This window comes from Erithacus rubecula, assembly GCF_903797595.1.
Source record: "Erithacus rubecula genome assembly, contig: scaffold_101_arrow_ctg1, whole genome shotgun sequence".
Lineage (NCBI taxonomy): Eukaryota > Metazoa > Chordata > Aves > Passeriformes > Muscicapidae > Erithacus > Erithacus rubecula.
In genome coordinates this window covers 492,810-564,898 of record NW_027636395.1, presented here as the reverse complement: position 1 = coordinate 564,898, position 72,089 = coordinate 492,810, and the positions used below count along the sequence as shown (strand labels likewise).

Sequence of the window (72,089 nt, the reverse complement as noted above, 5' to 3'; positions counted from 1 at the left end):
CCCAACAGCCTCCAAGATTCCTTGGGGATATTTTGTGACCACCACCCTTCTATCCTACTCCCACACATTTTAGCAGAGCTAAAATTAGCTATGGATAATAGCTATGGATTATTCATAATAATGTAACAGGCCACCTGGGGCAAGGCAAAGTTGTCTCAATTCAACATTAATTTAGCACACTAATTTTGTGAGACACAGAGAAATCACAGAAATCACAGAAATTAGTCGGGCAAGGTGACACAGCAGCATTTTTTGGTCTGCAAAATTCCTGAATCCAGCTTTCCCTGCATCTCAGGAGAAATCTCATTGCTAGAGAGAGAAAGATTTCCTGGTTGAGTGAGAGGGAATCACCAAAAAATAAAAATTTAAAAAAAAAAAATTCAATCCAAAGTGAAGCTCTTTTTTGGTGAAATTTTCTCCTTGTCATCTCCCTGACAGATTTCCCCAGGTCATCCAAAGCTTGAGGGAAATTGGTGGTGTTTGAAATTTGGCAGCAGGGGGGTATTTTCTGTGGTTTTTTACACATTGGCCCTTGCTATTCCTCCCACCATCTTTGAGCTAGCAGCAAATATTTGGCAGCTGAAAAATGGAGATTTTGGCAGGGGGAAATGGGTGCCAGAGCAGTGCTAGAGTAGGTGTTTGAGACATCCCTCAGCTTCCCAAAAATGCCTTTTCCCTGGGTTTCCACTGCAGTGCTTCAGGGCAAGGCAGGGGAAGTGTTCTGTCAGTAAATTATACTGAAAGGATTCTACTGGAGGATTTTGTGATGAACCTTTCTGGGTCAGGTGAGGTGTCTGACTAGGGCAGAGCCCAAAATATGTGAAATCTGTGGCCATAAAACACCAAACAGACCCAGGACTGTGTGGCTTTCAGGAAGCTCCTGGCCAAATGCCACTGAATCTTGGGGATATTTGTAATTAACACAGCAGCCCTGCTGGAAACTCTGAGTTGGGACTTAGGCAAAAAAAAAAAAAAAAAAAAGTTTTTGTCCATCAGGGCATTTAGGGGATGTGGCAGAGCCTGGTGTCCCTTGTCCCCTGTGCTGCACATCACTGACTGTGCCAGCTGTGAACATTTTGTCACTGTGGAAAAAGAGCAGGTGACACCTGGAGGGGTGGCTGGATGGAGATTTGTTCAAAACAAATGCCACATTCTACCCCAGAGGTCTGGCATTCAGTAAATTTACCCAGTGCTAGCACAGCGAAAAGCAATAACACTTAAAAATCAGATTCCACCCTTGCCATGATGGTTTCTTTATCTCCCAAACTCTTAGTGCTGTGCTGATCATGATTTCTTTATTTCCTTTTTTCTTTATTTTGCTCTGCAGTCACTTGGTACAAGATAAGACACCTGCAGGCTCCAGATTTGATGGTGTGAGTAACAGGAATTTGCTGTCTTTCCAAATTTCCTTCCTCCAAGGGGTGATCCTTGCAATCTTCCTTGGAGGATGCCCCATCCCTGAGCACTGCCCAATTTTTGGGGTGGCTGCTCCTTCAGGATGGAGATTTCTGTGGCTTTCAACAAAGAGATGTGAAAAGTGCTGCCCTCTTTGGCTTCCCCCCTCATTTTCCTCATCCCAATCAGTCTGTGGGGTGGCTTGCCACTGTTCTTTTTCATTAAATTGTCTACAGAGCCAAAACTTCACGGAGCCAGGCACAGGTGCCAACAAAAACTGAGTCACACACACAGAGCAATGAATCACTTGGGGCTCAGCTGAGACCTTGGCACATGTGTGACTGTCCCACGTTTGTTTTTTGGGGTTTGTTTTTTTTTTTTTTTTTTTTTTTTGTCCCACACATGATTTTTGCTGTTGGTTGTGCTCAGGGGTCCTCACACTCTGTGTCAGGTATTTAATAGGGATGCTCAATGTCCAAATAAAAATATTTAGAGGATTCTCACTGCTCTGCAGGAGCTAAACCCAAACTAAACTGATGCTGGCTTTGTAGCCTGGATTCTGCTGTGTGTAGCTGGAGCCTTCACAAATCTACCCTGAAAACACAGACAGGTTAAATAAAATATGAGCATGTGCTGCCTGTGAGGGTTTTGGGGATGAACAGGGGTGATGCAGCCAGCAGCTCAGGCACTGGACCTGGGTGTTTAAGGGAACTGGGCTTGAGGGTCCAGGCACTCAGGGGGGGATGTGGGATGCAGGAGCTGCATCCCAAACCACAGCAGAGACCCCAACCAAGAACAGAAATGGGAGAGCTGCTACCCATCAAAAGGAAAATGAAATTTGTGGGGTGGATGCATTGGAAAACTCTGCTTTCCTCTGCTGAATTTGGCTTTAAGGATGTTACCACTCTGCAAAATGCTGACAAGTTACCCTGGGCTGTTTAGTTTAAGGTTTTGTGATTGTTTCTTTCACTGTGCCTGGAAAAGGGAGAGGCCAGACAGGCTGATGCACGTCAGCAGAGATGCCAAAGCCTGTACCCTGCAGCACTTTATTTTTTTTGTTTCTTGTGTTTTGTTGGTGTTTTTTTGTTTTGTTTTGTTGTGTTTTGTTTGTTTGTTTTTTATGCCAGGCATCTGAGAGTGGGGTGGTGGAACCTTAGAGCCAGGGACACAGCTCATTTTGGGATCTGCCTAATTAGCAGCATGGCTAATTGCAGCCTCCCTTTCTCTCTCCAGCCCTCTTAGCAGGAGAATTTGCTGCTCCAAAATGTTCAGGAAGAGTCACCCCTCAATGGCAATGTGGGAATATTTGTCTGTGATTATTCTGATTCCTGGTGAAATGTGATTTGTGTAAGAACCAGCCTGTGAGAGGTGACCTGATGGATTCCTTGGGATATATTTTTTCTCTTATTCTATATTTACATATATTTATATACACAAACAGCAGGATGGGGATGCTGGAGCAGCTGTCTCAAAGCTTTTACTCCATCACAACCATCACTCTCATTTTACAGAACCTGGCAAGGGAGATGGAGCAGCTTCAGCTGCTGGTACAGCACACCAAGTTCTCTCTGCTACAAAATTCTTTTAACAACTTTCTAGCCAATGGCAGAATGTTAAAAGCTGACAAGTGTTTGCTTAGGACAATTAATAAAGCTACATGTACATCTTGCTTTGAACAAAGCTTGTAACAGCTTAAAACAATGGATAAAGGTTCATTATTAAACTTATATATTTCTATTTTCTTGCTTAACATATTTTCCTGGTGCCTGTCTCTACACAGCTCACAGCCCTGTTGCTTCTTGTCCTTGCATCTTCTCCATTCTTGCATTTCTCCATCCTGAGATCTGCTCTCACACAGATTTCTGAGAGTTTCATCCCTTTTCTATTTCCCACAGTGGCCCCTTTGAAATGTGAAAATGCGAAATGTGAAAATGTGAAAATGTGAAATGCTGCCCCTTTCTCTCCTCCCTCTTTCCCTTGGCACAGGGCTGGGGATTGCTCAACCCCTGGAGCTGTCTGGAGCACAAATCCCTGCAGTGAAGGGAAAATCATCTGCAGCCCAGGAGAGACAGAGACGTGCACAAGCCCTGGGACAAAAAATCTGGAGACACCACCAAAATGAGGAGTCTGTAGTAAACATATCCCCTTCCAGATGGGCTGGAAAAAAGGTATAGGCAGCCTTTCACCCCCTCAGGATGAGTTTCCTAAATGGAAGGAAAGGAGGGAGAAATTTGGAGTTAGAAGTGTTCAATTGCTCCTGGAAACAAGAATAGCTTTGTGGGGTTTTCCCCCTTTTTTTTAAGAGAAAAATAAAATGGGCTGACTCATGAGCCTTCATCCCTATCCCTACCTGGTCTCTTTTTTTTTCATTTTTGGACTGTGCCAGCTCAGATTTGCTCTGTTCTGTAGGATGAATGAAGCAGGTTGGAAAAAAAAACCCCAAAAAATGTTATTTCAAAAAATATTCTCCAATTGCCTGTAATAGTATGGCAACATGGATCCAGACTGTATGAATAAGCCTTTATTTTGGAACCTTTAGGGCAGGAAAGCAGCTACATTGTCTGTTCTAGTGAGGCCAATGTTCCCTGAAGGCTTTACTTGTCATTGAGACCCTTTTCTCCCAATCCTAATACATTTCCAGTGTATTTTTTCACTGTATTTCTTTTATTTAGTCCTTGTGAATACCTGATAGGGCTGGAGAACCCCAGAAAAATGCCAGCTGAGAAATGTCTGGGGCCTTCATAAATTTCATTAGGGCTGCAGGGCTATTCAGAATGGACAATTTCCATTACCTTTTATGCAGAATTTGGACTCCACAAAACTGTAAATTTCACCCAGTGGCTTCCAGTTCTGTCCCAATTATTTGCTAAGTGCTGTTTGTTAAGAAGTCATCTGGTCTTTATTTATAAGCCTAGGAAATTAATTGAAACTGATGGAGGATTTCCACAAATGACAAACTCCATCAAACTCATTGGTTTCAACCTGATTGAAACAATACTTCAGAATCTTTTTGGCCTAATATTTGTTTTTGTGGATAAGCTGGGGTAGAATGAATGGCCTCTTTTGTGAAATATTGCCTTGAAAGTGTGGTGTTGTACTGCCAGGTTTTCATTATAATTACTTTTTATGTCTCACGTCCATCACTAATTCAATATAAACTTAACATAACAGGAGTTTCAAATATGTCCAGAGCAAGTTATTAAATACTGACCTAAACCCATTATAAGCATGAACTGGCACAGAGTTTTAGCTAAGTTCAAAAATAAATCAGGCCAATAAATGAAGTGTGGGAATTAAATGGCACATCCTGACTCAGTTTTCATTTATTCTTTTGCTCATTAGCCTCAGTGCATGTGTTTCCCCTCTCTCTGTGAAGGAAAAATTCTGGGCAGGTCTGGAAGGAGAAACCAGAGCAGCAATTGAACATCCTGGGTGTCCCTGCCATGGCAGGGGGTGGAACAAGATGAATTTTGTTGTCCCATCCAACCCAATCCATCCTGTGGTTCCACAATTTGTGTTTATCTAGTGGAACCTGCTGTGACCCAAGTCTTTTGGCTGGCTGGGTGAAGTCACCACCATGATTGTGATGATGCTCTCAACCTGAAGAAAGTAAGAGGCAAAAACAGTTTAAGAGTCAAGATGTAAGGATCCTGCACTCCCCACACCTCAAGCTCAAAAAATTGTGCAAAACTTGCCCCTGGTTTCTCCTTCCCTACCAGAAAATACATCTGCTTAGCCCTGTGGCCCCTAAAAATGAGTTATTCCTCCCTGTGTTCCAAGAAACCAGAGAGAAAAGGCAAAAAGGAATCTCTGCCTGCTAAAGCACATTACAGAATCAGCCCATTTAATTTTTCTGGTGTGGAAACATCACTGAAGGGCATTTTACTTTCAGTTGATTGGGGTAGTGTTTTCCTCATGTCTAGATCTGACTTCCTGAGCAGAAGACATACTTTTACAGAATGCTGTTCATTTAAACTTAGGAAAAAAAAAAAAAAAAAAAAAAGGGGGAGGGTGGGGGTCAGGGAAAATATTTTCTCCCTTAGCTTCTAAAAAATATAATATTTTTCTGTATTTTTTGATATTGGCAAAGACTGCAGTGTATGCCAGCCAGAAAGTAAGTAAAATACAGTCAAAGGCTGGCCTTGTCCACATGTTTGAAACGGACTACCAAAAATGCATCATTTTTTCCAACATTTTTGTTGGGTGGAGCACGGAAGGTGATTCCCCCTTCACACCCTAACACAAATATTTACACAGAACAGCTCTAGCTTAACCTGAAAGGAAAATTCTGAGAGTGCTTCAGAAAGCCTGTGGCAGGAAATAAAATCTTAAAACAATTTCCATTAAATTTCTGGCTCTGGACACTTGGCACACGCCGTGGGTTTGGAGTCAAACAAATGGCCCTACAGAAAACCCTGAGGTTTCTTTTTTATTTTTTTGACTACATCTTCACAAACTGTCTCTGTTACTCACCAGCCACTGGAAAAGGAGAGGAGGAAATGCTGTACTGCCTTGGGAGAGCAGTTTAAATAAGCCTGCTGTCCTTGAGCACCTCCTCACTGGAAAGCAGAAGAATAGTGAAAGGATCCTATCCAAGGGGGGAAAAAAATTGCACAGCATCACAGACACAAAGGGGATGTATAAGGGATCATAGGACAAGCACTTGTTTTAAAAATAAAAGGGTCTTTTGTAAGAGGATGGGTGGTTTGGGTTTGCTGCAGATTGCCCAGCAGAGGGAAAAAAAAAAAAATCAAGAATGTGCCCCCAGGTGTTCTGCTCAGCCAGAAACTGATTTAAAAACCTAATTAAGCTGCTTCTTACATCAAGCCAAATTTTAGCATGCCATTTTCTCAATATAATACTGTTGATGTAAAGGAAGTACTCAGGAAGACCACATTATCAGCAAAGGTAATTTTCTGTGCTTTTTACATTAAGGTTTTTATGTTGAGATGATGGCAAATGTCACCATCACCAGGATGAAGCATGATGTCTGGATGAGCACCAAAGATGCATCTCTCACTCTTCATGTTATGCATTTTAAGCAACTTTCAGCTTCGGGAAATGCAAATAAATGGATAAATGCATTTATAGTGCATTATAAATACAAATTTCTTAAGTTGAGCTGAGTGTTGGAGTTAGGCCTGTCCCTGGTTTGGGTTAAACCTCATGGTTATCATGTGGCCCCTTTGCCAGTGCCTCAGTTGGAGGCTTCACTGCTCTGCAAGGAAAGAAAACCCCAGTAAATTTTGGTTCTATCCAGTGAGGGAACTCTTGTTTTTCACTGTATTCCATCATGGATGCACACTGAATTACCACTGGGTCTCCACTCCTGGTTAAGCACCTGAGAGATTGAGGAGTAAAGGAATGAAGGCATCACTTCTCATCCTGACATCACCATCACTGTTCTAGGTCACTGTTTAGATGGTGGCCCTGTGAGGTGCACACGTCACAGAAGAGTTTGGCAAAAACATCTGTGATTCTAGGCAGAAAGTAAATTGAATTTCAATAGAATTCTGTATATTTAGCACAATGCTGAGAATTTTAATGCCTTATATAACCACAGCAGCACTGTAAGAAAAATGTTTTAATAAACCCCAGAGCTGTATGAGATGAGAGGTGTTTGTTTCCAGCATTCTGGGTGTCTCAGGCTGCAATAGAGAATGTGACCAAAAGTTTGTATTCTATCACCATTTTTAAACCAGCTGGGGCAGTGATCCTTATCACTGTGGGAGATATCTCCTGTTAATGGGCCATCTTTAAACCAGCTGGGCAATCATCTTTATCTTCCCACAGCCCATCCTCCCTCCAGCAGATATCTCCTGTTCATGGCCAATGAGTCCCCTTACAGCATCTCTCCCAGTCTGGGATTTCTGTAAGATGCAACAATTCTTGGGTGTTCATAATGCTGTCCCAAAAGGAGGCAATGCCTTTTGTGGTTTTTTTGGAGGTTTGTGTTCAGCTGATCTCCACAGAAATGAAACAGAATCCCTCATCAGGACTTCTGGAAATAGGATAAAATGCAATTTCAGCCTGGAAAGAGGTGTAAGGAGGCTACTTGCTCAATATAGCTCATTAAAATTACTTTTTGAGGATTTAAAACTTGAATACTGAATTTTCTGGCTGAAAACTCAAGGATCCATCCAGGACCTGAAGAAGCTTCCAGTGGGAGTGATTGGGGACAAAAAGTGTTGCTCTGGGGCTGCTGATGAACAACTGGGCTGTGAAATATCTTTCAGTGTCTCTTAGGTTCCTCTGATGGATTTCTCCAGCCTGGTGGGCACTGCCTTGGCTGCATCAGAGCTAAAGGTGTGAGAAATTTGTGCAGGAATGGTCTGGTGGAGCAGGGATACCTCAGAGTCCTTGAGTTTGTTTTCTTTCACTCAGTGAGTTAGATCACCAGAGGGAAAAAAAAATAAAATAAATGTATACACTGCTTTGCATTTTTAATAATCAGGCATTTACCAGATGGATGGGGAATCCTGAAACAGCTGAGCAAATGTTACAACTTTAAAGGCAAATTGTTTGCAGCAAGGTTTTACTGAAGAGTTCTGATTAATAAACCATTGCTTTGCATCTGGGAAATGTGGTGGATTAATTAACATGGGCTTTTAATCCCTGCCACAATGGAAATATTCCACAGTGCTGTTCTGATACTTGATCTCAGAGTTCTCCTTCATAAATCTAAGTCATGTTCCTTGGATATAACTTTTAGCCTGCTAACCAGTGCATGCAGTGCAAAAATCCAGCTGGGACCCCAAAATCTTCTTTATATTCTTATTGAAATCAAAGTTTGGCTTTAAAAGACCTTAATCCAGCTGCACTCCCTGCCATGGCAGGGACACCTTCCACTACCCCAGGATATTCCAAACCCCAGTGTCCAACCTGCCCTTGGGCACTGCCAGGGATCCAGGGCAGCCACAGGGCCAAATTTCAGACCTTGGAAAAGTTAAAACTTTGTAACTGCTTCTGAAAAGGTGAGAAAATGGCTAAAAATGGGTAAAACACATCTTCTTGAAACCTTCAAGAAGGACAGCTGCCTGCTGTTGAACAGAAAGCTGCTGGTATCATTCCTGAGGGAATGAGAGAATGGCAAAGCACCTTGGCAGTGCTAATTTCCTGAGAGTTTGTGTGAAAATCTTTGCATTTCTGGTTTTGGGGTAGTTTAAAAAGGCCTTTTGGTCAGATCCAAAGTCTGGGCAGAGACTCAGTTCTGTGCATTCAGTTCTGTGTTCAGCCATCCCCATCCCCTTGGTGTGGGGTGACTGCCTTGACTCTTTGCTCCCATTTTCCACAGGACCTTTAGGAAAAAAGACAGAAAATTAAGTTTCACTCTTAGCACCAAATCAGGTGATGGAGCTGTTGCCTGGGCTGACTGCCTTGATGACTCTCTGTCACACAAGGTTTTTTATAACTTAATCTCCAGTGACCATCAGACAGTGAGAAAATGTAGGGTGGGGAAACACTTTATCCACAATTCTCATTGCAACTCCTCCTGCCTGAGTTGTATTTTAACCAAAACTATCCTCTATCTGCATCCACAGCTAGCACAGAGGGTTATATCAGATTTTTTATCCTTTTTTGTTGTTGTTACTGCCCCACCTGGGGCAGCAGAAGCACCCCAGTCCCCATGTACTTCTCCATTACAAGTTTCTCAGCTCTTCATTTTTTTGAGCTGTAATTGTGTTTTAAAAGTGGAGACAATCCAAATGCAAATTCACGTTAGCAATTATATTGATCCCATTGTTGCTGATATTTCTAAATTAGGTACAATATAGAAAAAAAAAAAAATCTTCTAGCCTGTGAGAAATAAAAAATTTCCCCTTGAAATCCTGCTGAATTCCATGTACAGTTAACCTTGCTTGAATGATTACTGCATTGCTACTGCAGCTTAGAAAAGCCTTTTTAAAGAGTTTGTACAGGATTGGTTGAAAATTATCAAATTCTTCTCTATTGTGGATCAGTGTGGAAACTTTAGCCTTGAAAAATGCATTGGAAAGAGGAACATCTCCATAAATAATGTTGATTATGATTAAGAATTATTATAAAGAAGTGCTAAGAGTGTGTTTATTTCACAGAGGTTTTTTTTTTGCCGTTGTTGCTTTTTTTGTTTTTTTTGTGTACAATTTATTTTCCCTTTTGCAGAGATGACTGAGACTTACATGCTGTCTTTAGAAATCTGTAAGAGTAGGTGTCAATTTTGCAATTATTCAGCCTTGAAGGTCATTTTAAAAATGGGAAAGTCAGTTTTTCCTGGCACCACCCCTGACACAGCCCTGATACCATAACTATCTCTGAGATTACTTGAGAGGTGCTTGGAGAAGCTGCAAGGATTGAAGACCTTTTTTAGCTCTGTGTTTTGGGGGTATTCTTGTGCATTTGGATGCCACCACTTGGGGTAATAAAGGTACTGAGGAACCAAGACAAAGAGAAACAAAAAAAAGGGGCTAAAAATAACCCAAATGTTAGTTTTTGTGCTGAGTGCTCCATTTTCCAGAACTAAATATCCCAAGAAACTCCCTTGAGACAAGCTGATGCAGTAAAGCTGAGCTACACTTGACTGCAGTCAGTAACAGCATAAAAATCTTATTTTAACTGGCTTTGCACAAAGCAACGCTGGGTGCATGCTAATAACTGCATTGATCTCTAAACAAAGAAATGTTTTGCTGGTTTCTCATAAGGAATGGGCAGAAACCTGATTACCTGGATCTTTTGGAGCTGATTAGGATATGGAGGCTTGATGAAAGTGGTAGGATTGCAGGTTAGGGCTGCCAGCTTGCAGCACAGCTGGACCAGCCCAAAAGCAGCAGGTTGCAAAATAAAAAAAAAAAAAAAATTAAATTAAAAAAAAAAAATCTACCTAGTTTAAAAATGTGATTTTGGGAACCCTGGTTCATGGTTGAATGCTTTGAGGTGTCCACTGCCATCATATCCCAACCCCAACACCATTCCATGGGAGGGCTTGGGAAGGGAGAACAGGCTATGGGGAATGCCCTCCTTCCACAGCCAGACACATCTGCACCAGCACACTGCTGAATTTTAGGGCTTTTTTTCACCAGGTTTCATTTTAGTTCAGGCCCTGAAACTAAAATCCACATTATAGGAGTGTTATGTAGATGACCCAGGGCTCAAGGATTGGTTCATGTATTCCCCTTTTGGATGGGATGCATCTGATGCTCCACCTCATCCCCAGATTCAAATTCAGTTTCTTTCAAAGAGAACCTAAATCACATGCACAAAAACTGTGTAAAACAAGACTGAGGACAAAAAGGTGGAGGTTGTCAAGAGCTACACTTCAAAACCACATAAATTAATTGCAGTGGGGTTTTTTTGGTTTTTTTTAATATAGCTGACATTAACCTGTGTGTATAGCATTTAATTTTTCAGCTAACTGGAGAAATCACTGTTATTTTCTAAGGAACACTTAGCTAGCAGATGTTTAAGTTCAAGGAAGGGCTAAGCAGGGTCAAGTGATCAGTTTAAGTACTTCTTCCACTGGAAGTAGAGGTTATTAATTATTCCACATTATTCCACATTAATAGCATAAATGTGAATGTCAACACGACAGAAATGCTGTTGGCATTCTTCCTGCCATCCTTCCCTCTGGTTTTTGAGGCAAGGTTTTCTTGCTCCTGGAGAAAATTAAAATATTCCAAGACAGGAGGACTAAAAAAGAGATAAAACCTCATGAAAAACATCCTTGAAACTGAGGAAAGTGTAGAGCCACTGATGGCTCATGCTTGCTAGCACAGAGTCTAAATTCATTTCATGCTGTGGTTTTTATTCTAATTAATTGTAAGAAGCAAATTTCTGCTGAAAAGGAGGTTTCTCAATTTGTCTCTCTTGTGTTTAAGCTGGAACAGCAAAGTTCTTAAATATGACCTTTATCTACATAAAAGAAAACAAGGAACTTGATTTTCTTCCTGCTATTGAAGAAATCAGGATGAAATTAAGTGGCATCATGTATGTAAGTATAGTGAATGCCTGTGTAGGAAATAAGAAATGCCTTACAATGTGTATTTTAGGCAAAGAACAAACCCCAAACTGTCCTTGCTCAGTGCCAAGAAATGCCATTTTGGGTTTGTCTGCTGGCATTTAAAAAAAATAATGCATTAAATACCCACTGGGCACACTGGAAAATGTACCAGTGAATAATTAATTAGCTGAGGCCTCTGTTAGGGCTGCTGTCATTTGTCAAACAAGTGCTTGCCTCAGGCAAAATGTTGAAGAAATAGATGGGCTTTACAATTGACACTGTTGTAGCTTCATGGATTGAGACATTCTTAGACCCCTCTTCCAAAAAAAAAAAAAAAAATCCTCCAAATTGAGGCTTGGCAAAGCAAAAGAAGAAATCCTTCCAAACTCTTGATTTGCTTCTGTAAAAGGTTTTTTTTGTTTGTTTGCTTGTTTGTTCTTAATTTTATGGTTAAACATTTAGTCTAATCATCATTATTATTGGACAAAATATAACATACTCTGTGTGAAAGACCAGGAACTAAATTATTTCTTTCTGTTGTCTTTCCTTTTTCTTCTTCAAGAGCCTTTCAGGAGCCTGCATGTATTAAAAGGACCATCACTGTTCATGGCACAAAAAGAAGAAAAATTATTTTTCACTTCTTATAATTAAATAATTTTCAGCAGTGCTGGGTGTGGCTTGTTTGATTTTTTTTCCTCAATACTTTTTGATTTTAAATATCTTTTTTTTTTTTAATTTGAAAGCCAGAGAAATCTTGTATCTTTATATAACAAATTACCTGGCATGGAGATTTTTCTGCTCCACATTTGTTAATCTGTTGTAACTGCTTCTGAAAAACGGAGAAAATGGCTAAAAAATGTGTAAAATTAATCTTCTTGAAGCCTTTAAGGAGGACAGCTGGCTGTGGTTGAACAGAAAGCTTCTGGTATCATTTCTGAGTAAATGAGAAAATGGCAAAACACCGTGGCAATGTTCTTAAATTTCTGAGAGTTTGGGTGAAAATCTTCACATTTCTGGTTTTGAGGTTGTTCCATCAAGTCTTAAATGCAGCCACTTCCAAGCATGAAGACAGAGACTCTCTTTTGAACAGCAAGATATTGCAGGGAATATGCTGCTATTAATTATAATCCCAATTTCAAAGGGCAGTTTTAATAATGTTGTGAAGTGAAAATATTGCAAGTTGTTATTTTCTTTTAATCCAAACTGCATTATCAGGAAGTAAAGGATATTAATTTTAAATGTGTATTAATGTTATCACAGATTTCCCTTGCCCTGAGTGACAGATTTTCCAAATCTCTTTTTGTCCTGTTGCTAGACATGGCCCAAAATCTTGTGGAATATTAGTATTTCTCAGCTGAGTGGTGCAGTGCAGGCAAGTTTCAGGGTTAACTTCCTGGCACAGATCAATAAGAGAATGCAGAAACAGTGTGATTACAGAAGCTGAAAAGCTGGCCAAGTTCTTTGAATAATTAATTCTTGCTTGACGCTGGAAATTTTTCTTGTTTCACTTTACAAAGAGGTATTTTTGTTGGGTTTTAATTTCTAAGGCTGGAGGATTATATAAATAATTTAATAAATTTCCTCATTCGTGAAACACTGTCCTACATCCAATTTCTAGAGATGGATTTGCTTCTCAACCATATGTGCATATGGTTGAGAAGCATAAAAGCATATAAAAATAATTTTAAAAGCACCCTCCTTATTTATGGTTTATTTTATTTTAGAAGATGGCAGAAAACACAAAGAAAAAAATTGGTACTTGCACTTCTACTTTAAAAATGCTTCAAAGAAGCATAAACCAAAAGATTTGGAACACAATTATCTTTATTTTCTCTGTGAATCATATTCACAGAGCAGTTTTTCCCCTCACACCCCTTAGTTTCATAGTCATGTTGTTTACTATGGCAAAGTAAGTATTTTCCTATTTTGGCCTATTCCTTTCCCTATTTGTGTTTTCTGGGACAGAAGCAGAAGAATAGTCAGTCAATAAGGAGAAGTCCTCATATTGGAAAGAACAACATGATTTAATTGTTGTTAATTCATGGGCATTAAAATTCTGATACATTGTGAAGTAGAAGATAATGACAGAGAACACGATGCTAACAATATTCTCTAATGAACAAAAAACCAGCACAGGCTTTAATCCAGTTATTAAGCTGCTTTTTGAAGTTTTTATTCAAGCACCTAGCTAGCTTAGTTGAAAATAAGAAGACATCCTGACATTTGACATTACAAAAGGAAATGGAGTCATTAGCTGTAAAAATAAATATAATTCGTGTCTTTTTGTCTATTTGTGCCCACTTCTCAGCATAATCATACACATTATGTTTTTTATACCTGCTTACATTAGAACTAATTATTTCTTTACACACTTGTTGCTTTTTTTCCCCCCACACAAACATATTTTCACCAGGCTAATCCAATTATCTGCTATAACAGCGCGTAACGCCGTGCGCCCATACACAGACCTAAATTTGGGCCAACACACAGACCTAAACCTAGCCTGGTCCCAAATTTGACTCCTTGTGAGCAGCACGGTGGGTGTGAGCCCACACCCCTGACTCCACACACAAAAAAATTTGGAATTGCCACCCCAAAGCGAGCGACGCCTCCCGCGCGAAACGACCGGTGACAAAATTCGGTAAAATTCGTCCAACTGTGGTCACTCAGGTCATTTTGGACAGCCTGCCCTCCTCCTGCCAGGCCAGGGGAGTCCCCTGGGCAGGTGTGCAGAGCCTGCTCAGCCACCATCCTGGGGTTGTGCTGGGGTTTGGGGGATGCTGGAAGCAGGGCAGGGGATGCTACGCCCAGAACCGCGGCCGGTCCGGGGAAGGTTTGGACACAGAAGGCAAAAAACAAGAGCAAGCCTGAGATTGCTGTGATTTAGGACCTGACCAGCCATCTCCAGAGCTTTGCAAAGTTGGTGAAAGGCTGAGCTTGGCCTTTCCCGCAGTGCCTTTGGTCTAGCAGTGAGGGCACTTCAGCCAGCCCCACGAGTGGGTTGGATGTGTAAATTCTTTTTTTTTTTTAATGCAGGCAAAATATAATCCCCATTCCTGCAAAAAAAAAAAAAAAAAAAAAAAAGACCTTAAAAAAAAAAAAAGATGTGTCTGGGTGAAACCCTGTGTAGGTTTCTTTGGAGAGGTACAAAAAAAAATTTAATGAGGGTCTCTTCACCTCTGTGCAATAAAAAATACCATGCAGCCTCCTCCAGATGTAGCAGATCTTTGGGGAGGGTAAAGCCAGCTGCATAAGGCTCCCCTCTTTACAGCAACTCTGGATCTAGCTGTGATAATTACTTGGACGTTCTCTACAGCTTTTCCCATCCCACAACCTCCCTGTCCAAACTTCAGAAGAAAAACTGGAGAATAGTCTGCATTTTTTCAATTTATCTGAAGGTTGGATGGAGGAATGACATGCATTCGTCTTGATCATGGTCCACTCTTGCCTACCCCACTCTTTATCCTGGTTGGATATTTAACACCTCCATTTCCATTTTTTCTCCAAAGGTTTCTGAGAAGGCTCTGAATGGCCCGAGAAAATGTGTGAAATGGGCACTGATTTAAAAAAATGGCTGTTCAAAAAAGGTGGCGTAGTTTTAGGGACTTGACCTCTTGTAAATCTCTATTTATAGCTAAGGGATACGTTTTAGAGAAAATCCAATTCCTAGTGGATTAAAAAAGGGGGGGGGTTTGGCACTGAGATTGCTCCATCTGTAAAGTATGAACAGATATCCACAGAGGATGCAAATATCCCCAGAAGGTTGGAAATTTGCTTCTGAGCTCAATGACAATGAACTCCAATAAAATACATCTTAACTCTATGGCCCCTTTCCATATCTTGCTCTTTGCTTGCTCACAGAGTCTTAAAACAGGACCACAAACACTCTGGGAAAGATATTTATTTTACTCATGTCCAAGGGAAAATAGCTACACCAAACCATTCATGAAAGCATACAGCTTGTGTCCTAGCTGGATAAATACCACTACACCTCATTTAAATTATGGAAACAGTGGGTAGCTACAAAACATTATGTAAATACAAATGTTGGTCCTCTGAGTTCTTCGTAGTCAGCAAGAGTAGAGTAGGAAAAAGAGTTCTCCATTTTTAAGTGGTAGAACCAATACTGGATAGAGAACACCAAAAACCACTGAAGAGATTACCCGAGACCAAGATATTTTTAATCAATGGCCTCCCTGCCTTTTATTTTATTTATTTTTTTTTTGGATATCCAGCTTGAGTGAGACACCATAAGTGGAGTAAATTTTCAGAAAGCCTCGAGCACCTGCTCTCTGAAAAACTGGTTGCATTAAGGTATCTGAAGATGAGCACCAAGAATTGCTGCATCCAAAGTGAGTTTAGCATTAGAAATCCCAAATTCCCTCAAACTGGTATTTAGGGAGGACCTAGTGCTTTAGGCAGCTCTGAAAATCCTAGGCACCATGCACAGTGCGTGTTTTTCTCTGACACTGGCAGATTTAGGTAAACATCTTCCACCTAGACCACTGCAGATTTAGTGAAAATAAGTATTTCAATAGCTTTATCTTCTGTTAACTCTAAGGAGGACTAACTAAATAATTCAGGGATAGCGATACTATATTATTTCACTGATAGTTTAAAAAACAGATGTACTTTTTAGATACAAGTAAGATGAAAGGAAATGAAGTGTTATTTTTTTTTTTCCTTTTTCTCTTCTAAAACTTAATGGCTGGTTTCAGATTTTCTAATAGTCTTTGCTTAGACTTCACCATTTTAAATATATTTTTTCTAATTTTTATTTCATGTGATGTGTAAATAGCTAAGAAATATTAAATATCGTAACATTCTTTAATTAAGACAATAACATTTCAAAGGCTAATGTAAAATCAAGCTGCTAAAGTTTACAATTTCTCTGTCCAGCAGTTCATTTATACAACTGCCCTGAGTAGATGCTATTATGCTGCTTAGCAAATGGCCTTTAAGAGTTTAAAAATAGCTCAGTAAAGCTACTCAAAGGTAATACAACACTTCTCAGGCATCTTAAATTGGAGATAGATAAGAAGAAAACAAGAGTTTCCTTGTTAGTTAATTATTCACTCAATGATTTATACACAACAAAAACACAATTGAAATGTTCAAGAGAACTAATTGTGCTTCTTCCTATGCATGGGACCATGAGCTTATTTTTCAGAAAGGCAAGGTTTGAAACTGTAAAACTAGTCCTATTTTTGTGGACCGTTTCAGCTGCTTTTATTAAACTCCTTGTTGTTCCCATGTGAACCAGTGAAAACAGTTATTTGCTAACATATATTGTTGTGAGATTTCTTTCAGAAACCTCACTGATCCCCTTTAACAAAAAGATTGTTTTATTTTAAAATTCCTGTCATAATCAATTTGCAGTGTTTCTCAAACTGGTACAAATATGTAAAATCTGTGCTTTTAAAAGCTTCTGCTTTGAGTAGCCTTACACTCCATAATTGTGCCCTAGCAATTGTCAAGCTCTATTGCATGCCCCATTCATGAAAATTATAATTTTTTTTTTTTTTTTGGGATGACATAGCTTAAAGAATTTGAATCTAAAATTTCCATACCTAGAGCTCCCATTAAATTATATTAATTTAAAATATCTATGGAACGATATTTTCACAAATAAAAGGAAAGAAAAACCCAAAACATTAAAACAAAATAAAAAAACAAACAAAACAAACCACAATGGGTTTGGAGAAGGGAGTGTCTATGAAAACGACTCTTTACAGTGAGCAAAAGAGGTTTGCTATGAAAATGACTCTACAGTAAGTAAAAGAGTTTTGCTATGAAGATGACTCTACAGTAAGGAAAAGAGTTTTGCTATGAAGATGACTCTACAGTAAGGAAAAGAGTTTTGCTATGAAGATGACTCTACAGTAAGTAAAGAGGTTTGGTATGAAGATGACTCTACAGTAAGTAAAAGAGTTTTGCTATGAAAATGACTCTACAGTAAGTAAAAGAGGTTTGCTATGAAGATGACTCTTTACAGTAAGTAAAAGAGTTTTGCTATGAAAATGACTCATTACAGTAAGGAAAAGAGTTTTGCTATGAAGATGACTCTACAGTAAGGAAAAGAGTTTTGCTATGAAAATGACTCTTTACAGTAAGTAAAAGAGGTTTATCACAGTTTTGGTAGCTTGCATGAGTTCGTAACGCAAAAAAACCCAAAAAAAACACCCCCAAAAGAAACCACCAAAAAAAAAAGCGAGAAAAACCTTTCACACCCTTCAAAAAAAACCTAAAAAAAACCCCAAAAAAACCCCTCCAACTTTCACACTCCAGCCGACACCCCTCAGTTGTAGGCCCTGAAGCAGTAGACGCCGTAGAGCTTGTGCTTCTTGTCGGGGAAGCCGACGAAGCGCACGGCGGCCTCGGCGGGGCTGCAGCGCTTGCGCGGCCGCGAGATGGGGTAGCGCACGCTGCCGTCCGCCAGCCAGCCCGCGTCGCACCGGTCATAGCCCAGCAGCTTCCAGGCGGCGAAGATCTGCCCCACCTTGGCGATCTGGGAGCCGTCCTTCAGGCACGCCTGCACGGCCTCCTCGTAGGTCAGCTTGGTGGGGTGGATCAGGTAGTAGAAGCGACCTGGGGGTGGGGAGGAAGGAGGAGTTAGAACTGTGAAGGTTGGGTGTTTGCGGTGCCAACGCTTCCAGTCTTAAATCCTGGGATCACATAATTGACTGGTTGGAAGACTCTGTTGGAACCAGGTAGTAGAAGCGACCTGGGGTGGGGAGGAAGGAGGAGTTGTTAGAGGTGTGAAGGTTGGGTGTTTGCGGTGCCAACGCTTCCAGTCTTAAATCCTGGGATCATGGAATTGACTGGTTGGAAGACTCTGTTGGAACTAGGTAGGAGAAGCAACTTGGGAGGGGAAGGAAGAGTTGTTAGAGGTGTGAAGGTTGGGTGTTGGTGGTGCCAGCTTTTCCAGTCTTAAATTTTGGGATCACAGAATCACAGTTACCAGGTTGGAAGACACTCTTGGAACCAGGTAGTAGAAATTATCTCAGATGGGAATGGAGAGGAGGAAGGAGGAGTTGTTAGAGGTGTGAAGGCTGGGTGTTTGTGGTGCCAGCTTTTCCAGTCTTAAATTCTGGGATCACAGAATTGACAGGTTGAAAGACTCTGTTGGAAACAGGTAGCAGAAATGACCTGGGATGGGGAGGAGGAAGGAGGAGTTGTTAGAGGTGTGAAGGTTGGGTGTTAGAAGAGCCAACTTTCGCAGTCTTAAATCCTGGCATCACAGAATCACCAGGTTGGAAGATTCTATTGGGACCACGTAATAGAAGCAATCTGGAAAAGGAAGGAGTTGTTAGAGGTGTAAAGGTTGGGTGTTTGCGGTGCCAACACTTCCAGTCTTAAATCCTGGAATTACAGAATCACAAAATCACCAGGTTGGAAGGTACTGTTGGGACCAGGTAGCAGAAATGACCTAGGATGGAAAGGAGGAGTTCAATGTGTGAAGGTTAGGTGTTTGTGGTGCCAGCCTTTCCAGCCTTAAATCCTGGGATCACAGAATCACAGAATCACCAGGTTGGAAGACGCTGTTGGGACCAGGTAGTAGAAACGATCTGGGAAGGGAAGGAGTTAGAGGGGTGAAGGTTGGCCATTAACGGTGCCAACCTTTCCAGTCTTAAATCCTGGGATTACAGAATTGACAGGTTGGAAGACTGTTGGAACTAGGTAGGAGAAGCAACTTGGGAGGGGAAGGAGGAGTTGTTAGAGGTATGAAGGTTGGGCGTTTGTGGTGCCAAAGCTTCCAGCCTTAAATCTTGGGATCACAGAATCACAGAATCACCAGGTTGGAAGATACTCTTGGAACCAGGTAGTAGAAATGATCTCAGATGGGAATGGAGAGGAGGAAGGAGGAGATGTTAGAGGTGTGAAGGTTGGGTGTTTGTGGTGCCAGCTTTTCCAGTCTTAAATCCTGGGATCACAGAATTGACAGGTTGGAAGAATGCTGGAACTAGGTGTAGAAACGATCTGGGATGGGGAAGGAAGGAGGAGTTGTTAGAAGTGTGAAGGTTGGGTGTTTGCAGTGCCAACGCTTCCAGTCTTAAATCCTGGAATCACAGAATTGACTGGTTGGAAGAATGCTGGAACCAGGTAGTAGAAATGACCTGGAATGGGGAGGAAGAAGGAGTTAAATGTGTGAAGGTTGGGCGTTTGTGGTGCCAATGCTTCCAGTCTTAAATCCTGGGATCACAGAATCACCAGGTTGGAAGATGCTGTTGGAATCAGGTAGTAGAAATGACCTAGGATGGGGAGGAGGAAGGAGGAGGAGTTAGAGGTACAAGGTTACGTGTTAGTGGTGCCAACCTTAAATCCTGGGATCACAGAATTGACAGGTTGGAAGACTCTGCTGGAACTAGGTAGGAGAAGCGACTTGGTTTGGGAAGGACGCGTTGTTAGAGGTGTGAAGGTTGGGCATTAGTGGTAACAAGTTTTCCAGCCTTAAATCCTGGGATCACAGAATCACAGTTACCAGGTTGGAAGACACTCTTGGAACCAGGTAGTAGAAACTACCTGGGAATGGAGAGGAGGAAGGAGGAGTTGTTAGAAGTGTGAAGGTTGGGTGTTTGCAGTGCCAATCTTGCCAGCCTTAAATCCTGGGATCACAGAATCACAGAATCACCAGGTTGGAAGATGCTGTTGGAACCCTGGCCACTGGGAATTTTAGGCTTTCAAATTTTGGGCGTGTTGTTTTTGCTGGCAAGAACTGATCCCCAAGAGAACTCTGCTTTTGACCTGAGGCTGAGGAGAAAGCTTCCAAAATTAAATTATAGTGATGCCTTGGGTTTTAGCTGTTATATTTTTCAGAATCTGTTGCTTATTGTGGAAATCTGAAACTTTATATCATGTGTTCCTTCACAGAGTAGTGACAAAATAATTTCTTTCTAGCCAGAGAATCAAGGACATCCAGGACTCAAAAAGCAGAAACAACTGCAAGGAAAAGGGGGAAAGCCAGGGGAATGAGAATTCACAGCCTGGGGCTGTGGCTGGATAATTGACTCCAGTGTATAGATGAACAAAAACTTACAAAAGTGTAAAGACCCATGACTGCCATCTATTTTGGATTTGATTTGGGTGTAGCCAGGCTTTTGCAGTGCTCAAGGTGAATCCTTTCAATAAATACCTATTTTATTCCTTTTGCTTTAACTAGTCTCTGTTCCAGGTTATCCCTTCCAGGCAAGAATAGAACTGGGATCATGGGTGTGTAGTTTAAATAGAAATGTGTGTTATCACACGGTGGAAAATCTAGAGTTTAAGGTTTTAGAATACAGTAATAGCTATAAAGCAAGATGGAGGTTTTAGGGGAGAGGCTTAATCTTCTTTTTTACCTTCTTCTTCATTGGTCTATGTGATCTTGTTTAATTGGATAGAAAAATCTGCATTGTGGGTCATGGGTGGTTGGTTATTGGGTTAAAAGTAAAAATAATTTAGGTGTTCCTTCTTAATTGGACAGTTTATCCTTAAAAGGCTTTGTAAAGAGAGAGATATGGCTCTATTTTTAGCTAGTTAAATTGAGGTGCTGTAGAACTCACTGTAATATAGATAAGAATTAATAAACATCTGAGTCTGAACAAGAAATACTGTCTCACACATTTAATCCTGATCCTAGCAAAAAATAAGATAAAACACAAAGACACCTTCAAGATCATTGAGTCTAACCCAGCCCTAACTAAACCATGGCCCCAAGTGCCATATCCAGCCTTTATTTAAACACACCCAGGGATGGTGACTCCACCACCTCCCCAGGCAGACAACTCCAGCATTTTATTACCCTTTCCACAAAAACATTCTTCTTGACATCCAACCTAAATTGCCCTTCTCTCCTTCTGTCAGCTGTTGCCTGGAAAAAGACACCAATCCCCTCCTGACTACAGCCAGTTCCACAACAGTTAATAAAAATTTTTACTTTTTCTGTACTTTTCATACATCCACAGCTCTGTACACACACAGTTATGTAGCTCCTTGTATTTTTTCCCACCATTTCTTTTAGATTTTAGAGTAATAAGCTGACCTTCTAACACATTCCTGAAATGTTGTTTGGTTTTATTTTTAAGTAGAGGACCTACAAGAAGTAATAACAGGAACTGGGGGCATAGATGCCCTTGCACCAGCACAAGGGGCAGCTGAATCTCCTATTGGATGTACCTCTTCTAATCCTAATATATTCTAAGATATCCTAATCAACCAACCTTATAAAAATTGGAGAAATTTGATATCAGTATGCCTGTAGCCCATGACTGTGGATACACATGGAAGCTTCCAATAAGGATCTGCTTTTAATCTTACCATTTTAATACTGTGGCAAGGGTTTTCTTTCTGTTTTGATTTCAGGCAACAATACTATAGCACTGGTTTTGAGAAAAAATTGAGATGTTATGTTGAAGTATCATGCCAAACAGTAGTTAATTTAGGTCTGTGCCAGCTGAAGGATAATAAATAAATAATGATTTTTTTTTTTTTGTATGGTGATAAGTATCAAGAAGGAAAAAAACTTGCCCAAAACCAGAAAACAGACTAGTTAAAAAAAAAAAAAAAAAAAAGGACAATGCTATTGCTATATCTATTTCTGTTAATATCAAAGCACAGCATCTCCACCTGAATCTATACTCATTATACTCATATACTCATCATTATAATCCCATTTAGGGGAGGGCAGCTGCAGGTAACACATGCTCCCTTGCTGTCTGACAAGGTGGTGACCTTGTTTCTGATTAAATACAGGCAAAAAGAAATTTTTAATGAGAAAACCAAGGTATCAAACATCTTCTCAGGAGTAGAGCTGAGCCTGTGGTAGAGCAAAATTATGTCTGTTGTAAGTCTTCACCAGCAGTTCTGCAGCTCTGTTTCTCTTTAGTCATCAAAGGGAATTTCCTCTCCACAACACAAGACTGAACTGATGGTGCTGCTAAGAAAAATGTTCCCTGTCTCAAGGTAATGAAAATATATGCCAGAAAATAAAGCCCAAAAAGCAAAGTCTCCCCTCCTAATCCATACACAGCAATAATTTTAATATTGACTCAATTTATCAAGGCAATAAACATTCTTTGTAAGAATTTCATTCATTATGCTTGGGGTTATTTATCATCACTGATTTGGCAGCCAAGTGGACTGCAGAAGAATCGTGTTCCTTTGAAGGCATTCAATAATTTCTAAATAAATTCACAACTTTTCAATCTGTTCCTGAAAAGGAAAGTTAGCTGAAAAAAAAGAAAGCACTTTATTTTTCCAATTTTTTTTCTAATTCCAGAGCATACTCTTTACTGTTTAATTAAAAATGTACTCTGGAACAATATCTATTTTCTGCCTCACAGAAATCAGGGAGATACACAGAACTCTGCTTAGTATGAGATTACTTTCTTGGAGAAGAAAGAGTGGTGAGCAAGCAAACAGCTATGTCAGCTTCAGATTCCTGTAAAGATCAAACAGGATTTCTTCTTCTAAATGAAGGAAACTCAGATGACAATATTAAAGATAATTGAATTAACCCTGTCTAAAGATTATTGTATAAATAACCTTTATTTGTTTTATTTATTTCTAAATTGTGTATCAAGGAAAGAACAATTTAAAGGAAGGCATTTAAAATCCAGCTGTGGTGGAGAAGAACTGTTTAAAAATTTTGTTGCTGTCAGAGACAGCATCTACAGAATTCCCACAGAAAACTGTTGAGAACAGGTAATCAACCCTTTGTAAAACACTTCTAAAAACTTCATTTCTGCAAGTTGAGAGCATTTACAACGTGCTTCTAAAGAGAATGTTTACTAGATGGGATCCTGTTGCTGACACACTACCAAGAGTTCCCCCAAAACAAACAGGATTTCTGATTTAGGGGAGCAGGGGTTTGGACTGATAGTGTTTAAACTTCACCTAGTTTATGAGTTCCTCTTCAAACCATATGTCAGTGGAATGTAATTTCCTAGGGATTTGCAGGAAGGTCAGGCTTTTGACATATGACATCAATAATAAAAACTCCTATACTCTGCTCCTTCCTCAAACTAGAGAAATTTAATAGCAAACCCCACAGGGGTGCAGTGTGTATCCAGAATGTCTGATTACATAGAATTCCACTCATAAACTCCCTACAGATTTGAAGGTTTTTATCCCCCCCTGATAATAGTTGGGAAGGGTTCCTAACTGTTCAATCTCAGAATTTTTTAACTGCTGTGGAAGGAGAGGGAGGAGTTTATTGTCTCTCTCTCATTAATGTCTGGTGGCTGGGTCACTTCTACAGAGGATCCTGCCTGATTTGACTCCTCACAGCCAAACCATGGGGCAAACCTGCTCAGAACCCATCTGAAACAGCTATTTTAAGATTTTATGTGTAACAGAACAGCTTAAAGAGGAAAACTCCAGCCACTGACCTAAATACCCCACACCCTTGAGACTGTGGGAGTTTGAGGGATGAATCACACTTGGACATTTCTTAAAGCTCAGTTCTAAATTGAGAGGTTTATTAGCAAGTTTCTTTAAAAAAAAGAAAAAAAAAAGAGGAGAGAGATATTTAAGACTGGTAAATATTTTGACATCCAGTGATCCTCTCAAATAGCTGATTTTGAATTAAGTATGTGAGAATTTTTTTTTAAACATACCAATACCAGTGACTCAGAATAATAAAGGCTGTGTAATTTTAGTCTGGGTTTCATTTCTGTTTTTGGAACAGTTGCTACATGTTCCCAGTGATAACATACACTGAAATGTTCAGATGAACACTCAGCATTATTCAGACAGGGCTTTCCACAGATTTCTCCCATTTAAATGGCAGATGTGGTTGCCTTGTCACATGCACTGCTGTAATAAACAGGTGGCTCACAGCTGTGCTTTTAACATGCTCTCTGAAATTCATTCTTTGTGTTCTTAACTTTGTTGAAACAAGGTTTTTACTTGATTCTCCTAGGGCTGATGAAAGATCAATTATGCCCTATGGTTCTGTGGACAAAGTATATAACAAAATGTATGTTAATGAGAAAAAAGTGTAATGCAAGCTGTGCCTTGTTTTATTTTCTTTGAAAATGCTTAATTATAGGGGACCTGATAAATATATTTACATTTAGCTCTTTTAGCACTTTTCAGTGCAAAAGATTCTCATGGATTTTCCTTCAAAAAGAAAAAGTGCTGCTGTCCTTCAGAAGACCTTTGAAAATAAATAAAGAGTAACACCCAGCTCTTCCATTTTACATTCCTTAGTTTATGGCTATCAGTATCAGTGGGGAAGATTGTAAAAAAGGATTAATCTGCATTTATTTCCTCAAATTGATCATCTGGAGAGATTGCATGGGAGAGGAGCATCCCCATTCCTTGGGAGGAGGCAAACAGAGAAACTGGGGTGATCTGCAGCCCTGGAAAAGATTTGGGACAATTCAGGTTGTGTCTCCACACAGGGCAGGAACCCTCAGCTTTCCAAAGATGAACCCTGAGACACCAGGAAATTCCAATGCAGAATTTCCAAATCTAACTTAGACACTCCCTGCCTGTGTACATTTATTTTCAATAGACTTTATCAGCACAAGGAATGTAAAAACAGGTTGGGAAGCATATTGCCATCCAGTGCAGGCAGAAAATATTTTGTTATTTCACAACATTTTGATGGATTTTTTTTGATAGTAGCATCAGGCTGGTGTTACTCTTTGCTTTGTTTTATGAGACACATCACTACTTATTCTTATAAGCTGGTAGCTTGTTGGTACTGTTAGATATAAAGGGTATGAAGTGATTTCGTGTTCTTGGATACAAAACATGAACAAATCTTGTATGAACCAACAGAAAGATTTGGGTATAAATCAGCTACACAGGCAGAACAAAATGTGTAAGCATTGTATTTGCCTTAGTCTATAAAAAAGCATCATAGAGGGTAATTTCATGAAGTATCAAGATTAGTTGATAGTGCACTTTTGCTCAAATTATTTCCCTGTGCAGGTAATAGAAAAAGAAAAAAATGCTTTTTTTTTTGTTTTTTTTTTGTTGTTTTTTTTTCTGATGGTATAATCCCATCATTTTTAACCATTATTTTTTGTACCTTCTAGTCATCATAGTTGGGATCCAATAATTCTGGAGGGAAAACACAGAACCTGGATTTGAATTCATTGCACTGATGACTACAGTTTCACTTTTTTACCCTAATGGCTAAATACCATGGCTTTTACCTTTCTTCTTCAGGTAAAAATCCAAGCTTTGCATGTATTTCAGACCAAGATTTTTTGTTTTTACAGCTGAATTATTTGAAATGGAACCTTTCTTTTAATGATCTCTGAGATCATAATATATTTGGGGAATATTTTTCCCTATAGAGAAACCATTTAGAAGATATCTAAACCTCACTCAACCTTTTTTTAACAGAAGCTCCCTCAACTGATTTTTTTTTTTTTAAACTCTCCTTATGCTGCCCTGCTCCTGTGGCCCCTGGCATTTTCCCATCTTCCATTACATAAAGCTGAAGGCTCCTCTGTTTCCTACTATCAGGAGACTCCAGCAGCCACTGGGAATGCACTGTGTCCTAACCACCTTAACCACCTCTCATTTTCCTTGGCTGCTCCTGAGCTGAAAAAAAATCAATATTGGGTCTTGCAGAATTTTTTTTTTTTTTTTTTTTTAATTAACTTAATATTTTTATTATTTTTTAATTTTGCCTGCGGCCACTATCTTTGGCAGCTGTGGCAAAATGGGTCATTCTAACCTATTATAACCTTTTCCCTCTGCAGTGAGAGGGGTAACATATGCCATTGAACAGGCTTACCCAAAATTCTGCACTGGAAATAGGGAGTTGGCAGAGTGGCTGGGTTATTATTGGATATGGAGGTGAGCTTGGGACAAGGAATGGTGGAGGAGGCAGCAGGGACATGTGAGGAAAAGGTGGAGTTAAGGGAATGGAAGCTGAGAGAAGCAGAAATTTGGATTTTCAGCTGGTGCCATGAGAGACATTTGACACTGAGTTTTGGGGAATATCTATCTATCTATCTATCTATCTATCTATCTATCTATCTATCTATCTATCTATCTATCTATCTATCTCTCCATCTATATCTATCATATATCTATATCTATATCCATATTTTTCATATATCATCTATATCTATATCTATATCTATATCTATATCTATATCTATATCTATATCTATATCTATATCTATATCTATATCATCTATATATATACCTATATTATCTATCTATCTATCTATCTATCTATCTATCTATCTATCTATCTATCTATCTATCTATCTATCTATCTCTGTAATATATAACATATATCTCTGTCTCTATACCTATGTAATCTATATCTGTACATCTACATGTCAATATATCTATATATCTATATCTCTAAATCCCTATATATACACTTCTCTCTCTCTTTTTCTCTCTCTCTCCCCACCATTGTTGTGCAATGTTCTGTTGCCAGGTGAATTTCAAAATTCCTCAAGGCTGAGATTCATGTCAGTGTCTTGTCTCTGATTGCTCCCCTACCTAATCCTCACCTCACCTTTCTCCTTCTTCCTCTTTCTCTCTCCTTCTAGCACTGCACAGACAATATTTATCTTAGTCAGTACCTATTATTAGTTCTTTTTTTCCCCAGAAATTGTTCCTTAAGAGATGCTGTCCAGCTTCTGGTGTGTAAAAGGGTGATCAATGAGCAGTAGCTGAAAAGTTTCACTCTGCAAACATTAGGAAAAGTGCAGCTATCATATTTTAATTATTTTTGTTTGATTAATTTATACCTTGGTGACATTTCTACAGCACAGGGTTAAATCTGTGCAGAAGAGATGAGTTCATACAGGATTCCACTTTTGGATAAATGAAGCAAGAAAATTTGAGCCAGAATTTAATGGGATGAAACAGTAAGATAAGAAAATCAGCCAAACTTGTTTCAGATCACTTTGGACCTAATGTAACACTGTTGGCTTGAGGATGTGTTTGGGTTTTTCTGTTTAATTTTTTTTTTCTTTTTTTTTGTGGAGGTTTTATTCTTGTGTGGGTTTTTTTTTTTTTTTTTTTTTTTTTTTTTTTTTTTTTTCTTTTTTTTTTTTTGTTTTGTGGTGGGGTTTTTTTTCTTTTTTTTTTTTTTTTTTTTTTTTTTTTGAGGAGGGAGTTGTTTTTTTTTTGTTTGAACGTGCCTTTTTCTGTGGAGGGTGGGGCAGACTTAGCACTGGAGCACATCTTCTGAAACCAAGGCTTATGTTTATTTTTTGCTGTTCTGCAGGACAAAGCTGCTTCACTGTGGATAAGCAATCTGTATTTTAAATAAAAAAGGCCATGCTTCGTGGTCTTAGTGGGCTGCAAGCCAAACATGTGCAAAGTCGTGTAGGAATTATCCACAAGTAGGATGCTGCAGAAGACTGAACACTCACAGCACCCATCTAAATCTTTCCCTGACACTAGGTAAACCCAGAAATAATAGCAAGCTGAGATCGGGTCATTTAGTTTCATTTCATACCTAAAAAAATAATCATTTAATAGCACAAAAAAGCTTGCATTCACTAAAGTAAGGTTTACAGCAGTCCAACCTCAGAGCAAAATGATCAGAGGCTTGGCAGTGCACTAAGATTAGAAATCTAAATTATTAAGAAATACAGCTAGAAATAGGTCTGCTGATAAGGAGCTATTAGTCATATTAGACCTGGTACATGAGCAGGATCTGTTTGACTCTGCAGGACAGGTGAAGGGAAGAATTTTGTTTTTATAAACAGAATTAATATTGACTTCAACAGGAAACCTCAATTAAGGAACTGCAGGTTCCTTCATCACTCTGACCAAATTAAACTGGTTGCACACCAGCATTAAAAGGACATGTATAAATTTTAAAGGGTGAAGGGGGAGGTATTAGAAAATCCTGCCAGTACAAGTCCTGAGCTGTGAAAACTACCTGTGTGACCATGCAGCAAAGAGGGCTTTACTCTGTGCAGGTACCCTCAAAAACTCACAATGATTTTTTTAACACTTTGATTATTTCATCCCCAGCATTTTCCAGGTTTAACATGAGCTTTGACAAACCAAGCACCCCTTTCTGCCCCTGGAGCTCCTTGCAGAACAGAATGGTGAAACAGCCCCAATAAAACTCCTTGCTGTTTTTAACAAGTACTTGCACAGAGAAAGAAAAATGAAGGGTTGAATTAAAAAATAAAGGCTAATTGATACAGGTATTTCTCTTGAATACATTGTTAAATCATGGAAAAATCCATTATAAGTATCCTCCTCAATGGTTGTGGGAGCCAGGGCTACCCCTGTCCTCCTTGGGGGTCTCAAACCCCCTGGTGAGGATCTCAAAGACTCCTGAGTGAGATCCTGGTGTCTCAGGTGCTGAATTCTAACCCCTGGGGGAAATTGTCAACACAGAGAGAATGGAAACAAATCACAAAAATTAGTAAAGTATAAATTAGACTGTTAGAAAGTAGATAAACAGACTTTTTTGAATGTTTATGATGAGGGACATGTGGCCAAGATGGAGAATTTGGGGGGTGGATACTTCTTCCTCCTTCTTCTCCATATCATCCACGTTGGGTGACACGTTGGCACTTTTAGATTGGATGGGGTCAGAGCTGGAGCATTTAATAAAATTGTATTGCATTGGAAAATGTTTGGAAACATGTAGCACATAATTTAGGCTGTATAAAATAAACTCTGCCTTCACCAGGCAGATCCCACCCTGGATGCCAGGCAGACAAGACCACTGTTAGCTGGGCAAAAAGTTCCTGAGATAAGAAAAAATAAACAATCCTTGAAGCCTCTGAAAACCATCTCCAGCAATCTCTCTTCGACTGCTATGGGAAAAACCAGGATTTAAACCACTGTGTGTCCTTCTGAGGTGATCTCAGGTCTAAGGAGAAACCTCAGACTGGGACAAATCAGACAATCTAAACCATCTCCTGCTGTACTTCATTTCACACCGCAGTGACCTTTTCCATCAGCTCATTTGCTTGACTTTTAATTTGGTAGCTGATAATATCAGGAACACACTATTTACTAACAGCTTGCCAAGCTACTCAGTTAAACTAAGTGTTTTGAGCACAGCCATTTAGGAGGGAAGGCAGAAGGAAGCGCTCTCACCGTTGAAGTTGGACGTGAAGCAGAAGACGTCGTAGCGACTCTTGTCCTTATCCCAGAACCCGTAATTCCTGACGCCAGGCACGGTGTTCCTGCCCCCACAGGGCTCCCTGGGCTTGGTGATGGGGTACTGCACAGAGCCATCACTGAGCCAGCCAGCATTGCACCAGTCCAGCCCCGACCTCCAGGCGTCGTAGAGCTGGTCGAAGGAGGCCATCACCGCGTCCTGCTCCGCGCACGCCCGCTGCGCCTCGTGGAAGTTCAGGTTGTACCGCCCCAGCCGTGGGGAGTAGGGGAACACCACGCCTGGGGAGTGAGTAGAGGAATGAGAAACAGCTCATCAAAAAAAAAAAACAAGACTGTGAGGAATGTCTGGTGTTCGCTGTGCTGGCAAAAATCGGGAGGAGAGGAGGGCTGGTTCGCGATAAGAGAAGGCGGCCGGTGATAAGTGATAAATCCAGAACCCTAAACCAGCAAGAACTAATCTCAAGGCCTGGAATGTGCCCAAAAAAGAAGCATGCTCTGGAGACAAAGTTGAAAAGTTGAAGAGCCTGAACAACTCCACTCCACACAAAGAAAACCCCCACCAAACCAACCAACCAACCACCCAACCACCCAACCAACAAAAACATACAAAAAGAAAATCACCCAAACAAACAAAATTAAAGCAACCAAACAAAAATAATTAAAATAATAATAATAAAAAGCAAAATAATAATGGCAATGAAGAGTTTGGAGGCCTTCATCAGAGACACTCAAAGACCCCTGAATTGGGGAGGCGCAAGCACAAAGGACTTTTGGTTCATTTTAATACAAAGTGTGGGTAGGTAGGACTAGGACATGAATATGTATTGAGAATATTGTGTAATCCTAGGTTTTAGGGAATAAGCAGAGCAGTAGTTTGAAGTTTCGTGGTACATGCTTTGGGAGGAATTAACCTCATCACTGAAGAATAAATGCATACCTACTTTATAATTCTCTCAAAGTTAGAGAGGCTTTACTGTGTGTCACAAGGAAAGAGGAGTTAGTGTCACATATAGGTAAAACCTTAGTAAAGGAAGGTGTAAGAGCCATAAAGAGAGATGCAAGACTCCAGGTAGCTCTCAAAAATGCTATTATTGTGTCCAGATGATACAGCAATTCATGGGACATTAGTGACAGAGCCTGGCCTACACCTGTAGCCTTGTCTGAATTTGCTCTAGTTCTGGTTACAATGCATTTTGTACTTTTCTTTTAATACATAACAACCAATCAATACTTTACTATTGCCTATAGCCTATCAAAACTACTAACATCACCATATTCATGTTACTATTCCCCAATCACAAGAAGTTAGTATGTTACAATTTAAGCTAGAAGTTGTTTTTCAGTTTTCTTGCAGTGGAAAATTCTAGAGACCTTTTTTCTACCTGAAACATCAGCAGTCTTGTTTGCCTGTGGAATCTTTTTGCTTGGTAAAAACATCTGCTGTTTGAGGTGGGTTTATGCTTTGCTCTGAGCCATAAAACCCCCTTCCAACTCACATTCCCTTTGCCTTCCTAGTTATCCAGTAAGACTGGCTCAGCAATTCTTTTTTTCTACATCAAAACTTGCTTTCATTTAAATTCCTTCTTCGGATTCTACATTCAGAGATTTTTCTGCTAAGCATACATATCTGTGAGACTTTCTTGCCAAACTTTCATCCATACCAACAGGAAGGCATTGTAAAATCATGGTTTGGACTAAGGATAGCTAACAGCTGGCTTGATAAGCTCCCATAAGAAAGGAGTTGTAACAGTGAGAATCAGCTTACATATCAATCCATTCCTGTGAGAACTGATTTCACCTGAGAGGAGAAAAACACTCATCAGTGAGAAATTGTTCTTCAACCAGGAGAGAAGTATGTAAACCTCATTAGAGAGAAAAGTTTTGACGGATGTCTTCATGAGCCTTTACCAAACAATGAACTAAGTTGCAAAGGGCTGCTGACCAAGTGGAATTGAACTCTGACAGCCTTCTGACAAACACATAAATCTGAGTGCATGCAATAAAGACTCAGCATGGTGCACAAAGGAAATAGGAGGCTTTGCCTGTCCCTACTGAAAGAGCAGAGAGAACTGAAACAAATTTGGGAGCCACCAGGAGGAGGAATAAAGGGGAAGTAAAGGTTGGCTCCATGATGTGTGTTGGTTTATTTCTGGGGGAAAACATCCAGTCAGCAGCATGGCAGCACTGGTTTTGGGAAGAGGTGCAAAGCTGAAGAGGTCCCTTGCACCAAGAGAAGTTTGGTTGGATGTTAGGAAGAAAATTCTTCACTGGAAGAGTGATTGAGTGGTGGAATCTTCTGCCCAGGGAGGTGGTGGAGGGGTTTGAAAAAAGGCTGGATGTCACCCTTAGTGCCAAGGTTTAGTTGATGTGTCAGGTCATGGGTTGGGTTTGATGGTCTCGAAGGTCTTTTCCAACCTGACTCACTCTGTGATTCTGTGATGCCTTTGCCTAGCTGGCTCATCCCCTTCCCAATGGGAATCCTGCCAGGTCTGCACATTGCTCCCACCTGCACCTTGCTGTCATCATGGTGCTCCCACTGCTCTGTTCTCACAGGGCTAAAAGAGCAGCAGAGCAGACTGGAATTTTGCATCTACACGTTTTTCATAGAAAATGTCCATTTTTCCATTGTAAGGTCAATTTCTCATTATAGAAAGAGGCAGCTGAACCCTAGCATAGCTCTACTTTTTTAATTTATTTGTTTGTTTTGGTTATTTTGCTTGTTTATTTCAATTTTGTTTGTTTGGGTGATTTTCTTTTTGTATGTTTTCTTTGTTTGTTTGGGTGGTTGGTTGGTTTGGTGGGTTTTTTTTTTGTGTGGAATAGGAGTTAGGGAGCTCCTGGAAGTTATTTAGAAAGAACAAATTGTTGAATGAATAGTTGAATTTCTATCAATTGTTTCTTTTTACACATAGACATTAAGATAAAATGTTTTCATCGACATAAAAGAGCATTGTGTTCTTTGCATGAGCCCTTGCCAAGATTTCCTGAGAGATTCAAGAAAGTTGCTTTTTGTTTGATTTTTTTTTTTGTTTGTTTTGTGGGTTTTTCCTGTTTCTTTTTTTGGGATTTTTTTGGTTTTTTGCTTGTTTGTTTGTTTTTGGGGTTTTTTTGTTTTTGTTTTTGGTTTTTTTGTTGTTGTTGGTGGTGGGTTTTTTTGTTTGTTTGTTTGTTTGTTTTGAGAGGGTCACTGTGCAAAGAGCATGGCCCTGCCAAATGCTCCCTTTCCCCAGGGGACAAGGACACTGCTGGAACCCTGGTCACTGAGAATTTTAGACTTTCTGTGCTGACAAGCACTGATCCCCAGGAGAACACTGCAATTTACCTGGGGCAACCAAGTTAAAATCATTCAATTTTGGAGAAAGCTTCAAAAATTAAATTATAAAACTGAGATTATGGGTGTGTAGTTTGAATAGAGGTGTGTAATGTCTAACTTATAGTTGTAGAATATAGTAATATATATAAAACAAGATGGAAGATTTAGGATGGAGGTTTGTCCTTCTTCTTCACCTTCTTCATCTAAGTAATATTGTTTAATTGGGTAAAAAAGTCCTCATGAGCCAGACATGAGTGGTTGGTTATTGGGTTAAAAGTAAAAATAATTTAGGTGTCATTTCTTAATTGAGCTGTTTACCCTTAAAAGGCCTTGTAGAAAGATAAAACTCCATTTTTTAGTTTGTTAGCTTGAAGTGCTGTAGAACTCATGGTAATATTAATAAAAATGAATAAACTACTGAGTCCAAATAAGAAATACCATCTCACACATTTAATCCTGACCCTCCAAAAAAAAAGAAAAAAACAAAAACGGGGAATAATAAGGACACAGTCTGTCCCCAAGCCCTGCCTGGTGCTCATCACTGCCTCACAACAGAGGACATGCAAGAGGGGTTGGGAAATGTGGGGACATCTCCAGAATGGCCTCAAAAGTGACATTTAATCACAGCCACTACCCTTACCCAACAGATTTTTCTTTTTTTTCCCTTCTTCTGCTTGTTTTATGGGAAAGATCAGAAGTAAAATGTTGCTCCTTGGAGCATGAAGGATGTCTCAGCAAGCACTGAGGAATCACCACCCCATGTGGGTTTGATAAAAGAGAGGCTTGAAACAAAAGTTTGGATCAGACCACCCTAATCTTTGGCAGGGCTTGGAAACTTAACCCAGACCTAAGTTTTACAGCTGGCTTTGGCCCAGCCTCATAATCAGCTGAAATAAAATGGAATTAGAGAAGATCCAGCTCAGAATGTTTATCCTCAGACATCTCTCTAGAACTCAGTGTAGGACTCAGGGGGGCTGAAGACAACACAAGCCAAAAACTTTGCTCTGGTATAAAAATCCACCTTTCCTTTTACTTTTTTCCTGCTGTTGGATCCTCTTGCCTCATTGTCCTCAGGGCAGTGCAGCACAGATAGAGAAATTAGTGGTTAAGCCAGGCTGTCCCCAAGTGATGAAGCCACTCTTCTTTCAGAACATTCTAACCCATTTCTGTATCTATTCCACCAGTTTCCTAAAGTCTCCTTGCTTCCTCTCCTCTCCCTCACCCCTCTGTCATCCAAGTATTATTTCTGTTAAACAAAATCTTTGCTATTACTAAATCTCAGTGACTTGGTCCAAGAAAATAAAGCATGCAAATGTAAACTTGGCAGGCTAATAATAAACAATATTTTTTTCTCCTTCATCTATTAGTCTGCTTCAGTTCTTTCCTGTTGTAAATTCTTTGTTAAAGGTCTTTTCTGTTATGTGATGTTCTGAGATGCAGCGTATGAATGTAATGTAAGACAACATGTGTTAAATTTAACTTTATAAACAATACACTGAATATGTTTCCTATTTTTCTGGATCTCTGTTTTTCCTTCATCACGTCTTTGTTAAAAATAATATCAATTCTTTGTCATTGCTAAAGGATAGAAATAGCACTGGGTATAATAAAAATACTAAAAAAAAATACTAAATACTAAAAATATTAAATTTGACTAGCAAATGTAATAGGAATCCAAGCATGTTTACTTTATCAGAAATCTAAGGCTTATTATTTTTTCAGAACTACATTTCCCCAGACAACAGACTCCTTTTCCACTACATGTGTTTGATTTGCAAATACATTTAGAAAAACACCCTACAATTAGGAATAATCAAGGCATAAACTTGCATATTTCCAAAAACTGAGCAACAACTAATTGATAACTACTTAAACAGATTTTATTCCTTTAGGTTTCCAAAATCACTTTTCAGAAGGGGCTAACTGTGTATGTAAATATGTTACAAATTTGAGTTTGACAGTTTGGGACATAATGTTTTTATAGCATAAATATTCACTAAACTAGCTTTGGGCTACATTGGAGCAGACTGCATAAAAGCTGATTTTTTGTTGGGGTTCATCTGCAGTACAAGCCTGCAACTGATTAGCATTAATTTCACCCTGCAGCTGGGGGTGGCCAGGGGTGATTTTGCTGAGGAAAATGGACTGGGTATGTGCTTTGTGCAGCTTTGCATTACCTTGCAATTTTTGGTAATTTTTTTTTCTTCATTTCCCTATCAAACTTTGCTGAAATTAATAGTGAGAGCTTGATGTTCACCTCCCATTTCTCTTGCACTTCAGCAGTGCTGAGCTTTAGTTAATCTCAGGGCGTCTTCCCCAGCCCTGGACCTTACAAACCCATCAAAGTATAATCCATCCCATCTGTTCCTGAATGGACAAAAGCTGTCCTGAGGCTCCTTGCTGCTCCCAAAGCCCAGGCTGAGCCTCAATTTCTGACTCTAGCCCTGTGCTCTGCCACTAGACAAAACACCCACTCCCAAATGTTAACAAATCCAGCTTAAAAAATGGAGAGAGACAAAAATCTCCCAGCCTCAGGAGGTTAAAACCTGGTTAGTTTGTGGGAAGGCAGAGCTGAGGAGCTTTAGCTTGACCTGGGTGATTCCATTCCCTGCCCTGGAGAAATGTGGAGCCTGGGTGGGGATATTAATTTCCATTGTAAGGAATTGTGCTGTGGCTGCTCTCCCGAACCCAAAATTTTCTCTGGAATAGGTTCTGCCCCCAGGGAAGGACCTGCTTGGCCCCAAAAGAGACAGGAAGAACCTGAGACACATCAGCTCAGCAGAGAATGGGTCTGTTGGTGAGAGGAGAAGGGATGTATGCACCTGTGACCAAGCAACTGCAGTTTAGAAAATTAATCCTGCATGGAAATTGAGATTTCTACCCTATCAGAACATGAGAATTGGATGTATCACAGATCCTCCCCAAAGTAACACCAGTATTTCCATGGATTTCTCCTTCAAGTGAGCAAATGTACAACTCTTCTCAACTTGCTATTTTTTGGGGGAGCAATGTATTTGTCTTATTTGCATTTTAAGGTCTTATATGCAGGTAACCCCTAAAATTCAGTGCAAGTGGTCACTTCACAAACTCTGACAGTGCAAGGAGCTGTAGCATTTACCCAAGACAACAAGGTGAGGAAATAACCTCAGAAAGCTCAACTCCTGTAATGATTTATGGGTGTTAATTAAGCCAGCACCACACACAATTAGCAGTTTCTCGAGTATTGACACGTGGAAACAGAATAACAGAAATTTCTGTTGGTCCATATTGAAAAAAAAAAAAAAAAAAAAAAAGAAGGGAAAAAAAAAGAGGTCTTTTTATAGCCAGAGTAAAGAAATAGGCTTTCTTGAGTTTTAGCCAAAACTGAAAAGTAAATTTTCTTGCAGCCAGTGTAAACATGGGGCAACAGTAAGGTTTGCTATTTACTGTACTGTAGGGTACAGTTTTATGCTGGCAGGTTCTCATACTCAGTGGCAAAATTTTCCATGCTGGATTCCCAAAATTCCATAAAAACTGGCAACCCCCCTCATTTTCACAGAGCCTCCATCTCCACTTTCCTGTCAGAGCTGTCAGATGTCTGATCATCCACTGGCTGTCAGCAATCTCCCTAAAAATGAAACTCAACCCTGAAACCTTGGGGTTGCTCACTTCTAACCTACAAAAACACAGAAACTACAATGATCTGGCCCAGGGCAGACTATTTCCTCATATTTCTGCAGCCTTTATAAAAATTTGGGGACTATTGCGTTTCTCTGCTTTTCTTAGCCTAGTTACTCCTGAATTTTTTTACACTTTCCTCTTGGGTCTTCAGTTTCAGACAATTTTGGTTCTTGTTCAAAGAACCTCTTTGATTCTTGTTCTAGGGGTCCACAAAAATTGTGTCCTGTAAAATCAGTTTTACATCATACAGCAGAACAGATTACCACACAGATAATATTTGAAATAATTTGGTTTGTTGGTTTTTTTTTTTTTTTAATGTGTGTGTATGGATGTATCAACAACACACAGGAGAAACAAATATGACATTATTAGGCAAAATTTGATTTTTCCTGCTCTTGAGAGCATGGAGTTGATTTCCTGTTGGTTTCAACTCTGAATTCCCCATTGCTTACATCCAGCTGAAGACCAAATGAACAGATTAAAAATGAACGTTTTGACAATTTAGAAAAATTTGTTTATATGAAGCTTATGGATCTGTTTGAGCTATTTTGAACTAAAGAGTCTGGTTTTGAAAAGGATGCCTGTTTTGGGGGGTTTTTTGGGTTTTTTTGGTTTTTTTTTTTTGTCTTTTTTGTTGTTGTTGTTGTTGTTTTTTGGTTTTTTTGCTTATTTTTCTTTCTTGGACTTAAAGGCCAACATACCTCAAAGCAAGAACAGGAATGCTGGTGGTTTCTGGTTTTTGGGGAGCCACACAAAGAGTTAGTATCTATCTAGAAGCAGCTTTCTGTAGAAGCTTTCAATGATTTTATCCAGATCTTCAAACTCCCAGTAGTGTTGGATGTAAAAGTTAATTATTTTATAACCTGTATTCCAAACTTTTTGTGTTCAACTCTGACCTTCCTTTGAAGAGAGAAATTATTAAAAAATAATTATGATATTAATAATTCTGATATTTCTGATAGTAAAACCCTGCCTTTGGCTGTTTAGCACTGTCTCAGTTTCTCTGTCAGCCTCCCCTGTCTCTCCTGAAGAAAGGACACACAAAACCTGTGCCTGAGCAGCACCTGAGGGCTGGTGAGATTCACTTTAGGTACTCATGAGGAAATAAACTAGCAAAGCACAGAAATATAGAAAATTTAGTGTAGGACTCTAAAAAGCCACCCTAAATAAAATTTAATGTAAGCTGAGAATTTATTTTTTTTTTATGACTCGGACAACAATATCTGCCTGCTGCCAGAGACCTTTTGATATGTCAGGTTTTTGACTTTCAGGACACTGAACAAAGAATGTAAAACTCATAATCCATATTTTATGTGCAGGAGGAGAGTGAGCCCAGTTCAGAGAGAAAATGGCTTTGATGAGGTTGATTCTCCACAATATTCTGGTTTCCTCAGCACCTGACACTTGGACCAGTCCTGGTATTTCAGGCTAAAAAAGGATGGGAATCATGACATGACTGAACAGATCCTAAAGCTGGAGGATGTGGAAAGCTGCAGAGATTTCTAATTCTGAGCTTCAGATGGTGCTCAGCACATCCTCCCTGGCCTAAGGAAAAAATGCTGTGGTTCTGAATTTGATAAAATCAAGAAAACACATCACAAAAATGCAAGGTGTGCCACAAATTCAGACTAATCTAACTTATCCAACTTCAGTGTATTTTTCAATACATGGCTAAAAGTGCCCAGTTATCATGAATGGTTATTTAATGACAATCCCAGGAGCCCTTTAAGGCTGGTGAGAATGAAATGCAATCACAGTGGGAGAAGACAAAGAGGTCCATTGAGGTGGAGGTCAACAATTTTAATATTGATGCAGTGCCATGGGTTCTGTACAGGGAGCTCACACATGAGCTGCTGTGCACTGCTCTTGGCCATTCCTGGGTGCACATGGCTTTGTCCTGCTGACAATTAACATCCTTAAGGCCACCACCTCAGGACACCAGGCTACTGATGCAAATCATTCCCACTGAGAGATTAACCTGATTATTTGCACCAGACTTTTATGTTAGAATTTATATTAGGCTTTTATATTAGGCTTTTATATTAGAATTTGATGTATTTTATTTTTTGTCTAAATATTTTGGGTTTTGGGGGGTTTTCCCCCCCTCCCCCCTCTGATCTGCTTTGCTCAAATACATGAAATAGCAATTAATGCCAGGACTACATAAAGATTCAGGGGTGTTGAAAAAATAAGCACAGGGCCATGCAAACAGAGGGATCTATTCTATCAGCTATGTATATCCACTGTAATATTGCTGTATTTTAATACTTATCTTTTTATTAGGATATTTCAGCATATCATAGTCCCAGAATTACTGGATTTAGCCAACACAAGCAGGGCTGACACCAACACTCTCACCACTCTTATCTTACTTGAAAGGTAACATTTTACCATGAGGTTTTGCAAAGAAAATGTTCCTGCCAATGTCAGAAATTCGCAGCCTTACACCTGTCCCACAAAAATCACTGGAAAAACATTGTTCTTTATGTTAGCCAGACACTGGTTAAAATATATAAACTTTCCTTTGAGCACAGATTGGAACATACTTGGCTGAAGAAATATGATTCCTTCTCTACTTATGGATTTCCTTATTTTGGAGGAGGGACCCTGACCTTGTGTCCAAGGCTGGTGCTTATATTACAAAACAGTAAGAGTAAAAAAGGTAGAAAATCTTCCTTCTTAAAAACAAATCTCCCTTGTGGTGTTGCAAGCATTAAGGAAATGATTCCTTGTTGCTTTCTCACTGCAGTTTTAATCCAATAATGCTTATTTCTCTCTTCCCTCATAACTGCTTTAGAGAACTTAAGCTCAACATGTAAATGTCTGTTTTTCTTTATCTCATAAGTTTGGAAAGAACAGAGTGCATTCTTGTTAAGGATGAATTATGTGGGGTGGAATAACCTAAAAGCACCACCCTGCTGGCGTGGAAACTGGGCAGGGTTTTTCTGCAGCCCAAAATGGGAAGTTCCTGTGGCCTCCAGCCAGGAATGGAAAAATGGATTTAAAGAAGTAAACTAAGTCCTTTATGTCTATTTGGTTCCAAGAACCACTCAAACATTCTTATTGTCCAGGGAAGCTGTATCCTTTTCCTTTTCCTTTTCCTTTTCCTTTTCCTTTTCCTTTTCCTTTTCCTTTTCCTTTTCCTTTTCCTTTTCCTTTTCCTTTTCCTTTTCCTTTTCCTCTTCCCTTTCCTCCTTCTCCTTCTCCTTCTCCTTCTCCTTCTCCTTCTCCTTCTCCTTCTCCTTCTCCTTCTCCTTCTCCTTCTCCTTCTCCTTCTCCTTCTCCTTCTCCTTCTCCTTCTCCTTCTCCTTCTCCTTCTCCTTCTCCTTCTCCTTCCCCACTTTCACCTTTCCTCTTTTCCTCTTTTTTTCCTTTTCCCCTTCTACACTTTAGCCTTTCCCTCTTTTCCTCTTTTGCTTTTCTTTTTTTCTCTCCTTCTCTCAGGATCCCTCTGGCATACACTTGCTGGTAAGTGTAAGAGTATGTGATCTGTCTTCATGAAACTTTTAGTTTACCTCTGTGTGCTTTGGGGGAAAATAAAAGGGCCAAACACTCTTTTACATGCATTGAAACTCATAAAATGTATCTGAATTGCATAAGAAGTGAAGAAAGCTGAAATTTTTTCCTCTTTAAACCTGTTTCATTACTTTTTCACTCTACTGTTTTCAAGCATAATGCTGAAGAAACTTACTAGGCACTACATGTAGGAGTTGTCCTGGTAGGCAATATAAAGAACTAATTTATCTAATTTTAAGGCTGGAAAAATGCAAACCCACTGTCTCTGGATAACTACTGTAACATTTTTTTACCTTCTAAAAGATTTGCCTTTGCCTGATAATATCCCAAAGTTTCATCAAATTACTACTGGGGAGGGGGAATTTGACATAATTTCACCTAGGTAAAAAGATGCATTGGCTTCTGCAGAATGACAGGAGCAAATTAAGAACATCTGGAACTTTTGATACTCTGCTTGCTCATCCTTTTTTGGCTCCTCTCACACCAGGTCTGGCTGGAATTTGGACACGCCGTGGGCTAGCATAAGTTATAGTAGCCCTAATGTTGTTCTTATTTATGACTGTTGTCATGGGCTGCCAGACCAAGATTCCCCAGAGCACAACAAATTCTGCCTCCTCAGCTTGCTGTTATCACTGACAACACAAAATCCCTGATAATTCAATATCACACAACACACTGCCAGTGGCAATGCGACATCTGATAACACAATGCCAGCAGCACCAGGAAGGGAAAAAAAAAATAAAATTAAAAGCAGGAATTCCCTAACACCAGGCCAACCTGACTCTAAAGGTGGCTCAGGTGTCACCAGGTTCTTTGGACCTCCAGGTGCTCTACAGGCACAAAACTTCAGAGCTCTTGGACTCCTACTCTGAGCTCTTGGCTCCTACTTCGCTGCGTATCTTATATCAGCAAAGCTGCTAATATTTAAAAAGGTTATTTATTACAAAGCACATCAGTCTCAACAGGCAATGGCAAAAAGCAATGGCAAAGCAGCTGGCAATAAGTGAATGGCTAGAAGCCAGAATGGCTAAAAGCAGCAATGGCTAGAAGCAACAACTCTCTCAATGCACAGTCTTATGTAGGACTTTTCCAACAAGCTAAGGTGCAAGCTCAGACCACCACTCCTTAACCTATTAGGATTCCAGTTTCTTAGCACGTTGGTTACATATAGAACTACACTTCTATCTGAGAAACGTCAGCAATATTCTTACTACAGGTTTATTATGTCTAAGTCCTGCCTACAACTGTGGGCCTGGAGCCTCCACTGAAGACATCAGTGTGCTTCAACCTTCACCGTGGCACTGAAACCTTTCACTCACTAGAACCACTAAAACCTACCCAACCCTTCACTCTGACTTCTCCCTGAAGAACTCAGAGCCCCCCCTGACCCACTGTGTGCTAAACCCACCTTCCAGGTTGAGGGTCACCACGGCCGTGTCGTCCTCCAGCCCCTCGATCACCTCGCACTTGTAGCGCCCGTAATCCTCCAGCCTGATGCCGCTGATGACCAACGAGGCATCATTCTCACTGCTCTCCCTCAGGAAAACCCTGCCCTGGTATCCCCCATAGCTCTTCCTGTGGTGCCCCATGGCCACGAACACGTCCAGCTCCTTGAGGTAATCGTAGGTGAGTTTGGTCCACTTGACGCGGATTTTGTGCGTTCCGGAGCCGGCGGCCGACGTGTGCTCGTGGTAGAATTTGCAGGGCAGAGTCACGTTGCCACCACGGTGGGAGAAGATTTTGGCTTGCTCTGCTACCACGAGGAGACGGGGCCCGTTTTCTGTAGGATTGAAGGGGGAAATTTGTGAGGGAAAAAAAAAACCACCTCCCAGAAATTCACTTCACTTTCACATCGGCGAATAAATTTTACAAAGCGGATGTTGTCGCCCCCCCCCCCCCCCCCTCATTTTGGACCTGTGCAGAAATAAACCAGTTTTAAATGATTATTTGCTCAGCTGAAAGCATCTCAGTGCCTCTCACACAGGCAGAGACCATCCTACATTCATGAAGAGGGGGTTGTGTAAACAGATTTACAGAGTTGTACTGCTGATATATGAATGCCATCACACATAAAAGGCTCCAAAGCACATCCCATATTTTCCTTGCTCAGGAGTTGTCTGACAATGCTGTATTTTTTATCTTCATAATTTGATTTTTCTGGAGGGATTTGGCTTATTCAGGCAGCTGCACATAAAGCTCCTCACAGTCTGGGATGCAGAGAGTCTTACTCACAAAGCAGGAAAACCATTAATGTATCAAACAGCATTATTTATACAGGCAGGGAAAGTGCCAGCAAAATTCTAAAATAGACATTTTAGGCATTTGTATTTGTATTTTATTCTAACTTTTAAGTATAAGTTCCACTTCTGACCAGATCAAGGAAATCTAGTTGATCTTCAAATGTAAAACCTGATCCTCTGCTGTCCACCTTTTTCATCATCTCAATGTGGCTTTTCCCCATCTATTTTTTTTTTCTTTTCTGATCTCCTTAAACCTTGTCACTATTTTATCTTTTATATTTTGATCTCACTTTGCATGCAAACCTGAATGCGGCTCTCTGCCTCCTCTCCTCCTCACCAGGTTTCCTGCTTTCCTACCCTCTAGTAGGTCACCACAGCAAATGTTGCCCTGTAAAATAAATTTGCTTAGGACAGCCAGCTGAGGCAGGTGCTCACTCCCAGCCCTGGGTCTCTGGGGTTTTTTCAGGCTGTGCTGCCTTGGGAATACCCTGGAAAATGCAGATTTCATGTGCTAGTCAGCAGACGTACCCAAAAATGAGAATTTTTCCTCCTTTCAGTATCTCTTGCCTCTCTCCTCGTGCAAAGTTTGCAAAACTGATTGAGCAAGCTCAGCTCTCCTGCTGGGTTTGCAGTCCTGGACCACTGAGACGGCAACCAAAACCCCCCAAAAACTCACCAGCTCACTGGGTAAGCACCACCAACCTCACTCTGGAGAGGACAAAGGGGAGAAACACTTTGCAACCCCCTGTGCTTGTTCAGCAAGTCACTGTGGTGCCTAAAATGTGATTCCCAACCCTGGGGCTCAGCCTGGCTCTCCCCAAATCCAGCAGGATGAGCTCCCAAAAATCAGAGGCTGTTGAGGGGATGGCCCTGAAGGCTGGCAGCAATTTTCTGTAGCTGGGGGTGAATCTGAGATGGTTTCTGATGGATAAACATCATCAATCAGGGGGATGTGGGTGGCTGGGAAGGGAAGGAGTGGGATGGATGAGGGATGACAGGGTTTAGGTTATGAGTTTAGGTGATGGAGTGTCCATCCCACCCCTCCAGCTGTCTGTCCACAGCACTGCAGCAATCTGTGGAGTGTCCACAGCCTGAGAGGCGTGCAGGGAGAATTTTGGATCACTAATGTCTCCAGACAGTCCCAGGCTTCTGAGTGCTGGTGACAGGTCTGTGGTTAAATGAAATATCTGCCTCAACTTGCAGGCTCAGCTGGATTTCCCTCTCTGTCACTGCTGCACCAAGCTGCACCCCAGGGAATGCAGCATTTTGTGTTCCTGCAAACACCTCTGAGGGTGCAAATGGCAAAGACAAAGCTTGCTGAGTGCAAAGTGAAAACAGGTATCCCAAAAGTACAGTTCTTTGCTGGGAGGTGCTGTGTGCAGAGCATTGCTGCTCCCTGCACAGGTCAGGGCTCAGGCTGCCTCAAGAATGAGAAAATTTAGGAGCTGCAAGGGTGAAACACTTTCCTGCCTGATGAAAAACCAAAGCTGCAGAGCAGGTCACCTACAGCCCCTTTTAGATGATGTTTTTCTCACTGCCCTCTCTTCCAGAGGCTCAGGGATGCTCCAACAATCCATCTTCTTTCCAAGGAGAGCATCCAAGGAGAGAGGTGATCTGAGGCAAGGCACCATGGAAAACCTCACCAGCAGTTTCCACAGGAGGAGGAGGAGGAGGAAGAAGAAAGTGAAGGCAGCCAGCACAGCCTGTCTGCAAATTTTCCTGTTTCCTTGGAGGACAAAGATGTTCCACAGTCCTCTGTCCACCCTGGGAGGAGAAATGTTGTGCTTTGGGGTGGTAATTACCAAGAAATCTGAGTCAGAGCTCAGCTGTGCTGGGTCTTTAGCACTGAAATAGCCAAGTTAATAAATATTAGCAGAAGGGACTGGGGCAGGAGGGAGGCTCTGACTCAGGCTGTTAATGCTCACTCTTTCTAACAACTGTGCCCGTGCCAGCAGTCCTGGAGGCTTGCCCAGAGCACTGTCACCTCTGACTCCAGCATCCTAATTTGGGGCTGTTCCTCCTCCCCTGGCCCTCTGAGCCATCACCTGAGTCTCAGGAGCTGTAAAGAGCAGAATTTGGGAAAGGAAAGGTTTCTCTCATTCTGGAATATCTCCTTTGGCCATGGATGCTGCAAAGGAGATGTGACACTTAAAATGTGCCTCCACCCCCAGGCTTGGTAAAAGCCAGCTCCTTTTTTTTTACAGAAAATGGGATGATGTGCCCTTCTCACTGGAAAGAAAGAGAGGAAGAAAATGACATTGGTGCTGCTGCTTCTCCAGGATCTGGGAGAGGAGGGAGGATCTCTGGCTCTCGAGGAAAAGCAGATGTCAGGCAGAATGAGGCACAGTTTGGGCTAGAAAACAGGAAGGCAGCAGGGACTTGGTATTAAAAATGACATGACAGGGGTTTGGCAAGAGGCCTAGAGGTCTTTATTATGCAGTAGCCAGTGAGAGACTGGGCTAAATCCACCTGAACTGCACGTTTTTGGGAGAGGGGCAAAATGAATGGTCTTGGTTTTCCTGGAGCTGACAAATTAAAAAAACCCCAAACCCACAAGAAACTGAACACAGAGCAAACCAGAAACCCTTCATTTAAAATACATAATTGTCTCTATTGTGAAACTCAGCTCAAATGAGCAGTGCATTCTCCTTCCTGGGTTATCTTAGTGAAACAAGGACGGATCTGCTTGTGAAACAGAGATGGGAGATGGAGGAAACACTGATTTGAGGGGTGGTAGCTCCCTGGCTGCTCCCCTCATGGGCATTCCTACAAGCTTAATACTCCTAAATACAATTAATTTTGTCTCTGAATGGCCAGGAATGTCTGATGGGTGTCACTTGAGGAGGATCACACTTCTTCCCCAGAACTGGTTCCTTCAGCAACACCACCAGAAAAACTGTGAGGTGAACACCAGACAACTCTGCCACCTCTGAAACCCCTGGATTAAAGAGGGTTTAACCCTCATTAAGGAGCTGTCTTTGCAAACAGTACAGTCTGGGGACAAGGCAGGACCAAGGGGTCACTCCTGGGACAGATCCCAGGTGCTCCTTCTCTTGGGGACAGAGGTGGCAACACCCTGGTGACTTGGTCTCAGCTCCAAGGTGGGAATTGGGATGAGGAAGGTCTCCCAGGTGAGGCTTTTCACCCTTCCAGGCACATTTTGCATGGCCACACAGGCAGCAGCCCAGCTGTTAGCACAGAGCCAGGCCACACTGGTGACTCATTTGCAATATTCTTTCCACTCCTGCTTCCCCACCAGTGGTTCTGACAGACTGTGGCCTTTTGTTGATCCCCCTGGTGCAGTCAGAGGGATGCCAAGGGCAGCACAGTGCAGGCTGGCTGGAACAGGGCTTGTCCAGGGTGCAGAAGATGTCCAGATGTGCAGGGCAGCACATTACCCTGGGAGCTGCTCTCCCCAGGATGCAGGGGAGAGGCTGCCTGACTGAAATGAAAACTCACTCAGAATGCTGATTTTTGGGCTGGCTTTGCTGTTTCTCAGCAGTGCTAAACCTGGTGTGAAGTGCAGAAAAGATATTTAAATGATAAGGCACTGGCTGGGCACCAGTTCTGTTCCTCCTCTTCCTCCTCCTCCTCCTCCTCCTCTTCCTCCTCCTCCTCTTGTTGTTACTGCTTTGTCCATTTCTACCCTTGGTGCTGGTCAGTGTGGTGCCCATTTCAAGGACAGTAAGGTGGATTTGCTCTATTGGAGCTCTCACTTCAGTCTCACCTGCTGCCTTATTGGTTTAGCTCCAAATTTTACTGCTGGGCAAGTTTCAAACTTTGCTTGTCTTTTTGGTTGTGGGCTGATTGTTGGGTTGTGCTGTGTTATTTTGGGCTTAATTTATTATTATTATTACTATTATTATTAATATTATTGGGGGTTTTTGTGGGGGCTTTTTTTTTTTTTTTTTTTTTTTTGGTTTGGGGTTTTTTTGTTGGGTTTTTTTTGTGTGGGTTTTTCTTCTTTTTTTCTTTTTTCTTTTTTTAAAAATTTTTTATTTTATTTTTTAATTTTTTTATTTTTTGGTGTGTATTTTTTAACTATACTTTTGCTGAGGGGGTTTTCTCCTGTTTTCCTTTTTTTTTTATTTTTTTATTTTTCTCCCTTAAGTGGGTTGTGCACACCAGAATGATGGCAAGCCAGGTTTGGAGGGCCAAGAACAGTGTGGGGCAGAGAGGATGAGTCACACCCCAGCCCTTGGCAAGCAGCTTTATCTGCTTCATCCACTTCATCTTATGCTGAGCTGGCCACAAAAATTGATTATTGCAGCATTTTCATGGAGTGCCTTGCAAAGAGGCAGTGGAAGAAGAAAATGTGCATTTTTCCAGACAGAAAAAAACAAAATCCTAAACAGGGGATGATATCACAGAAGGGTTATGCCAGATAAATTCATATATTACCTAACTGTTCCATGCTATTAAGAAGCCCCAGTTAAAAAATGTCCTGTGCCATTCTGCTTTAGATAAACACAGAGTTTTTTTCTGGTTTTCCTGTGGGGTTACCAGGGACTTGAGCTCATGCTAAAATATCCTGACTCTTCCCACAGCAGTGGCAAGTTTTTATCTCCAATTTTTGGGGTTTTTTTTGTAATCTAAAATGTTTACTTTAAATTCATAATATTTTCTGTGACAACAGTGGTTCCCTTTTGCTGTAGTGTGTAGAAAAGTGCATTATTGATTATATGTACTAATATATATAATATATATGATGTACAAATATTTACTAGTATATGTACTAATATATCGATATACTAATATATTGATGTACCAATATATAATATAGTACTAATACCACTCAAAGAATACTGAGGAAAAACATGAGGGGGAGTTACACACAATTTTGCACACAGGGCACATTTTTCTATATGTATTTTAGCTAATTGCCTTCTTTTTACTTTTGCTTTTGGAAAAAAAAATCCTAAAATATTTTATGTATCATCTGTAAGCCTGGTAAAAGACTTTTTTTCTGGCTCAAGCACTAATGCAGTTTTGCTGTGTCATGAGAAAGAAAAGGCAAGAATCCAACTGAACAGACAGGATAGAACAGCCCCAACACATTCCTCTTAAATTTTGATATAAAACTGGTAAGAGAAATGCTGGATAAATCTTAGTTAGAAGCTTCAGTCTCCAAATAATAGTACAGCTAAAAATACCTGGTTTATATATGGCAGAGAAAAAAAAATTCTGTCTTGGCAACAGACATTACAAGGCTGAAATAAAACATTTTTCAGCTGATTTCATCTCCTCAAATTGAGTAACACTTTGAGAGGATTGTTAAAGAGGACATATTAACTCAGGTTTATGTTTCTAGGAGACCTGGGAGCACATAAAACCATCAGGGAAATAACAAACTTCATCTCTTCTAAATTACTGCCTCAAATAACTTCTAAGTGTGTTTTGCTTGGGCGTAGATAAATTTCATGGAGATCAGGTGTCACAGGGCAGAGCAGAAATCAAGGAAATTGATTTCTGCACTCCTTCCTCACTGAGGTAAATCTTCATGGGTGGCACGAGGACTGCTTGATAAAACCAAAGTATCAAATATTATCTTTAATACCACAAATATTACAAACCCTTCCAGCCCCTTGAGTTCTGTTTATAAATATGGAATTCCACTGATGTAACCAGCAAAGGAAAATTAATTGTTTTAAATTTGCGCTCCGTGCGAATCCCCGTGTTTCTGTAATAACATTTATTTTTTTTTTTTTCATAACCCAAATATCCTGGCACCTATCACTGCAGGGCAAGCAGTGCAGGATGCCTTCAGTGAGAGCACACTCCAACAGGAGGTGGAATTTCTGCTCCCTGCTGCCTTTTCTGTCCCCTGCTGTTGCAGCAGGACACGACCTGAAGAGGAAAGCAGGTTGTGTGGAAATCAAAGAAACAGCTCAATTGCAACAAGAGACAGCAAAACTCATCTTCAGAATTGTCCTGAATGGAAAAACAAAAAGGCAAGAAAAAAAAAAAAAAAAAAACCAAAAAAACCCAGACATAAAGCAGAAAACATAAAGGCAAGAAAATGGAAAGAAATGTCAGTGTCGTGGAAAATGGGAAAATGCAGAAAGGTGAGAAGAAGAAGTCAAAAGAAAAGTGGAAAAGCATGAAGATAATCAAGATTATCTTGATCAGATAAGAATTGGTGTAAGAGGTGAGATGAGCAGTGAATTTAATCTCTTTTCATGTGTTTGGCTGGTCCAGAAACTGTTTGGATTCTTGCTCTCTGATGGTGCTGACTTGATTTGAAGGAAAATAAATGGACTGTAAATAAAACTCACTGTACTGGGGAATAAGTTGGTCAAAGACTTCCTCTGCTTTTCTTATGTGATAATTGATTTAACTTATTTGTGCTTAGGGTTTTGTTGTTGTTTGTTTGTTTCAATTGGGCAGCACTAAAAAGTTTTCTGTTCATTCCATGTTAAAATATTCTTTTGTATGCATAAATAAACCTGTACAGAGAATCTGTAGGCAAAGGGGTGCATACTTGCACCTCATACACAGGAAAACGCTGCATAACATTAATTTCTCACATTCAGAGGAAAGATAAATGTTAAATTTGGTCCTCAAAAACCAAACTTTATGTTCCCTTCACTGCCTTTTCTCGTGTTTCTCCAACCTGCACAAACTGGAATCCTGTTAAAGGCTCTGTCTGCTCTTGTAATTAACTCAGGAATTACTGTGGTGGCTCAGCCAACTCTGCTATTTCTCAGAGCAGCTACACCCAGGGGAGTGCCCTATTCTCTGAGGGATTCTCTGTCTTTTTTTTGGATAATTGGTCACTGAGCAGCAGCACGAGCAGGTCAGAGAGATGGACAAAGTGGACACTGAAAGGAATCATCTTCTCTCATGAGTCAGACAGACTCTGCAGATCCTCAGGAAAAAAAAAAAATCTGAATCCTTAATTGCATTGGTATGCTGGGAGCAAGATGTTGTTTTCTTGTGGGTATTGTGGGGACTCATTTTTGCACTCACCAGATTATTTAGTTTATGGTTGTGGCTTTTTCTGAAGAGTGAAACTAGTGTCTCCCTGAGGCACACAGGGTTTTTGTGTCTTTTTAATTTTTTTTTTTTTTAATCCTAAATACAGTTCTCTCTCTCTCTTTTTTTTTTTTTTTTTTTTTTTTTTTTTTTTTTTTTTTTTTTTTTTTTTTTCCCAAAAGTGAGACTGGAATGACAAACTATGAGGGGAAAGGGGACAGGGTCAAGCAGCCTGACCAAAACCATGAAATCCACCACAGGCTTCAGATAAGAAAATAGAAAAAGAAAATACAGCCACAGAAGACATAAAATGCAGCTTCACAAATTTTATAAATTTTTGTGCATGGATACTGGAATAAAACCAAAGGAGAAAGAAAATATATTAGAAAAGCAGTTGAGACAGAGGAAATAAACTGAAAACACTGTGAAAATTTGGGAGGTAAAACTGTCTTGCAGATGAGAAATTTTGCTCAAGCAAATTATTTACCAATAAAGAGATAACCAGGAGCTAGAACTGACACTGTCAGCAAGAACAGGGCTGTTGGTGAAAACAGCAAATGATTTCCAGAGAAAAACTGAAATATTTAAAAGAGAACACAGGCATAGAACTATGGCTACTGCATTGTTAGAGACTGGGAAAGTGTTTAGTAAAAATACAGAAAACTCTCTTTTCCAGAAAGTGGGCTTTTGAAAGCAAAGCATCATTGCAGGACAACAGCAATTTATGAAATAAATTTGCTCTGGTTGACAAACATTGAGTTTGAGAGGGGTCTGAGGAGATTTTACACCGATGGAGGGGCAGAAAATTGGGGTACCCAAACCTACTGGCATTTTAGGACAGCACCAAGTGGTTCTGGACAGCAGCAAAATATCAAATTCATGTAAAGAAAGTAACTCAACCATTAACCAGCTAATCAGTCTGAGCTCAGCAGCAAACAAGACTTTAGAACAAGTTTTGAAGGAAAGTTGTTCAACAACAGGAATAATGAAGTCAGTACTAGAAAGATTGATAAGATCAAGCAGATATTTGCCAAAGAAAATCAGAGTAATCTGATATCAGGTATATAAAAAAACAAATGTATAAGGCTGAGGAATGTGATGTATCATTTGCTTGGAGCTTAGGGAATTGAGTGATATGGAAGAAAATACATGAAAAAGGTCAATGAACTGACTTCTTTCTCTAATATTTCTTTAATATTTCCACTAGCTTCACCTTATAAAGTAATTGTGACTGATAGATAAAATTTTCATGTGGCTTATTGAGCGGCACTGAAGGGAGGAGAGAAGGTATTTAAAATATTTGAAGAAAGAAGGGTGTAGAAAGTAGGATAACATTTAATGCTGAATGCAAAACCCATCTTTTTGAGGTCTAGTATGAAGAATTACTGATATAAATTGATATTATTGATATAAAGCTGTCAATTTCAAGAGGCAGTGAGGGGGACTGAGTGCTGAATACTGTCTATCACCACAGACTATTGATCAGCACAGCTGGGAGCAGCAAATTTGATCCAAGGTCTGAAGAACAAAAGCATTGTTAAGTGGGAAACAGAAATGCTAAAGCCAAATTAGGATATTATCTGAAATGAAGTCCTGGCTGGGTGGACTCCAGGAGTAAGAATTCAGATGAGAACCAGTGTAAGGATGAGTTCCTGATATTTTCAGGTTACAGTATGCAATTAGTGCAGTGATCAGGAGGTGATACACTCAGGGAAGAATTTGACAAAGTACACTCAAATGACAGCTGTGGGGATATGGTGCTATCTTATTGAGGTTCTAAAGTGAGCATCAAAAAAGAAAAAATATTATTGGAAGCCAAGGAACAGCTGGAGAATAAGAGCATAAAATAAATGTGGAGAATTAGGAGGGTGTTTTCCATACCAGAAAAGTGGGGTGCAGAGCCCTTTTGGCTTTTTAACAAATTAAACCCAGCCTGCAGGAGATTGCATGGTGTAAAGAATGGGGAATATGACACAGTTTCCTTCTCTGCCTCAGGAAATCCCTTTCACCTCTGTGTGAGCAGTTAAATACACCTTTTATAATCCCAAACCATGCAACCCTGGCAGAGTTCAGCCCCACATCCCCTGGATTTCAGCTGTGCAGAGGGATGCTGGATGTGTTAATATGATAGAAAATCACACCTGAACACCTTCCCTGATCTCCACCCCATCTCCAGCTGTAGGATTTTAAATCTTTTAATGCAGCATTGGGCAGGGAAAGATCCCAGCCCTGGTGGGATCCACAGTGCAGAGAGGAATGGCAAAAATCAGAAGCAAAAGTGCCACGTCCCAAGCAGCTCCAGTGTCTTTGATTTGTGTTCTGCCTGTGAAATTCAGAGCCTGTAGAGCTCAAATTTAAATCTTTATCCAGCTCTCCTTCAAGGAATGAACTCAGGGTACAGGTGAGTTTGCATGGGGAGGGAGAAGGTTTCACCTTGAAACTTTTATTAGCTTTGAATTATTTGGGTTAGCAACTGACATGCATGACTCATGAATTGCACTAGAGCCCTGACTATTACACTGATTTAATTTCCCAAAAAGGTAAAGCTCAGAGACAAAAAGCTGCATTACACAGGGAAAGGCAGAATATATGTTTATGAGACATGGATGTCAGATTTGGGATTTGCCCTGGGGAGCAAGTGCTCATCCTCTCAGAGCAATCTTCATTTTGACATAACACATGCTGTTTGACCTTCATCCTGTGAGTGTCCTCAGAGGGAGAGCAGCTGTCTGTTACTCCTTCCCTGACCTTGAAAATCCCTGTTTTAATAGGTGCAGGGTGCCTTTAACTCCTGTGACTCTCCTGTGAACTCCTGGATGTTCAGCCCTTCCTGGTATACTGCTCTGGCTTGGGAATTCATATTTACACAAACTGAAAGAACACAATTTTTCTGGCTGTTTGACAGAAAGAAATCAAAATTTAAAAAGAAAGAGAGAGATAAAGAGAAAAGGGACAGTAATTCTGCATTTCTTAATTTGGCAAAATTTAATTTTAGCCAGGTTGAGAAGGCAGAGGTGAAAGCAGGAAAATCCCTGCTCATTCTGCCTGCCCTTACTGCAGAAACCCCCTGACTCTTCTTATGCAGGATAACCCTCAACGACTGAAAAAACAGCTGCATTGTGCTGCAGGCTCAAATCCTGCCACAGCTATAATCTCTGGACTCAATCACAATCCAAACAGGACCATGCAGAAGGCCAGGATAATATTTAGTGTGAATTAAAGCTATGAGGAAAGGCACGTTTCTTTCAGGGTAAGTTACTTTTTTTTTTTTTTTTTTTTCCTGGTTTACATTGCCCAATTATGATCTCTGATGTGCTGAGTCTTTTAAAATAAACCACAGCAGTAAATTTCTGTGCTGTGGGGAACTGTGTATGGCAGAGCTCTTAAAATTAAATCTATTCTACAATAAACTAAACTATTCCAACCCACTGCAGTTGTTTATTACTTTAGGATGCATGCTTTTTCTCTTTGTCTTAAATCATGCTGTACTTTACTCACTAACCTTTGCAAGGTTGTGACTAAGTGCTATTAAACAGTGAAACTTTCTTCTTTTTTTCACTTTTCTTAGGATAAATAACAATGCAACACAACCAGAAAAGAAAACATTTAGTCACTGGTAATACAACTATTTAAAAAACAATGTGACAGCATTAAAAATAAATAAATAAATTAAGGATAATAAAGCACTTTAAACTGTTTGCCTCTGCAATATGAAAATATTGGTATTTTCTCACTTATTTCCTTACCTTGAATGTGAACAATTCTTTCATGATCCAGACTTGAGTTGCCAGGGTGAGGTTCAGCCCAACAGGCAGAGATCAGCACCAGAAAAAGCAGACTCTTCATCTTTACAGCCAAAAGAATCTTCTTCACTGTAAGGGCATCACATACAGAGGATTATGAAATTTTGGAAACCTTTTACAGTGTTGCACTGCACAACTTGTTAGAGCAGTGATCTTAGTAGGGTTTTTTTTATTGTATTGAACCCACTCAGCTGACAGAAGCTGCAACAGCTGCTAATTTTTTAGGCAAGAATATTAGACCATTTTATTGTGGACTTTAACTAAGTGAGACTGGCAGTCCATATTTAACTCTGCCTATGCAGAAATGCAGCAAGAAAAATGAATTTAAAAAGTGCACAGAAAAATATTCCTGAGTCAAACTCCTTGCAAGACCACACACAAGTAGTACCTGTGTTTCAAAAGAGGTTCTGGTGTACTTTTGATTTTGCAGACCTGCTCTAGATCTGATCTGCAAATACAATTAAAACAATCAAAGCTCTGTGACTGTATCTATACCCACTGCATGATGCAATCTGCTGGTGATAGGTTTTCAAGATTGAAACAATCTTCTTGTAGGTTTTGGCATTTCAATCAAGCCTGCAGCTTAATTTATCAGTCAAGGGTGGCAAATTTGCTGGAGCTAAGCAGTGAAGATGACAAAACATTTATTAGGCTGACTAGGGAGATCAATTTCACTTCAGATCCACTTACCATTTTAAAAGGTGCCTAAACACACCATGCAAATGTTTGAAAGCATGCACAGGGTGGGTCAGGGTGGGATGTGCTGCCACTGCAGCTGCCCTGGCTGATTTTTCATTCATTCCCACCTGGAATGCTGACGCACTGGCTGAGTGTGCCAGGCAGGGTCTGCAGTCAGCAGAGCCCAGAGCTGCAGGGAAAAGCTCTGCCAGCCCCTGAGAGCTAATTAGGCAAATGAGGACCTGAAATAGAAAAGGAGGTGTAAAATACGGGAGGGTTTGGGCTGCTGTCGCTGTTTTGTGGCTGGGATTTTTATGAATCTGATCCCTTGAAATAAAAGGTGGCCATTTACCAACTTTGCTTTTACATGATTGTAGGATTCCCCCTCTGAGTCATCAAATTGTGGTGGCATTAATAATATGATTTTTTTTCTCTCATGCTGAGAGATAATCCTTTCCTCCTTTTTTTTTTTTTTTTTTCCTCTATCAGAGCTAGAAACACATAAAAATTGCGAGTTTTGAAAGCAATCCCCTACACAAAAACAGACACAAACCCTGAAGTGCTTCAAGATCTGAACACTGGAATAAACTCCTGTAACCTGAACCAACCTCTGCTACAGACTGAAATGCAGAAATGCTGTTGCCCTTTCCCCCACACCACAACATGCACGTTTACTTGCCTGCCCTTCCATTTCCTCACAGCCAGCTCAGCATCCCTTCATCCTTCCTGAGCAGTGCCTAGAGGTAGGACAAGTGCTGGCTGCACTCTTCCCCAGGTGGACCAAGCTCAGCAAGTCCAGGCTCTGCAGCCACTCCCTCTTTTTTTTCCTGGAAAGCTTGGGAGGCTGGTGACCTCCATCTGAGAGAGCAAGGACAGATTGTGGATCCCTCCAGAGCACATCAGCCCCAGCCTGGGCTCAGGGAGGGTCACTCCAGGCAGCTGGATGCTCCTTCTGGTGCTTTAAGATTTTTAGATTTTATGTTTTTTAAAATCCTGTACTGCTTTAGTGTATAACTCTGAACTCTGTACAGAGTGTGAGTTGTTGTCTTCATTTTTTGGTCAGACAGAACAATTCCTCTGAAACTCAAGGATGCCCCACAGCCTCAGGACCCAAAAAGTATAAACAAAAGTGAGTTGGGGGGAGCAAACTGGGGGTAAATTACTTCATTACCTGAAGCTGTAATTGGAGGATTAATCCCTGATATGTAAATGGACCAAATTTATAATTATGTGGAAAAACCCCCCTCTGGGCTCTGTGAGTGAGTAAAAGCCCAAAGGGGCTCAGTAGATCAACCTTAGGAGGTCTCTGACACCTTGATTTCACTTCTTGCCACAAATCTTCCCTTTTCTGTGGCACTAGTGATGAGAAACAGCCACAGGGCTTTTCCTGGGGACAGCAACCCTTAGGTGATGGGGGAAACTCCACCCAGAACCATTACAATCTATTTTAATAATGAACTAAAATGATTTAATTTCAGGATGGAGGGATGTTCTCCACCTGTGCCTCTGGAGTGTTTTTGTGACAGCATCACTCAAGCAAGGTGAGAGGCAGCCCAGTGCTGATCTGGAGGTCTGATTTTCCTTTTCCTCAGTGTCCAACCCCACAATGCCACAGTCACACCTCCATGGTTTTTATTTTGGGTTTTTTTTTAGGATTCACCAAAAATGATGGAATTTTAGGTTTCTGGAAAGGCAGAGGTTGTGCCATGTGTTGCAGCAGGTGAGGACATGTGCCTGGAGTGAGGAACAGCCTGGTGCCACTCTGCTCCTGGGATTCCCCACGATGGGAGAGAGGGCACTGAGCCAGGAACACATTACCAGGACAAAAACATGACCCCTGGTGCTTTGTAGGTTATCCAAAAAGCAATTAGCCAGAGGAATCCACATCCTCAGCCTCTAGACAAAGCAATAGAAGCTCAGGCTCCATTTCTGCAGCAGGACCTTGGGGGAGGCATGGTAGGTGTGGATGTTTTCATATTAAAATTAATAAAACCTTGGCTGGGACTTGGGTTTTCTTTTTTTTCTTTTTTTTTATTTTTTTGTTAGAAATAATTAAGATTAGTAATCCTCCAGAAATTCACACTGGTTTCAATCACTGCAGTTTATGAATCTGCTATCTCCCTGGACAGGCACACAAAAAAAAGCTGGGAAACATATTTTTAAAAAGAGAACCTCAAGGCTAAAGGAAGTGCTCAAGGTCAACATTCAGTTTTAAATTCTCAAGAATTGCTCAGATGCATTTTGAAGTTCTGACATTATTCAGTATTTCTTTAATACTTATGCAGCCTTCACTCATCTAACACTGGCATAACTAAGAGGCTGTAAAACCCCAATTTTTGTATTTTAACATAATATTCTGAGAGTTTACAGAATGCTTTCAAGCAATTTGGCTGCATAACTGACAAAGATCTCTCTGAAGGGCAGAGCACTGAAAAACAGCATTGCCTACCAATGTCTGTTCTGAACGGAATAAAACATTTCTTATTGACTTTTGCAGCTGCTGCAGAACATGCAAACATTAACTCTGTGAGGACACGGGCCACCTACCTCAATATTCTCTTTCTGTCAGTAGTTAAAAGCCTTTAAAGTGGAAGGTTTTTTGCTCACAGGAATTATTTTTTTGTCTCATGTGAGTTTGTCTTACATCAAATGTTTGCTTCCCTGGGTTGGAATACCTGTGGAAGCCTGAACTGAAAATGGCACAAGAGAAACTCAAATTCCTTAGCTTCCTAATAAAACTTTCTGCCTTTCTATGGAGTATTCTAAATCTAATACACTGAGGCTCAGCAAGTAAAGGAATCAGCTGCAGCTGAAACAGGCAACAGAACCAATAAAATCACTCTTGAAAATTTAGGATTTAAATAACCCCCAAATGTGAGCTATTCACACTCATGCACAAGCCTACTGTAAAATATAAGTACAAATAAGAATGTAAAATATAACTATAAATAATAATGTAAAATATATTGTAAAATATAATGCAAAATATAAGCCTTTACAGGTTTTCTCTTTGGAGCTCAGATCTGGGAGCTGAAGTGTTAAGCAGACAGAAATATCTATTAATGGAATAAAATATATGTATTTTCAGGGAAAGGTGGCAGCAGCAGTAATGAAAGGTCTCTCATCTTTAGACACTTCTGGTGGGCAATGGAATAAGAAGAAGGCCAGTCCAGGCAGTTCTCACACACTCCCATCAGCAGCTTTTCTTAAGGCTGGTAACTTGGAGCAGAACATTCAATCCAGCTGATTAAACAGATTCCTGTCCCAAGGCTCCCAAAGATCAAATCTTATCTGTGTGTGCAAAGCCCTGGGTTTTGGCAGCTGAGACAAACCCCAAGAATGGAATTCAGCCCCAGGCTGTGGGCACCTGAGCTGTTTTGTCAGTGTGGAAAATGTTTGCATCCCCCTGAGAAGCCCAGACTGTTGTCACAGTGGGTTTGTAGCTGGTCAGTGTGGTCAGTGGGAGGAAAGTGTGTGTTTGACTGACCCAGGTTGTGTTTTGCCCCATCATTTCTGCTTTTTAATAACCTCATTTGTGTATTTAAATAACCTCCATCTCCTCCAGAAACTTCCACTCTGCAAAGGCTAAAATAAAGCATTAATTTCATGAGACCTCAGTTCACCAAACCTGGTGAAAATCCATTTATTGCCATTACTGCCCTCACAATGCCTGCTCTGGATTCTGCTTTTCACTTGTTTTGCTAAAACAAGTGAAAGTCCCCCAGGCTGAAGGAATGAAGGCAGGACAGATTCAGCAGACTGATTCCCCAGGGCAGAATCATTCTTCCAAAATAAAATTTGCTGGTGCTATGGCAAACAGAAAGAACAATTGGTGGCATAGGAATTATAATGTTTATATTCTCTATTAGGATGACTTAAAAGTCACATTCCAAGGGCTCCTTCTTCCTTGGCACTGCAGCATTTCAGGCAAATCTCTGTGAGATTTGGGGCCATCTAAGGTGACAGACAGTCTGTCTGGAGAGCAGGTTGTCACTGTGGCTCTGCAGCCAGGGGCAAGAACAGCTCAGTGCAAAAGCAGCAGGACACCCCAAACACATCTGGAGTCCCCTCAAGCCCAATAATTTACCAGGAGGAATGCTGGTAAATTGCTTGCTGAGAGAAAGAAAATGTCTTTATGGTCTCTGAAGTGCATGCCTTGCACCAGATATGGAATTTTTTTTTTTTCAGAATTTATTCCAGAAGCACTTCTGTCATTATTTGTAGGGTAGAGTCAAGGTCAGGTGGTCTAGAAAATTTGGTACTGTAGGTTTTAAATGCAATCAGGAATAAAGCAAATGTGCTTTAAGGTCTACCTGGAAGGAATGCTGTTCACTCAGTGCTTCCATTAGTTTTTATTTCTTCAGTTTTCTAGGAGTTTTTCTTGTTTTGATGTTTGCTTATTTTTTGTTTTGGGTGGTTTTTTTTGGGTTTATTATTAGTATTATTTATCTATTTTGGTTTGGCTTGGTTTTTTTGTATTGTTTTTGAGTTTTTTTGTGGTAGGTGGTGGTAGCTTTTTTGCTTTGGTTTTTTGGTTTTTTGGGGGTTTTTTGTTCTTTTTTTTCTTTGTTTGGTTTGTTTTATCTAAATTTTATTTTAATAGTGCTCTGAATAAACATGTTTTTAGTTCAGGAATTTGGATGTTTTTGCTAGAAGTGTGGCAGTGGGATGTTATTTGATAACACAAAAAGGAAAATTTGCTTTTTGTGTTATAAATCTGACATATGTTTTTGCAGTCACTTCCTTTGGGGAAAGCTTTTACTTCCATCTCCACTAATCAGTGGTCTTCAAAAAATTTAAGAGGTGCTTTTACAAACAGATTGTGTTTGCATTCTGGCATTTTATTCAGCAAAAACTCTTCTTGAGCATGCAACCATGGAGGTCAGTGGGACTCAGTAGAAAACTTGATCTCTTCCCCCTCATTTTCTGTATCTTTTGGTCATATTTGGAAAACTGGATTTTCATCAGGGGTTTTCTGCTCCCCAGGTCCTGTGCAATTACCCAAAGCTTTTCTCCAAAGGGATTTCTTGGTGGCAGGAATATTTTCCTGCAAAATTTCTGCAAGGCCATTTGCCTTGGGGTTTTCTGCCAGGGTTTTGGTGTTTCTGGTTCTGTTCTTTCCTGCATGCTTGGATTTCTTCAGGGTCACAAATGTCTTAAATTTCTAGTGCTCTGCACCCCTGACAAAGGTGAATATCTGCTGGGTGCCTGTCTTTTTAAGATAATTATTTTAAAAAAATTTCATCTATCAAATAACATCAGGCAGTTTCTTACAAACTGTTCTTTTAACTTATTTACAATATTATTATATTATTAGCTATTATCATTAAAATTGCTGTCTTTGGGATTCTGAATTGCCTTTTCTCTATTTAAACTGGTTGTGCCAGTTTTAACGCTTTAAACTTCCAGTCCAGTCCACCCACGTTTTTTAATCAGTCAGACAGAATTCTGGAGGTTTTTGTGCACAGTTAAAAATCAAATAACTTACTCAAAGCCCATTCAGGCTAGTGGACATTTTGAAATTTAATTAATTAGGATGAAACGGGGATATTTGAGTAGGAAGGCTCTAGGATTGACAGTTCCCACTATCAATTTTCAGGAAACTGAGCATCAAAGCAGCATCTCTCCAAATTCTGCCAGTCACAGCACCCAGTGCAACCACAAATGAGTTTTTCTAACTTTTAGTCCCATTTCATCATTTTCTGTGGTAGTGGTTGCTCATCCCTCCCACAATCCAGGCCATGTGTGCCCCCAGGGATCTCCCATGCCCTCCCAGCCTCTGAAATTGTGATGGGACTTTGAAGGAGAAGATGAATTTAGACAATCCAAACCTTCTTCAGCTCCCACCAAGAATGTGCATATCCTTGATGGAAAAACTGTTATGGCATGTGGAAAAGAAAATTACAAACACCAACCAGCCTCAAGCCCCCCTAAGACGACAGAGAAAATGTTCTTTTCTGGAAATGTGACAAAAAATAATTAATTCAAAAGTGGGCAGATAAACCACCTACTGATACTCTTTGTATAAATTCCCTGTCACTGCAGGCAGCTTTGGTTTCCAAACTCATTCAGACTTTTTGGCCACTCAAACCAAGTGATCTGATCACCACCTCAAGTTCAGTCTTTTTGCTTAGGAAATATTGTAAAAGTCATGGGAATGTCTGTGTAATGATAATGTTCTGAGGTCTGGAAATGGGCCAGACACTCTGCCTCCCCAGGGAAGGTGCAGCATCCCCTTTCTGACCCCCCACTTTTCAATTTGGTGGAGTCCTCTCCTAGGTTACAATGTAAAGATGTGCCCAAAATGTATTTTATCACCATCTGCTAAACCAGAGTGGGCAGGGATCCTTGTCTGTGTGGGGGATATCTCCTGTTAATGGGCCATTGTTTAGAACTGGGTGTGGCAGTGATCTTTATTTCCTGGCACATATTCTCTGCTCATGGGCCATCTTTAAACCAGCTGGGCAATCATCTTTATCTTCCCACAGCCCATCCTCCCTCCAGCAGATATCTCCTGTTCATGGCCACTGAGTCCCAGGGCATGGCTGATAAAATTCCATCATCCCACTGGGAGATGCTCCAGCCAGGGCAGGAGCCAAGCCTTTCCTACCCAGAGAAAAACTGACATTTGGACACCAAGGCACCTTCTTTCCACTGGATTCCAGAGGAAAACCAGACCTTTCTACAGGATCACTGCTTCAACAAAACCACTTCATCTGGACTGCTATCACCACCATGACTAGCAGGGTGTCAGGCTGTATTCTGACTCTGTCAGTGGTTTTTCTTTTGTACTATTGCAAGTATTTTATTTTTCTTTTTTTTTTTTTTCTTTTTTTCTTTTTTTTTTCCCTATTAAATTGTATTTCTGAATTGTTGTCTGACTGGTTTTGCTTTCAAAACCATTCCAAGTCCCCACTCCTTTTCCCCAGCCAAGCTGATCACACCACCAATATAAAAATTAAAATTAAAAACACTAACAAGGCTTTTCAAATCCTTCAAGGATACCACTCTGTGAGAGAACAGATGCACTGCCAGACTTCCTGAGTGGGAGCTGGTGCCAGCCTGCTGTAAGGAATTACTAGCAGTATAACATTTTTGTCATGGGTCCTGTTGCAAAGCATAAAACAGGACTCCTTGTCCAGCCAGCCATGAGAATTCAGTCCTGTCCTCCTCCTTCTTTTTTTTTTTTTTTTTTTTTGTCTTGTGGTCTGAGAATTGCACTGTCTGCACTCTCAATGTCATTGAGAATGACTTTAAGAAGCCACTCACTTTTATAAAGAAATAATACCAATAATACAATGCCCTGCATATTTTAAAATTGCCAGTGCAAGTTCCCGTTACTGCTTCTGAGAAGGTAAACACTTTAATTTCACAACAGCACTGTTTTCATCAAACATCTGCTCCTTTCTGCAAACATAGGTGAGTTTTCTTTGGATATTTGGTGTTTGAGAATTGGCTGGGAGGTGCAGCCAGATCAAAGCCATATGGGGATCACTTGTGAAAGCACAACTCTTCCAGAAATTCTCATAATTGAATTAATCTGCAATCAATGGCAAAACATGCTTTCTACTGAGATCAGTTGTTCTGCAGAGAGGGGGAGGTCTCAGGGTCAGGGCAGGGGTTCAGGGTTTGGGGGTACAACCCTTCACATGGGACCTGAAGGGAAAGTGGAAGTGATGGGGGGGATTAATTTTCTATTTCCTGGCTCCCTTTTGGTGACACCATGGTGATGCTTTCTTGTTGCTCAAAGAGCATTGTGGAGATAAATATTTTTACAGTCAGAGTTTTATCTGCAAAAATGAGTTTTTCAGCACCTAGAACAGATTTGGAATCTTTCACAAGCCCACCACTGGAAAACACCACTTATTTCCACAAGCTGAGGCCTCTGTGATAGCTGAACCATGTGTTTGCACACAGAACACTCAGATGTCCACTTGCACCATTTCCCCCCTTCCTTGCTTTTCTTAAGTGTCTTTTTATTGCAGTATCTTAGGCCTGAGAACACTGCAAAAACACATGAGTCATATGATTGTTTAGTTAAAGTCTTGTTAGCTAAATTCAACTGAAAACAAATAATAAACACTTTTAAGACTGTGGATGTTTGTAAAAAAATATTTTCACATAAAGACAACTCTTTCAAACTTTTAAACAGTGTCACCTCAGTATTATGCATACACCTTTTTTTTTTTTTTTTTTTTTTCTTGATTTACAAAAGAATCAACAATAGCAAGAATACACCAAATTCAAACTATGGTCTGAAAGCCAGTTTTTTGGTTTGGGTCCAAAAATGCATGATTCATTTTTTTTTTAAAGGAGGGGGAAAAAAAGGTTCTTGCTGGTTTACAGCAATGATAACAGAGAGTTACACAGTCATCCATGGTCAGTCAGATAAGAGAAAGATGACAGAAATTAGTATTTCTTCAAAGGCTCAGACTCTATATCTGCAGTTGCAGATACTGACAAGACACTGCAGTTCTGCACTTTGAAATAAATAAGTGAACAGCAACACTAGAAATAAATAGGAAGAGGATTTACTGGGCTCAGGAGGACAGGACAGTGATTTGAAAACTGAGGCTGCAAACTGACAGTGCTGCAGAAATATCTCTGTGTCGTTCATGAGAATGAGCAGCAAATGGAGAAAAGCAGTGGAGAAAAGATTCTCTAGAGGTGGATCACACCAGAAGAGTCCTGATAAGGTGAAAAGTGATTATAAAAGTGCCTGGATAAGGACTTGAAAAGGAAAGGATCAGAACACTGGGTGTGACTCAGCGCTGGGAATTATCACCTAGCACAGGGAAGTAAGAAACTGGGTTTAAGGAGACAAAGAATTTTAAAAAACATGGGGGTTTTAGCTGTTCTAAACCCTAAAACTTTGCCTCAGGCACCACTAGTGAAGTCCAGGGAAGGGAACCAGCAATGTGGCACCAGATTTAGTGAGTGGTTGGCCTCCAGAAGTGCTGAAACAGAAAATGGAATTTTTTTGGCAACAGGGCTGGCACTGGAGCATCAAAGAGCTGGAGTGGCCACTGAATTTCAGCATCACCTTGGCACCCCCTGCTCCCTCTCCCAGGCACTGGCAGCACCTTCAGGCAGAGTGTCCAAATTCCTGATCCCTGAGATGGGGAGGAGGTGGATCAGAACAGGACAAGGCAAGGGTTTATTGCTGCAACCAGAGGAAAAGAAATCCCGTTTATAAAAGGAGGCCAAAGAGCTTGTCTTGGTTAGTCTGGGCAAAAACACCCCTCAGTAGGGATATAATTGCTCTCTATAAATATATCAGAGGGCAAATGCCAGAGAAGCTGAAGAATATTTCAGCTAAGACTTGGGAGCAGAACTAGTGGGGCCATAAATAAGTTTAAGCTGGAAATGATATAATTTTAAGCTGTAGAAAATCTCCACAGCCTTCATAAATGCATTTTAAGGTGGAGGAAAGAAAGACAGCTAGCTTTAAATCAGAGCTTGCTTGCTCTAAGAGAAACTGTCTGGGTGAAGGGGAATGTGGATAGGAGAGGACTTGGTTATGGTTATTTGTTTGTTCTTGTGTACATATGTTCTTGTATATATATATATATATGTATATGTTCTTTTGAATATTTTACATTCTTGTATACATGTGTTCCTTTGATTTTTGACAAAACCCTCAGCATAAGTAGGCCAATCAATTCCTATTTCTAGCAGATTTTTTTTTTTCCTTCCCCCTATGACAGGTCCAGTCTCTCCTGGCTGATGCTCTTAATAATGACACAATCCAAACCCATTCAGATGGAGCATCCTATTGATCCACACAGAGCCACAAACCTGCTCTCAGCACTGCCAGCAAAGCACCTTTCTCACCACTGGGCTCCTCTCACAGTGTCTGACTCCACTAATTTCCTAAATGGACTCTGCTTTAAGCAGCAACTGCTGCTCCCCCTGATAAGCATCATTAAATATCTGCAAATTAAATGGAGGCACTTTGTGGCTTGGCTGCTGAAAGGTTTGGTCATGCAGGAGGTTTCTGCCTGCCTACTGCAGTGCAGAATGTGAATATAGCCCATACATCCCAGAGCTGGGGCAGAAAATAAGGAAAGTGGCAGGTCTGCTCCCACTCTGGACCTCTAAGAGTGAATCAGGGTATTAAGTTGTGAAAATAATGGTAATTTCAGCTTGTAAATGAAAGATGTGACACGAAAAAGAAGATGATAGCAAAAAAAAAAAGAAAAAAAAAAGAAAAAAAAAAAAAAAAAAAAAAAAAGAAAAAAAAGGAAAAAGAAATAAAAAGAAAAAAAAGAAAAAAAACATAAAAAAGGAAAAAAAAGGGGAAAAAAGGGAAAAAAGAGGGAAAAAAAGGAAAAAGAAAAAAGAAAAAAAGGGAAAAAAGGAAAAAGAAAAAGAAAAAGAAAAAAGGGGAGAGAAAGGAAAAAGAGAGGAAAAAAGGGAAAAAAGGGAAAGAAAGGGAAAAAGAAAAAAGAGGAAAAAAGGAAAACAGAAAAAGAAAAAGAAGAATGAAAAAAAAGGGAGAAAAATGCAGAAGAGAGAAAAAAGGGAAAAAAAGAAAAAAAAATAAAGAAAGAAAGATAAAATATAAAGAAAAAAATATAAAGAGAGAAAAGAAAATATAAAGGAAAAAAAAAAAAGAAAGAAGAAAAAAATAAAAAAGTAGGAACTTTCCTGAACAAACCAACCTGGTCTGACATCCTCATAAAGGAAAAGCACCATGGTCTGGGCAAGTCTGAGAAACTGCAAAGCAGGGCATTAACGGGACAATTTGGTAAAATCATGATGCAGAACATGTCATGGTAAATAAAAACCTCTTAAGCTGTGCAGGCATAAAGGCTGGCAGAGCAGACAGTTTAGTGCCCCTTGTACAATTACAAAAGTGCTTCATGTTTTAGTTTCAGATGTTTTCAGATGTAGGAAGAGATGATTGAAGAGTCTATGCCTAGGAAACCCATTCTGAAGCAGGAAAAAGACATACATTTGGAAAAATAATACCTGGAAATCCACAAACAGGAGAGAATTGAGTTTAGCATACCAAGAGTTTGAGAGAACCAAAGTACAAGGACAGGGTTTAATTTGTAAAGTTGTGACGTGAAATAGAAGACATTAAAAAAACACAAACATTGATGTAATTGGTAAATGAAATGGCCTGACACTTTTTTTTTGTCTGTCAGCAATATCTGCTTATTTGTGGTCAGTCCCAAGATAAAGTAAACCAGTGCATATTTCAGAAAAAAAAAAAACCCAAAAACAACCAAAAAACAAACAAACAAAAAAAAAAACCAAAAAACCAAAGCAAGCCAAACCAAAACATCAACCCAACAGCAGTTTTTCTTGACAATCTCTGAACTGGGAAACTCAATTAACAAGGAAGTTGTATTGATTTGGTTTAAGCCAGACAAGGCCATATGCTTGCTTAGTCAACAAGAATACCCAGCTTAGTTAGGCTGAAAATGAGTTGTGTTTCAAAGATTAAATTAATGGCAAATGGATAGGATTCACTCACTTCTTTTGCAAGTTCCTCCAAACTTAGTTAATTACAGGGATCAGCAGTTCCACAGTCACCCAGAATAAATGCCAGGCTTTTGTCTGAGCTTTCATGTCCTCAGGACTGTGCAGGCTGTTTTTCAGCTGCACAGACATTATTCCTGGCTCTCCAAAAGCTTCAAACACCCTCCAGGGCTCATCCTCACCCCAGGGCAGGGACTGTCACACTGTGCAGGGGACATCCCTACATCCCACAAAGACACACAGGTCTGCTCACCTCCTGCCTATTTATTTTTTAATAGATATCCTTCCCTCAAGCAATTATTAGTGATCACTGGACACAGGGCAAGGATGATTTTTGTCTTGATGCATTATAGCCATTCTCCATTTTTTTTTTTTACCGAAGCTCCACTGAGTTTTACCATAAATACCTGCCTCAGACACAACAGGAAAATTTCCATAATAAGCTGCATTCACTCCAAACAGTCAAAACTGTGGATTGGGGTGAAGCAGTAGAAGTAATGCCTCTCCAAAACTGCCTGAAAGGAGAATCCCTGCCCCATAGTGCTGGTTTTGACAAAAAAGGACTGTTTTTCCCTCTGGTGTGCTAATGGCAGGGGTTGTAGGCACTAGGAAAGAGAGGAAAGCAGGAGGATCTGCTGAGGATTTCCCTGAAAATCTGGTATTTCTGCTCATTTCGCCCCAGATACTCCACAGTCAGAACCATAAAAAAATTGCTTTTTCTCCACACCCCACCTGCCTCAGGTATTGTCAAACCATGAGGGATCTGTGCATCATCAAGGTTTATCATCCCTTATTGCTTTTAGAAGTTAGGGTTGTGATTTTCTGCCAGGACCATAAATTATCAAATAAATTATCAGAGATGCTGACTCCTGCTCAAGCCAGCTTTCATCTCAGGGTATAAATTTCCCAATCCACACAAAAGTGCAGAGCACATGGGGTGTGGGACCCTGATCTAGGACCTCTCACTTACCAGCACCTTAAATCTTGTGGGGTCAGCTCATTTCTTTTCTTCCTCAGAGGTCCAAGGGCACAGATTCCTTTACATCCAAATGTCAGGCTTTGCACTTTAAATGTATTTTGCCAGGGTTTTTAAAGAGCCAAGCAGCAGGGGTTAAAAAAAAGCACCCCAAATGCCCAAACCCATCCCCTTGCAGGTCTCCATAAACCAACCCTAGCACAGCTCCACCTCCCAGCCTGACAGAATGGGGAGCTGAGCTAATTCTAATTAAGTTTAATCTACACTGGAGAGGGTTTGTTGATGTAGCTAGATAGGTGGGGAGATGCTGACAGGTGTAGGCAGAGCTGTAAGGAGGGGGGAAAAAATCCTCCAAGAGCATAATTGGGAGCAGCTGGTGAACAAAATCAATGTTCATTGCAAAAAGCAATATATATCTGTATATTACAGGCATATGGATGGCCATGCCAGCTTTGGGTGTTGATAATACCCTGATAAACCAAGGTAAGTTTTTGGCTGGCATGACTGCACCAGTAAAAGCTGGTTAGAACAACCAGTGCTCAGGAATTTGCTCTTCTTCTCTCTAGAGGTGCCTGCTGGGTACAAGGAGGGAAATTACCAAACACAAAACCTGCAATAAAATGTTTTCCCTGTGTTTTTTCACTCTTGAAGCATCAATGAGTGTTTTTATCTGCTCTGAAGAAAGAATGACTACTCATGCAAGTAGAAAGTGAATATTTATTTATAAATTATTAACCCTCTGCTGTCTGGGAGTGTAATCTCACAGGATGGGCTTGAGCAGACCCTCCATGCCCACCCCTCCTTCAAAACTGTGTGATGGTTAATCTGTTCCTAAAACGGGTTACTCATGTAGAACATCTATTTCAACATTCTCACAGGAACTGCACCTCCAAAGGGGGGAATATCTTCTCATTTTAGGGGCCATAGGTGTTAATACAGCAAAAAGTAGTAAAGAAAATGTCACTGACAACAGAAGATTAGAAAATATGATTCCATTAGCTGATACATGAAGGCAATCATAGAAAATATTCCTGTCTCTTTGGTCAATTTGAGGAACGGATATTATTTAAAAAGCACTTTCCTAGCATCAAAATGAAATAATCTGAAAAGCAAAAATTTAATTGATGTGCTTTTTAATAATCTAGTCTCCCTGGAAAGGCTGTGGACAGTAGAAGACTTTTCCCCCAAAATCCAGGTCACAGCTCTAATTAGATCTGACACAGGCATAAGAACATGTATATGAACCCTGCATTGAGAGAGGATAAATTTCTCACCTCCAACCTGCCACTGGGAGATTACAGCACACAGAATTAATGCCTTTGAGCCCTGCTGTTTCAATCTCAGATTTTTACATCTTTGGAGCCAGGGGTCTGTTTTGTATAAATGCAGAGTGAGGAGCATTTTCCTCGTGCTTGCAGACCAACCTGGGGCATGTGGCTTTGATCTTGGCTGGTGTCAGGACAGAACAATCCCTGCCTGGACACCAGAGGCATTTCAGCCTCAGATGTGCTGCAGGGAAAACCAATTAAAGAAATGTGATACCTTCTTTGCCATGGGAAGGGGACAGCACTTGTGGCAACAGAACAAGATTTTGGGGATTTTTTTTTTTTTTTTTTTTTTTTTGACTCCAAGAATGTGGCGAGGAGCTGGAGGGGAGTGGAGAAAAGCAATTTTTGAGCACCTGATTGGGACAAGAGTTCTCATCATGGAGTGAGAGCAAAAAGGAGAAGCCCAAGTGAGATGAGGAGCTGAGGATGTGCTGTGGCTGTGGCTCTGCTCCTTCCTCACATTCAATTTCTGAAGCACTGGGTGACCTCTATTTCAAAGGCTCCACAGCCAGATGCTATTTAAAAGCTCAGGAATTCCCTTCATTATTACTATAAAAGGGCTGGCACACATATTTAATGAAGGATTTCGCGTTGGTCATAAGAAAAGTTAAAAAAAAAAAAAAGCCAAGAACTTTTTCTACGCTAGTCCTCCACTCCAAACACCTCTGTTTAAATGTCTCAAATTAGATTTTGTTGGAAAAAAGGTACTGGCACAGTCATAACCTGACATACTTTCCATTATAAACTCATTTCTACTATAAACTCTGAACATAAAAGCTATAAATAGCACCTCCATACAACTCAGATTTTCCCTACACGCTCTGAATTCAGAAACAATGTTTGGACTTCAGCTGATTTCTTTCTTTATGATTATTTATAAATAAATTCCAGCTTTTTTTTTTTTTTGTTTTTTAAAATAAAGTTTTGCAAGAAACTATTTTCTGTCTTGCTTTTCTGGAGATAAGAGATGGGCCATGGCAGAACAAGCAGCAAATCCCAGGAAGAAAAAAAATCAAGTTCTACAGCCCAGGATCCAACCTGTGTGTGCTCACTTCAAATTTCTGCAGCTGTTAAGCACCTATACTTTCTCAGTTAATTTTAATTTTAACCAAAATGATATTTTTTTTACCTTTCCTCTGGTTTCCTTCCCCTAATGAGAAGATTTAAATGTTTTGCCCTCTCCTCCCACTTGTCCTTTCAAAAGGAAAGACTCTCAAAATTCTCCTTGCTTGTGGTTGTATTTTAAGGGTGTAAGGGAATGAAATCTCACAACCTAGCATCCACTAGGGCATCTAGAAATGGTTCCTCTAGATGTCCTGAAACACTTGGGATAATGCTGAAACCCCCCAAAAAACATGGAAGCCTGAAAAAAATATTCAGAAAAACCCCTATGAAAAACAAACCAAAAATCCACAAGCAAAAAACAAACAAACAAACAAACAAACAAACAAACAAACAAACCAACCAACCAACCAATCAACGAAAAAAACCCAAAACCCAAATCAACCAAGAAAAGCCCAAAACAAAACAAAAAACACCCAAAAAACCAACAATAAAAAAAAAACCAAAACAACAAAAAGTCCCAAACTAATGAAAATATTTATGAAGCATGCAAAGATATTTGAGACCTCTGAGTTTTAATATTTAACAAAGATAAAGCTGTGAATGCCCAGTTTTCCTTTTGCTGGCCATCAGAATAAAAAAGAAAAGTGACTTAATTCTGTAACACTGGTGAAATAGTCCAGTGGGTGCTGTGAAAATAAATATTGTTTGGTTTTCAGCAGGCAAAAGGAGAGGTTAAGCAACACTGTCTATGGTTCTTGGTCATTGAAGCAAAGATATTAATTTCACAGGAGACATCCACAGCAGCAAATTCAAGAAATATTTCCTGCAGTTGCAAGGTAGCTGGGGGAATATCCTGACCTGAAAATGTTTTCTGGCCAAATGTTCCTTGCTGGTCTTTTCCTTGAGTCTCGTGGTGCCACATCTCAGAGCAGTGCATGGAAATTTGGTACAAAAAGTTGAGTCTGTTTATGTATATTTAGGGTTATCTGCATTGTGGATACATATAGGTAAAAATCTCAAGATTTCTCTTTGATTTGAAACTGATAAAGATGCTCCAGAACACCAGTTTTGATTTTAAAAAATTTAAAATATTTAATATACAAATTATATTTTTATAATTACATATTTATGTATTATAATATTTGTATATTATAATATACAAATATAATGTATATCTATATATTATTTGTAATAAATTATGTATTATAATATATTTTATCTGTATATTATATTATAATATACAAATTATAGGTATATATAATTTTAACTTCACATCCACTTAAATGATTTTATGCCAGTTGCCATCTCTCTTTTGGCATTTGAGATGCAGGGATGAAAAGCAATTTTCAACAACTACATCTTATGTTCATGGTTCTGGAGAAATCCTTCTGAAGATGAGCTGTGGCAGGGCTGCTGGAGGAAATTGCAATATTCTGCCATCTCTCAGAGAGTCCCACAGCTCCTATTTGTTTTAAAGTCTGAAAATATAATGTCAAGAGTGTAGCAATTGCTGTTTTAAATGCAACACAATTAATGCCTTCCTGGGGAATATCTTTTCCAAGTTGTTTGCCCAAGTTCATGTTGGCTTTCCTGAAACCCCAAGGTTAGAAATTTCCCCTCCCATGTGCTAAAATCTGGGGGAAAAAAGCAAATTATCTAAAATTTGTGGCATTTTTGTCAAGCACATACCCACAGAAAAATCAGCAGAGCAAGGGCCAGCACATGAAATAATTTTACCTGCTTTGAATAAAGGTACATAAAATCCTTCTGATGATGTCTACAAATCCATAAATCAGTAATTTCAGAGGCTGCCCATACTCTAACAGGACAGCAAAGTCAGAAAATCAAAATAAATTTTATTGCCCTCAGAGTCAATGAGTCAGAAGACATCAGCACACACAACTCTCACTGTAATTACTCAGGATTGCTCAGGCTGCTGTATTAACCTTTAGAAAAGTAAATAGTGGAAAGCTGCAGGACTAATTTCAGCAAAGCTTCAGCCAGAGCTGCCTTTTCTGTCTTCTACAGAAAGAGCAATAACCTCATTGCCCAAGGCAATAACCAGATTTTTATTTTCCTTTTACTCATGTAGACATTTATATCTTGGTAAAGGAAGGGGTCAGCATTCACACAAAATATATCTTCAGCAAAGTGAATAAGAGGGGTTTTCTTGCACTCAAAAAGATGCAGTAATTTCCATGTATGATTTCTATTATATGTGGGTTTTTTTGGTTTTAATTTTGATCACTAATACGCCTCATTTATAAGTGACAAACTGTATGAATTTTATGTAGATTTTCTCATGGTTTCCACATCTTCCCTGTGAAATTTGTTGCATTTTTTCCTAGAAGAAAGTTAGAAAGTTTCTTGGGCAGATAAATGTTGGGGTTTTTTTCCCCTAGATGACTCCCAGTAGGCAGTCTAGATAATTTTATTTCACTTATTAGTCTGTAACACTCAGACATCACTCCTGAATTTGGAATAATGATTATTTGAAGCAGTACAGAAGATGGTGCCCAAATCAACAGGAATTCAGAGAGCTACTCCAGCTTCTACAAGAGTTAGAATCAGTGTCTGTGATTCAGCATCTCAAAAACCCTACTGGAACCATGAGTTTGTATAGAAAAAAGTGATTTTTTAAAATAAAAAAATAAGTGATATGGTACCAACTGAGCACTTTCCATGCAGTTCTTTCATTATAATCCCTCCCAAAGCCATTGGGGATGGCCAGGATCAGACTGGCCTTGCTGGGACAGAGCCCCAGGGAGAAATAAATATTATATTTATATAAATATAAACAAATATATGACATGAGTGGCCTTGCCTGACTGAGTTGGCTGCACAGACACATTTTGTAGGTGACTCCACCTGCAGATAAAATGCTGAGTTTGCCTACATGAATATCTGAGTCCCCACACCATCCCTGAGAGCAGAGGATGTTTTATCATCTCATTTTGCTAGGTGGGGGAATGAAGGACTTAAGAGGCTCCAATTTATTCAAAGTCATGGAGGGATTTAATTCTGAGCAGTCTGGAAGAAAGCTCCACCAGCAACAGTGAAATATCCTTGCAGGGAAATGTCCTAGAGCATGGCCAGAGGTCCATTAATTCTGAATTAAGTGCTGGCTGCATCCCCCTGGCACAGTTTGTCATTTCTGCAGGATTATTCTGGGGTGGTTGCAAAACAAAAAGCTGAAAAGCTGAACCCCAGCACCTCTCTCTTCACATGTGAGGAAAAACCAAACCCACAATTTTTATACATTTCACTCTTTTTTTTTTCCCTTTTCCCTTGAAAGGCTCTAGAAAATGCTGCTAAACTGGAGCTTTGGTATAATTTTGTAATATCTTTTCCTTTCTTATTCTCCCCCAATTTACTCCTGCAGTTCATATGTTTCAGCTTTCTATTGTAAGCACAAAGGTCAAAAAGACTTTTCCTACTGGGAGTCAAGGCTCTTATCTGATATTATGGCTCCAAAACTGATGACCTAATAAAACAAACCCACAAAATGTTATGAGAATTTTTTTTTGTTTTAATGCTTTCTAGGCCATCTGCCATATTTAAGCTTCCATGACAGAGGGACATGAACCAAATTTTCCTTGAGGTAAACCCACTTA

General features: G+C 40.1%; 1 protein-coding gene across 1 annotated transcript; it reads right to left on the bottom strand.

Annotated features, from left to right (window-relative positions):
• Window positions 1–16,062: 16,062 nt before the first annotated feature.
• On the bottom strand, window positions 16,063–54,528 carry HAPLN1 (hyaluronan and proteoglycan link protein 1). The gene is made up of 6 exons (XM_079331769.1): window positions 54,296–54,528; window positions 52,882–53,007; window positions 41,329–41,700; window positions 29,408–29,710; window positions 17,458–17,956; window positions 16,063–17,081 (listed from the first exon to the last, which is right to left on the bottom strand). The coding sequence occupies exons 2-5, from the start codon at window positions 52,979–52,981 to the stop codon at window positions 17,667–17,669; spliced, it is 1,065 nt and encodes a 354-aa protein (XP_079187895.1). The 5' UTR covers window positions 52,982–53,007; window positions 54,296–54,528; the 3' UTR covers window positions 16,063–17,081; window positions 17,458–17,666.
• Window positions 54,529–72,089: the final 17,561 nt, after the last annotated feature.

Bases quoted from the DNA above. Each gene is read 5' to 3' on its own strand.
- HAPLN1 (XM_079331769.1), bottom strand. From the start codon at position 52,981: ATGAAGAGTCTGCTTTTTCTGGTGCTGATCTCTGCCTGTTGGGCTGAA. The intron at 41,701-52,881 runs GTAAGGAAATAA...TCAATCCTACAG, and splicing joins AAGAATTGTTCACATTCAAG to AAAACGGGCCCCGTCTCCTC. The intron at 29,711-41,328 runs GTGGGTTTAGCA...CTCACTCCCCAG, and splicing joins GGTGACCCTCAACCTGGAAG to GCGTGGTGTTCCCCTACTCC.